The 72089-nt window shown below is 35.6% G+C and overlaps 4 protein-coding genes across 6 annotated transcripts; 3 read left to right on the top strand and 1 right to left on the bottom strand.

Moving 5' to 3' along the window:
• The first annotated feature begins 44307 nt into the window (after positions 1-44307).
• Positions 44308-47206, top strand: LOC131598895 (uncharacterized). Of its 2 annotated transcripts, none has more exons than XR_009282414.1 (8): positions 44308-44828; positions 44923-45060; positions 45178-45303; positions 45431-45498; positions 45683-45752; positions 46099-46164; positions 46249-46321; positions 46407-47206. XR_009282414.1 is itself a non-coding variant. In XM_058871463.1 (8 exons), exons 1-8 carry the CDS (start codon positions 44502-44504, stop codon positions 46446-46448), a joined length of 915 nt encoding a protein of 304 aa, XP_058727446.1. In that variant the 5' UTR covers positions 44309-44501; the 3' UTR covers positions 46449-47194. The 2 variants fall into 2 exon arrangements, 1 of the variants encoding a protein (XP_058727446.1); XM_058871463.1 differs by having other exon boundaries at positions 44309-44828; positions 46244-46321; positions 46407-47194.
• A 4416-nt stretch (positions 47207-51622) lies between these two features.
• LOC131594585 (probable sugar phosphate/phosphate translocator At3g14410) lies at positions 51623-56604 on the top strand. The gene is made up of 8 exons (XM_058866760.1): positions 51623-51876; positions 52736-52843; positions 52924-52958; positions 53798-53910; positions 54630-54891; positions 54986-55254; positions 55429-55577; positions 55665-56604. The coding sequence occupies exons 1-7, from the start codon at positions 51787-51789 to the stop codon at positions 55554-55556; spliced, it is 1005 nt and encodes a 334-aa protein (XP_058722743.1). The 5' UTR covers positions 51623-51786; the 3' UTR covers positions 55557-55577; positions 55665-56604.
• A 1690-nt stretch (positions 56605-58294) lies between these two features.
• Positions 58295-59959, bottom strand: LOC131596819 (zinc finger BED domain-containing protein RICESLEEPER 2-like). Its single transcript, XM_058869557.1, has 3 exons — positions 59692-59959; positions 58988-59607; positions 58295-58837 (listed from the first exon to the last, which is right to left on the bottom strand). The coding sequence occupies exons 1-3, from the start codon at positions 59957-59959 to the stop codon at positions 58295-58297; spliced, it is 1431 nt and encodes a 476-aa protein (XP_058725540.1).
• Positions 59960-63811: 3852 nt separating this feature from the next.
• On the top strand, positions 63812-71428 carry LOC131594584 (ubiquitin carboxyl-terminal hydrolase 25). 2 transcript variants are annotated; one of them, XM_058866759.1, is made up of 9 exons: positions 63812-64185; positions 64266-64716; positions 64808-64883; positions 65276-65368; positions 66356-66442; positions 66533-67317; positions 67985-68110; positions 70663-70793; positions 71066-71428. In XM_058866759.1, the coding sequence occupies exons 1-8, from the start codon at positions 64011-64013 to the stop codon at positions 70781-70783; spliced, it is 1914 nt and encodes a 637-aa protein (XP_058722742.1). In that variant the 5' UTR covers positions 63812-64010; the 3' UTR covers positions 70784-70793; positions 71066-71428. The 2 variants fall into 2 exon arrangements, with proteins under 2 accessions (XP_058722742.1, XP_058722741.1); XM_058866758.1 differs by having other exon boundaries at positions 63814-64185; positions 70919-71428.
• The last annotated feature ends 661 nt before the right edge of the window (positions 71429-72089 follow it).

Genomic DNA, 72089 nt, shown 5'->3' with positions numbered 1-72089 from the left:
AATCAACTTGTTGAACATATCCAACTGCTCAGTCATTACTTTGTCTTCAATCATCTTGAATGAATACAAAGCTTGCTTCAGGTAGAGTCGATTTACCAACGATTTGGTCATATACAAATTTTCAAGTTTCACCCATAACCCTGATGCCGTCGTCTCCTTTGATACCTGCCGGAGAACCTTATCACCAAGGCTCAACAAAATTGCGCTGTGTGCTTTCTCGATCATATTCGTCTTCTCCGCTGCCGTCAATTCTGCATTCATGGCTGCCTCTCCCTTCAACGCTTCCAAACAACCCTGCTGAACCAGTAGAGCTTTCATCTTCAAGCGCCACAGACCGAAATCATTCACTCCGGTGAACTTTTCAATCTCATACTTTGTTGAAGGCATCTTCTCCACGCTCACCGCACCAATTTGTTGTGAAAAACGATACCAATAACAAAGTATAATAGGGAATTAGAGAGGATAAGAAGAACACAAGAATCGGTTATAACTGCTATTCTTTCACTTTTTCTTAGAACAAGATAACAAGTTTACAAGAATAACAAATAACCTCTCTCACCCTAAATTAGGATTTGCAGCTTAGCAATGATGAGAGACTAGTATGCTATTTATAATAAAACCTAACATACTAACTAATGGGCTTTTTCAGCAAGGCCCATTACACAAGCCAACTTAATAAACAAGCTAACTTAACAAATTAGGGTTTAAACACTAAAACCTAATTTAACATGCTAACAACTCTAGCATCTTCGACATCTGCATGCTAGACCCATCTTCGACTACAGCATGCACACTTCGACACCAACATGTGAACAATCCTTCGACTTCATGCTTAACTCTGTCGAACTGTCGAACCAAGAAGCTACCCTTTGACAATACTAGAGTTCGATCCAATATCTCACAGAATGGTTCAAATTCCAAAAGTACACAAAGATCAATCCTTACCAGTTTCCATCAAAGTAGCATGATAACAGTGCTAATCCTATATACAAATTCTATGTCAGAAATTCCACAAGCAAAAGAAGTTCAAGAATGAATCACACCTACGCACTTCTCTACTGAGAGAACAAAAATGGAGGATCCTAACACTCACCAGACAATGACGCAAACATACCGAATTAATTATGAACTCATCTAAGCACAAGACATATAAAAAGTGTATAAGTATGAATCACTAAGGACTTTCGGGTTGTAGCTTGGCTTGGTTAACAAGGAAGTGTCATATCTCACGGCCATTGAATCGAAAGTGTCAAAACCTAAGAGAGCATTCAAATTCAATTATCACAACCTAAACAACCAAGTTCACCACATTATTCATTACTTGCTCAAGGGTCACAAATTTTTTTTCTTTCTTTCTTTTTCTTTTTTTCTACTCTTTTTCTTTTCTTTATTATAAACATAAATATATATACCCCTTGAGCACTATCTTTTGATTTATCCTCACCAATGTACACTTTTATTTCATTCTCCCCAACTTGTATATTACCAAGACATCACTAAGAATGCTCCCTATTCTAAGGCAAAAAAGAATCAATCCTTACCATATCAAATGGCAACAGTTCAAGGTAGAAAGAAAAGAAAGTCATCAAGATTCTATCAAAAATCGGTATAGAGATCTGATAACACGAAAATGTATCACATATTTGGCTTGATTTACATAAATTATTTCCCTATTGTATTCTAATTATGTTGCTTTATCACGGTATTATGCTGGTATTTTCATTGTTTTAGGTTTTATGTTCGTTTTGAGGACTATTTGTGAAAAGGAGAAGAAATGGAGCTAAATCCGCTACTATTTATGCTTAAAAGATGAAAAAGGGTACTGAAGTAAGAAAGGGGTGCAAAGAAGACCCAAATGCTTAAAGAAACAAAGCCCAATCCACGAAAATAGAGGGAGATGCCCATCTCCAAAGTTGGAGACCCCCGTCTCCAAATGGAGACCCCCGTCTCCAAACTGAGACCCCCGTCTCCAAAGTTGAGATGCCCATCTCCAAAGTTGGAGACCCCCGTCTCCAAAGGCCCAAAGCCCACAAATGAACACGTCACAAATGGAGACGCCCGTCTCCACCTCTCCACTATTTTCTCCACTTCTTTCTCACACAAGGCGCACGTCTCCAACTCTTTCCAAGTCAAAACCGTTCCTAAATTCTCGGGGAAGAAAGAGGAACACGTGAAGAAGCAGTTACCACATTTCTCATTATAAATAGAGGCTTCTACGAAGTGAAAAAGGGTTGGACCATGCTTAGTCCCAGCCATAGCTTTCAGTATTATTTTCATCCCAGCATTTTACTCTTCCAGTAATTGTTTTTAATTCTTGTTCATCTTTTCTCACAATAATTTCTACACCGGAAATTATTGTGAACCTTTAACGGATCTAACCTTACGTTAGATTCAGTTTTTATTTCCTTGTTTAATTTACGCCGAATAATTTCTCAAGAACAATCCAACCAACCTGTGGTGGAAGTTCAAGTACTCCAAGATTCAAGTTTTATTTCAGATTTATATTATTCAGGTTTATTATTTATCGCCTTTATTTATATTTATTGCATGATATATTATATGCCAATTAATATGCCTAATATTATGAACCGAATTTATTTATGCATGTTTAACCATATTAATATGTCTGGCTAATTTATTTAGATGTCGGTATGTAAAGTAATTTAACCGTAGGGATCCGAAATAAATTGGCTTAATTATGTTTTATTAAATATCACTTGTTTTTGGTTTGTATGTCTAATTTAATTAGTAAGTCTTAAAACCAATAGAGCGAAAGTTTGAGGTCTTAAGACGGTCAAAGGTTAAAATCAACAGAGCGAAAGTTTGAGATCTTTAACTGGATAGTAGACATAGGACATTAGTTTTAAGGATGGCGAAAGCGTATTAGAACTAATTAGAACTTATTTATTTTCAAAAAGTGTTTTTAAACCCGCGCGGGATGGCGAAAGCGTACGTTAGGGATATTAGCATGTTCCGAGTCAACAGAGCGAGAGTTTGAGATTAGGAGATTTAAATAGATAACGACTTCATAAAACAAGCATTTTATTAACTATATTGTTTTCAAAAAGCGTTTCTAAATCTGGTGGGATGGCGAAAGCGTACATTAAGAGTTAGGATCGTAGTCTGAATCAATAGAGTGAGAGTTTGAGAGGAGGACTTTTAAATAACATAGTTAGTAAAGATCTTTGATTTAATTAGAATTTGGCCAATTGAACTTCGGATTACCAAAGTTAGATGAAATACATACTGATATCTGTTTGTTATTATATTTTACCTAGATTTAAGATTTTAGTTTCCCCATTTATAAAAAACCCAAATATCATTAGCCTTAGCTTTACATAGTAACTTTAGATAACGGTAGGTCGATTTATAGTCCCTGTGGATTCGATATCTTTTAAAACTACACGACACGACTGTGCACTTGCAGTTATCCCGACTAATAGACACGCAAAGTCGCGATCAAGTTTTTGGCGCCGTTGCCGGGGACTATTCAAGTCGATATCGTAACTCTCTGTTACACCGTAGAGACTAAGGCATTTTTTTTCTTCTTTCTTTTCATTTACTACTATGTATCACCCAAACTTTTTCTATAACCCCCACTCCCAGTATTTCGAGGAATCACCTGGATCCTATAAATCTGATCTCGAAATACTATTGGAGAATTTCAATGCTGCGCCACCAATTCATTCTCACCCGAATTACCTCTGCAACTCCCAATCTCAACATTTCGAGGAACCACAAGAAACCTACAATCCAAACCTCGAAACATTAATTGGGGATTACAATTCGACACTAGCTTATCCTAAACCGAATTCACTCTACAATCACCAATCCCAACATTTTGAGGAACAACAAGAATTTTATAATTCCAACCAAACTTATCCTCAACTGAATTTCCTCTACGATCACCACACCCAATATTTCGAGGAACCACAAGAATCCTATAATTCTAACCCCGAAGCATTAATAGAGGATTTCAATGCAACGCAAACTTATCATCAACCAAATTTCCTCTATGATCACCACGCCCAACATTTCGAGGAGTCGCAAGATTATCATAAATCCAACCTCGAAATCTTAATGGAGGAATTCATTGAAGCACAAGCTCTCTCTAGGGTAGAATCTATGATGACGAAGCACCTTGAGGAAACGCAGAATGCAACTCTAGCTCCCTTTGAAGAACCTCAAGAATCCCATAATTTTAACTTCGAAACATCAATGGAGGATTCCGACGAGACGCTAACTCACTCTAGATTAGAAGCCGTGATGGAGCACTTTGTAGAGACACAAATCGTCCAAAACCAAGAGTTTATCAAACAAAGTCTTCAAAACAGTGAAACCCTTAGGCAACTGACCACTATGGTTGAGTCCCTCGCGACTCACAACATGGCATTAGAGACTCAAATCTCCCAACTTGAACAAAACCTTCTAGGACCTTTCCTTGAGGAGAATGTGGATGTTGAAACAACCATTAGTGAAAAACAAATTGAAATTCCTGAGGAGAGTGATAATGAGATTGAGGAGAGTGATTATGAGATTGAGAAGAGTGATAATGTGGTTGAAGAGATTTCTAGTGAGAAAAGAGTGGAGATTGAGAAAAATCCACCAACACCATCTGAAAGGGAGGTTGTAGAAGAGATAGAGAAGGAAGCACCTATTGTTATTCCTCTTCTCTATACCCAACTGATTCCTTTCCCGCAAAGTTTTATGGAAGCTAAGGTAGACTCCAAATCCATAATGTATGTGAAGATATTGGAAAATATCCACACTAATGCACCCTTATTTGAAGTCTTGCATAAAAAGAGAAATTTAGACGACCATGAAACTAAGGATATCATTAGTGATAAGAGGGTAAGGTTAATCTTTGAGGTGGTGGATAATATCACTAAGCCCGAACTTGAAAAGCTGATACTTAGGATCGATCCAGAACCACCACCACGATTTCAAAAGAATGAACCACCCCACAGAAGAAAGAAAAGAAAAGGTGAGGGATATGTGAGATGGCTCGATAAGTGGCCATGGAAAACGACGCTTACTAAAAGTTAAACCGAGGAGTCATTCTCAAGAGAACCACCTTGAGTGCTTGCACTCTTAAGCCGTCGAGCTATTGACGTTAAACAAAGCGCTGCGTGGGAGGCAACCCACGAGCTTTCAATTTAATGTTTTCCTTTTATTGTTTGAACTTGCAGATAATAAAGATATGGATCACCTGTCACGTCTCGATCATATCTAGGTGAAAAACCTATAGATGATCATCTCAAAGATGAGAGGGTCTCCACGCACATTCCTACGAGTGTTGCTGCTGGTGGTGACACAAATTGATGAGTATGATAGGAGAAGGTATTTCCTCCGGACGCGGAGTGGATTTGGTCGTGATAGCCCGCCGGTAGCATCCATACAGGTTCTGTTTTTCCTTTTTCACCTTTTATCAAAACATTGAGGACAATGTTTGGTTTAAGTGTGGGGGAGAAGCTTTACCGCTTTCATTTATTACTTTATTTATTGTCTTCTAGTTGTGTTGTCGAGTCTTTATATGTGATTTTCAGTTTCTATTGAATTTCCCCTGAAATTTAAAAATTTTAACCTCCAACCAAAAATTTGAATTTTGACGCATGGCATACACACTCTGAAAGTATAGAGGTTGTCACACTTTAGGCATTGTTAGAAAGACTTGGAGATGTTTCAACAACATCGATATCGTCCTGACACCCTAAACCCCCTCATTATGTGATATCAATTTGGATGCCCATTATGTCGAGACCTTAGGCTCAAGTTTTCAAAGTAGCTCTTAAAGTAGTTTATATTAGCAGTCGGCACCATCTTAAGCACAAACTACGTAGGGAGTCGAGGAATATAAGTGAATGATCCTATTTTTAATAGATAAATGATTTGATTGAAAAAAAATAACCCTCTAAGTTAGGTGACCCTCACCCGGTCATTTAGCCTAACGGTTGTTACGCATATAAGGATTTAATAATTAGCACCCACTGTTGGTTGGCCTAGAGGTCACTGGTACTGGGCTTGGTAGGATGGACTACGGTCTGATCCCCCGCAACCACAGTAGGGAAATATGGGGCTTCGCCATTTAAAAAACCAGAACCCCGTGCTAAAGAAAAGAAAAGGATCATAGTCGCTAACCGATTTCCCCTACTATGTGAGTGTACGGATAACGGGCTTAATGTGATTGTGCTTGAATGAAAAGAGTGAAAGAAAAAACGAGAGATATAGGTTGAGTTATAATGGCATAATTCGAATTGGTTTGCATAAGGAGGGAGTTTTTGAACATTGTGTCGTCACGGTATCCTTGGTGTTGACATATACTACCTATCGATGTAACATTTGCGTATCACAAATATGATTAGGAGTTGTGTCATGCCCTTGTTTCGAATCTTGCTTAATCATTTTCTTTTACCGTGTGGTTGATTGCTTGAGGACAAGCAATGGTTTAAGTGTGGGGGTATTTGATAACACGAAAATGTATCACATATTTGGCTTGATTTACATAAATTATTTCCCTATTTTATTCTAATTATGTTGCTTTATCACGGTATTATGCTGGTATTTTCATTGTTTTAGGTTTTATGTTCGTTTTGAGGACTATTTGTGAAAAGGAGAAGAAATGGAGCTAAATCCGCTACTATTTATGCTTAAAAGATGAAAAAGGGTACTGAAGTAAGAAAGGGGTGCAAAGAAGACCCAAATGCTTAAAGAAACAAAGCCCAATCCACGAAAATAAAGGGAGATGCCCATCTCCAAAGTTGGAGACCCCCGTCTCCAAATGGAGACCCCCGTCTCCAAACTGAGACCCCCGTCTCCAAAGTTGAGATGCCCATCTCCAAAGTTGGAGACCCCCGTCTCCAAAGGCCCAAAGCCCACAAATGAACACGTCACAAATGGAGACGCCCGTCTCCACCTCTCCACTATTTTCTCCACTTCTTTCTCACACAAGGCGCACGTCTCCAACTCTTTCCAAGTCAAAACCGTTCCTAAATTCTCGGGGAAGAAAGAGGAACACGTGAAGAAGCAGTTACCACATTTCTCATTATAAATAGAGGCTTCTACGAAGTGAAAAAGGGTTGGACCATGCTTAGTCCCAGCCATAGCTTTCAGTATTATTTTCATCCCAGCATTTTACTCTTCCAGTAATTGTTTTTAATTCTTGTTCATCTTTTCTCACAATAATTTCTACACCAGAAATTATTGTGAACCTTTAACGGATCTAACCTTACGTTAGATTCAGTTTTTATTTCCTTGTTTAATTTACGCCGAATAATTTCTCAAGAACAATCCAACCAACCTGTGGTGGAAGTTCAAGTACTCCAAGATTCAAGTTTTATTTCAGATTTATATTATTCAGGTTTATTATTTATCGCCTTTATTTATATTTATTGCATGATATATTATATGCCAATTAATATGCCTAATATTATGAACCGAATTTATTTATGCATGTTTAACCATATTAATATGTCTGGCTAATTTATTTAGATGTCGGTATGTAAAGTAATTTAACCGTAGGGATCCGAAATAAATTGGCTTAATTATGTTTTATTAAATGTCACTTGTTTTTGGTTTGTATGTCTAATTTAATTAGTAAGTCTTAAAACCAATAGAGCGAAAGTTTGAGGGGTTAAGACGGTCAAAGGTTAAAATCAACAGAGCGAAAGTTTGAGATCTTTAACTGGATAGTAGACATAGGACATTAGTTTTAAGGATGGCGAAAGCGTATTAGAACTAATTAGAACTTATTTATTTTCAAAAAGTGTTTTTAAACCCGCGCGGGATGGCGAAAGCGTACGTTAGGGATATTAGCATGTTCCGAGTCAACAGAGCGACAGTTTGAGATTAGGAGATTTAAGTAGATAACGACTTCATAAAACAAGCCTTTTATTAATTACGTTGTTTCCAAAAAGCGTTTCTAAATCTGGTGGGATGGCGAGAGCGTACATTATGAGTTAGGATCGTAGTCTGAATCAATAGAGCGAGAGTTTGAGAGGAGGACTTTTAAATAACATAGTTAGTAAAGATCTTTGATTTAATTAGAATCTGGCCAATGGAACTTCGGATCACCTAAGTTAGACGAAATACATACTGATATCCGTTTATTATTATATTTTACCTAGATTTAAGATTTTAGTTTCCCCATTTATAAAAAACCCAAATATCATTAGCCTTAGCTTTACATAGTAACTTTAGATAACGGTAGGTCGATTTATAGTCCCTGTGGATTCGATATCTTTTAAAACTACACGACACGACTGTGCACTTGTAGTTATCCCGACTAATAGACACGCAAAGTCGCGATCAAGTTTTTCAACAGGCTGCTACAGAGATAGCTGCCGGATAGAATCCTGCAAAAACATAAATGCTCTCTGATGTGCCATATGCATCTGATAGTTCCAGTCACTTGTATCACCATACTGAGAACCAGCAGGCGGTGCAGCAGCAACAGGAACAGCTTGAGCAGCATCGGGAAGGTCAGGTGCATGAGCAGCATGAGCAGCAGCACCAAAAGGACGGCCTCCAGGCAAACAGTACCTGTTAGCAAAAACATCATCGATAACACCATCCATGGGAATCATACCCCCAGATGGAAACCGGACACCAGCCTTCCTGCATAAACCCATTATCAAACCAGGAAAAATTAGTCTACACTTTACCCCATCTCCATGAAGAGTCCTATTCAGGGCGACTCTTTTCAGCTCATTTGCCACAATCCGAGACACATCAATGTTATCACCATTCAAGATACCCTGAGCCAGACCTGCAGTATCAATGGTGATGGAGGAAGTGTGACTTTGTGGCCTTATGTTGTAAAGGACCACCGAGGTCACCAACTGAGCCTCCTCCGTCAACTGACTACGAGTAAAAGTCTTTGGTAGCCCAACCTTAGTCAGAGTATAAGTGAAACCAGCCCTACAAATCTTCTCCCTAATACTCTCCACATCCCAATTTCCTCTATTCAACTTGGGATGGTACTCACATTCTTCCACCAAAGCAAGAGGGTTATCAAGAAAATAAAAAATTGCGTCTTTGCTAAAATCAATGGCCTTACCTCTCACCCATGTTTTAAACGGGTAAGCTTCAGTGCCCACCCAACTGCTCGGAGGCAAGGCGTTCGCATAGGACTCTCTGACAATCTCTACTTGATAGAATTGTCCTGGAGTGAACAACTTGTTCCAACAAGTTTCAGCCAAAGCAGTCCACGCCCTTTGGAAGAGGCCGTGGTCAATAGGAACCACCGTGCGTTCGCTCCACACAACTCGGCTTTCGAGCTCATGGTACCTAGCCTCTTGCTCCGGTCCTTGAAATTTTGTCCGATTAAACCTAGCAGCTTGTGAGGAAGAACCCTCACCAGAACCAGCTTTCTTTCTTTTCAAAAAAGGTGTCATTCCTGCACAATTTAAAATCAAACGAAACACACACAAATTGAAACAAAGTTAGCATATCCTCTCAATTAACATCACATATCACTCCGCAATCATCATCAATCACAAAACAGACCTTATACAACTACTCAGAATGCATAAAAAAAATTCAAAGTTGAACCCAGGGCGCGACGCGCGCTGAACAGGGCGCGGCGCGCGCTCTGCGAAACTCAGAAAAATCCTTCATTTTTCTGCAAAACAGAAGAGGAGAACAAGCTTCTCATCCCTTCTAAGGGTTCCAGCAAGCCATATTTACAGTCAAAACGTGGTTTCTACCCTAATTTTTTAAACTTATTCAAAATATTCCTAAATCTAAAAACCTAACAACTAAAACTAGTTTAATGGAAAGAAAAGAGAAGAAAGACAAACCTTTGATGATTGATGACAGTGGAGTGACGAAAATAATGAGGCAAATGCAAGAATCTAAGAGTTGGAGTGTGTTTGTTTGTTTACTATTCTTGGAAAAAAGAGGAAAAAGGGTGGAATGGAGGCAAAGACCTCCAAAAACCCTAAAACCTAATTCTGAAAACGGAACCGGGTCTGGCCCAGCATGGGTGGGCCCAAAAAAAAATATTTTTTATTCAAAAATACGTACAGCGCGCGACGCGCGCAGAACCGGCGCGACGCGCCCTCGTTTCTGCCTGGAAGGGGTGCTTGAAGTCACCTAGCGCGCGACGCGCGCATATGGGTGCGGCGCGCGCTACACCAGAAACAGCAGAAAAACTGCATAAGCTCAGCACATCCAAAAATACCGGTAGATCGTTTCTGGCTCGACGACAACTCAAAAATCCCACCTGCAAAAATAACACAAATACAAGAGAATATATACAACTTGGGGTGCCTCCCAAGAGCGCTTTGTTTAACGTTGGTCAGCTCGACGGTCAAAGGCAATCAAGGATCACCAAACGATAAAACACTAGTTTCACGATTAAAATCGCTTCCTCGATAAACCTTCAACCTCTGACCGTTAACAACCCACTCTTGCTTAGATTTTTGGTCCTCTATCACAATAGCCCCATGGCTTCTAACCTCTTTGACCAAAAACGGTCCAGACCATTTCGACTTCAACTTTCCTGGAAGAAGTCTTAACCGGGAATTGAAGAGTAACACCAATTGCCCTACCTTAAAGTCTTTCATTCTAATCTTACTATCATGATAGAATTTGGTCTTTTCTTTGTAGATAGAATTAGACTTGTAGGCATGCAATCTCATTTCTTCCAACTCATGAAGTTGGATTTTTCTTTGGTCACCATACAACTTGTGGTCAAAATTCAAAAGTTTCAAGGCCCAATATGCCTTATGTTCTAGTTCTACGGGAAGGTAACAACTTTTACCATACACCATTTGAAATGGCGTAAGACCGATCGGTGCTTTGAAAGCAATCCGATACGCCCACAAGGTTTCATCTAATTTCATCGACCAATCCTTCCTAGAGCTAGACACAGTTTTTCAAGAATTCTCTTTATCTCTCTATTGGTCCTCTCAACTTGCCCATTAGTTTGTGGATGATATGTAGTAGCTACCTTGTGCTTTACTCCATATTGCTCCAACACTTTCTCAAGCGGGGCATTACAGAAATGAGATCCGCCATCACTAATTAACACTCTTGGCGTGCCAAACCGCGAAAATATATTTCTCTTCAAAAATTTGATCACGGTCTTACCATCTGCTTTGGGTGAAGCAATCGCTTCAACCCACTTAGACACGTAATCCACAACCACCAAGATGTATTCATTTGACATTGAGGAAGGGAATGGTCCAACAAAGTCAATGCCCCAACAATCAAATACTTCTACTTCTAAAATACTTTGGAGGGGCATTTCCTCTCTTTTCCCTATTCCACCAGCTCTTTGACAACTGTCGCATGAGGCAACATGGTGGTAAGCATCTTTGAACAAAGTAGGCCACCAAAATCCCGATTGAAGGACTTTCGTGGCTGTACGCAACCCATTAAAATGACCACCATACGGCGAATTGTGGCAATGCCACAAAATGCTTTTTGTTTCCTCATCCGCGACACATCTTCTCAAAAGATTGTCACTACTCAACTTAAACAAGTGAGGCTCATCCCAAACATAAAAATTAGCATAGTTCAAAAACTTTTTTCTTTGATTCCAAGTTAGATCCTCCGGTATCCAGCCGGATGCTTTGTGGTTAGCCATATCCGCGAACCAGGGTCTAACTTCTTGTACCATGTACAGTTTCTCATCTGTGAATTCTTCCCTCACTTCTTTTTCATGTTTAGTAACCTCGGTATTCACTAACCGAGACAAATGATCCGCAATCAAATTTTCAGTACCTTTCTTATCTCTCACTTCAAGATCAAATTCTTGAAGCAAAAGAATCCACCGAATAAGCCTCTGTTTTGAATCAGGCTTGGTGAGAAGATATTTGATTGCGGCATGATCAGTATAACACACCACTTTAGAACCAATAAGGTAAGAACGAAACTTTTTCAATGCAAATACAATTGCAAGCAACTCTTTTTGAGTAGTGGCATAGTTAACCTGTGCCTCATTTAAAACTTTGCTCGCATAATGTATAGCATGGAAATTTTTGTTCTTCCTTTGGCCTAAAACCGCACCAACCGCATAGTCACTAGCATCGCACATGAGTTCAAACTCAAGCGACCAATTAGGAGCGACAATTATGGGTGTGGTGGTCAAATTTTCTTTAAGTTCTAGGAAAGCTTTTAAACACGATTCATCAAAATTAAATTCCATACCTTTGTTGAGCAAATTACTCAAAGGCTTTGCGACCTTGGAGAAATCCTTGATGAATCTTCTATAGAACCCAGCATGTCCTAGAAAGCTTCTTATGCCTTTCACATTCACCGGAGGGGGAAGCTTTTCAACAACTTCGATTTTTGCCGGATCAACCTCAAGCCCTTTTGAAGATACCTTGTGGCCAAGAACTATCCCATCTGTTACCATGAAAGTGCACTTCTCCCAGTTGAGAACCAAATTTGTTTCAATACATCTTTCCATCACCACATCAAGGTTTTTCAAGCACAAGTCAAATGACGACCCGTACACAGAAAAATCATCCATGAATACCTCGATGCTTTTCTCGATCAAATCTGAGAAGATAGCTTGCATGCACCTTTGAAATGTTGCAGGAGCATTACATAGTCCAAATGGCATTCTTCGGTAAGCAAAAACGCCAAAGGGACATGTAAAAGCAGTTTTCTCGTGGTCCGTCGGGTTCACTGATATTTGATTGTATCCTGAATAACCATCCAAGAAACAATAGAAGTTTCTTCTGGCTAACATCTCTAACATTTGATCCATAAAAGGTAATGGAAAGTGGTCTTTTCTTATAGCTTGGTTCAACCTCCGGTAATCAATACACATACGCCAACCGGTCACCGTTCTCGAAGGAATCAACTCGTTCTTCTCATTTCTCACAACCGTCAATCCACCCTTCTTAGGAACTACATGCACCGGACTCACCCATTCGCTATCGGAGATGGGATAAATCATCCCCGCCTCTAATAACTTCACAACCTCTTTTCTAACGACTTCTTTCATGGATGGATTCAATCGCCTTTGAGGTTGTGCCACGGGCCTAAAATCATCTTCTAACATAATCTTATGCATACAATAGGCCGGACTAATACCTTTCAAATCGGATAAAACCCATCCTATTGCTTCTTGATTCTTTGTCAAAATTTCCTTCAATCGATGCTCTTCCTTGCTAGACAAACCACTATTAATGATAACCGGCTTAGTAGAATTGTCACCGAGAAACACGTATTTCAAGTGAGACGGTAACACATTCAACTCCACCTTTTGCTCTTCAACTTTAGGCTCATCTTTCAACTCTTCAATTTGAGTTTCAAATGGATTCATCTCATCACAAGCCTCTAAATTTCTCAAGCAATCTTCAATTTCTTTCTCTTGATATTTGGTGAGAACTTCGAGAGCTTCCATTAAAGTTTTCTCAAGAGGATTCGACAAGTGCATTTGATTCTCCACATTCATAATAGGCCTTTCGGTAGCATCGATTCTAAAACAATCATCTTCATCATTCGGATGCTTGATGGCTTCAAAGAGATCAAGACATAATTCTTCATCTTGGTATCTTAATTTCATTAAGCCATCATCAATATCTATCATCATTCGGGCCGTCTTCATAAAAGGCCTTCCTAAGATCAATGGTATATCAGGATCTTCTTCCATGTCTATGACGACAAAATCAACGGGGAACCAAAATTTGTCAACCTTAACAAGCAAGTCTTCCGCAACTCCATGAGGATGAGCTGTGGATTTATCTGCTAATGATAACGTCATTCTAGTCGGCTTCAAGTCATTAATTCCTAACCTTCTCACCATAGACAATGGGATCAAATTAATGCTAGAACCGGTATCCACCAAACCTTTGCCTATGTGAACATTTCCAATAGACACCGGCAAGGTTACCCGTCCAGGATCATTTGATTTAATAGGTGTGGTGCGTTGAATTAACGCATTGCAACAAGAGCTCACTATTACTACCTCCGGATCTAAGAATCTTCTCTTCTTAGTGATGATGTCTTTGATAAATTTAGAGTACATCAGCATTTGCTCCAATGCTTCGGAAAAAGGAACATTGATTTGCAACTTGCTAAAGATGTCCAAGAACTGAGCATAGTGCTTTGCATCTTCTTTCTTTGACGGACCGGGAGGGTAAGGTAGTTTCTTCACTTGAATTGAGTTTTCTTTCATCTTCCCCTTTTCACTCACACTCAATTTTTTTCTCTCTTTTTCTACTACTTTCTCAAGAGTTTCTTTTTCCACTAATTCTTTTTCTTTCTCATTTTCAACTAAATCACCCTCAACATTTTTTTCTACTTCAATCACCCTATCTTTTTCACTTTCAACAATTTCTTCCTCAACTATCTCCCCTACACCCATATCAATATTTCTACCGCTACGAGTTAGAATTGACTTACAATGCTCACGAGGATTTTCTTGTGTAGTAGCCGGAAAAGGACCTTTGTTTTGATCGGCAAGTTGCTGTGACAATTGCCCGACTTGAGTTTCAAGGTTCTTTATGGCGGCATCCGTACTCTTTTGGCTCGCAATTTGCAATTGCATGAATTGGCTAAGAGTGTCCTCGATTGAAAGCTTTGTTTGTTGAGGTTGTTGATTGTAACCACCTTGATAAGGATTTTGACGATTCGATGGACCCGCATCCGGCCTCCATCCTTGTTGATAACCTTGATTACCTCTTTGTTGGTAACCTTGGTTATTGTTGTAAGGTTGTTGTTGTTGTCTCCCACCATAACCTTGATTAGGATTAGACACATAATTCACCTCTTCACCCGGTGGAGGACAAAAACCAGTTTGATGGTCACCCCTACACAATTCACAACACATCACCTGTTGATTTTTAGAAGGGATCCCATTTATTTCTTTGATTTGTTGAGGGAGTTTTGACATTTGTTGAGTGAGTAATTCTACTTGTTGTGTCAATAACTTGTTTTGAGCAAGTATTGCATCACTAGTATTCAATTCAAGAACTCCCGGCTTTATTTGCAATGCACTACGGTTGTGTTGCCCTTGATGATCATTCAAAGCCATTCTATCAATGATAGCAATCGCTTCTGCAGCAGTTTTTGACATCAACGAACCACCCGCGATAGCATCTAAAAGAGTTTTTGGTTGAGGTTGGAATCCATTTCTAAAGATATGGATTTGAGACAATTCATCAAACCCATGACCTTTGCATTTTCTAACCATGGACTTGAACCTCTCCCATGCTTCATTGAGAGATTCATTCGGAAGTTGAGAGAACACCGCAATAGAAGTTTTCGCTTCCATGAACCTATTGTGAGGAAAGAACCGATCCAGAAATTTCTCTTCTAACTCTTTCCAATTTGTCATGAAATTATTTGGTTGATCAAGGTACCATTCCTTAGCTTTTCCAATTAAGGAATGAGGAAAGAGTCTCCTGAACACCTGGTCTTCTTCGGCTTCCGGAGCACCAATTGTTCCGGCGATCTCATAGAACTTTGTTAGATGAGTAAACGGATCCTCGTGATCTGCCCCTGTGAACGGATTTTGGTATAATAATTGAAGTAACCCCGTTTTCATTTCGGAGTTTCTTCCATTGGCCTGATCACGAGCAAATTGTGCATTGAGATGAGGGCTGTTAGCACAAGGCCCTTGCGCTGGAACATTAGGATCCGCAGCCATTTCTTCCTCAACCAAGTTTTCAACCGGAGTTGAAGAAGAAGATGCTTCTTATTGTTGTCTTCTTTCCCTAGCTAGTAGTCTCCTCCTACGAGTTTTGCTATTCTCTCGACGCGCAGTCCTTTCAATCTCAGGATCAAAAAGGAGTTGATCTGCAGGTACACGTCCTCGCATAAACTGTAATCTGTAAAACTAACCAAGCAAATTAACAAACACAAGGAATATAAATTTAGAAACAAGAGATTAATTATAAGACTCAATACAAAACAAACTATTGCAATGCTTGCAATATCTCAACAACAATCCCCGACAACGGCGCCATTTTGTTGAAAGAGTATTGTGGTGTACTTTTCGTTTATATCGTATCCACAGGGATTATTGCGATATCACCACCGTTCTATAGCCTATTTTGTCTTGAGTTAATGTTACTTTAGTTTTGGATTTGCAAAAGATCATTCAACACTTTAGTAGCAAAGAGTAAATTAATGAAAGTTCTAAGTTAAAGAAAATGTATCAAGATTCGATTTCATCGACCTAAATTTGTATGTCTTCCTATAAATATATGTATATGAACTTGTTAACGATCAATATAATTACGTATCGACGTCTATATCGTCCGTGTCCGCAACGATATAGCTAGATTTACCGTATTGTTTAACCGGCGATTTCTCCACCGTTTAAACAATACAAATAACGTTTTAAAACCGATACTAAGTAAACATCAAACGCTAAATCCATGTCTGCAACTTATAGTTTGATAGATGATAAAGTTAGGTCTAGATACAAACATTGATGTCTCAAACACTTATACCATAGAAAAGCTTTAATAAACAAACTAAACCATCTATATTGATCATCACTTGTTCATACACAATATATTCACAAGAAATACATACAAAAGGCTAGGAAGATTACATCTTATCTTGATACAAAAGAGATTTAGCTATCCATGAAAATGGTAGCTTGCTCAAGAAGGAAAGGATGAAGATCAACAAGCATCTACGGCGATTAATCGACGATCAAAGCTTCGAATCTCCAATTCTCAGTTTGCTACAGTAGTTAGGGTTCCTTGAGCTCTTAAGAATGTCAAGAAGAAGGTAAAATATCACATTTACTCCTTTTATAGTAAAACTGTTTTCTGTCCAGGCCGCGTCGCGCCCTCCAGCGCGCAACGCGCCATTACACTTAAAAATTATAAACCGCCCAGACGCGCGACGCGCTCAACACTCTGCTTTGAAGCTTCAAAATAACTTGTCCAGGGCGTGACGCGCCCATATCTCCGCGCGACGCGCGCTATCTTCTGCCCATCACTCTTCAATCAAGGCCAAAACAAGCTCCAAACTTCCCCAAAATTGGCTAAAACCTACAAAATCATAACTAAAACACATATTAACATAAAATGAAAGCTTAATATTATAAACTATAAATAATTATCTAAAACTTCAAGGAATTGTACGAATATCCGATAAAAACGGTCGAAAGGTGTCATTAATTAAACTAAATATAAGCACAATTTGGCACCTAACAATAAGCTACAAGTTTCATGTTGAAGCCAAGTTCTAGTTTGGAATGCAGTGGGGTAGAATAATTTTATATAGTTACAGACTTTAAAAAAAATAGTTTTAGGCCATTTTTTATGTTTTATGGGTCGATTGCTATTAAGGCTCGATTTCCTTTATTTTGTTAAAACAATTTTCGCAACCTTAGGGCATCTATTCCGAATTTTCATGAAAGAGAATACTTTGTACGAATCCTATGGAAAACTAAACCTCTAGAATACTGATCTACTGTATTCAGGTTCCAACACTTTGAGATTATTATAATTTTGCAATTTAATTTCTATTCCTTTTAATTATGTTATGGGATTATCTTTTGCTTAATTTGATTATCATAGAGTAGTTTTGATTTAATTCGATTGATATATGTTCCCTAATCCTAATCGCACTTAACTTATCTTATTTGTTAATTTGTGTTATCTCTAAATCATATGCTTAATTAAGTAAACAGAAACATAATTCTTATAGTATCCTTCATGCTTGTTGATTGATTTTGTAATCGAAGAGGAATAGAGAATCCGCTTAGGGAATTGAAGATATAATAACCAATGATGAGCAGGAACCGAATCAGTAGACCAGTTTGTTAATCGTAATTGTAATTAATATCGTGTAATCGTTTATAATCTTCCCAATCAAAATCGAGCCCCCAGTTGTTCTAATCTGTTGGTAAAAATCAATACAAGAGTCCTTGCGATTCGACTTGAGTGTCGCTTCCCGAAACCACCGGTTTTTTTAATTACTCGTTTTTGACCTGTGCGCGACAGCAGATCACCCGACAAGTTAGGGCATGACGCGAATTATAAGGCACTCAAGTTTGCGTGTATTCCGAAGGATAAGTCCTGTCACTGATTCCACACTCCTTTCCATCTTGATTTGGATCGTTCAATTATCTATGCCTATAAATAGGGGGAGTTGATCGTTGAGTAACTTTTCACAATCCTTGGTAGGGATGGGAATAGTCCAGGCCGGTCTATAGCCTAACTTATTTAAGATCAGGTCAGACCAGGCCTATTTGATAAAAAGGACACGCTTAGGCTTTTTAAAATCCTGTTTAATTACATAGGTCAGGCTTAGGCTATTAAAAAAGTCTATGAAGCGTTATAGGCCGACCTATATTTTCATATATATTAAAAATAGTCTAAATAGATTGGCCTATATATACATATATATTAGAAAAAAATGCTAAATAGCTTGGTCTATATATGCATATATATTAGAAAAATATTAAATAGACCGGTCTAATTATTCATATATAGGTCGACTTATAAGGCTTCTTAAGTAATACAAATTAATTGAAAATCTTAATGAGAAAGAGGCTTTTAAATAGGCTTTCAGGCCAGACCAGACTTTTAAAAAGGCCAGGCTAGGCTGAAAAAAGAGCTTATTGTAGGTCAAACTCAAGCCTTATAAGTTTATCGTAGGCCAGGCTCAGGTCTTATAAAGCCTAGTCTATTCCCACCCCTAATCTTTGATAATCAAGTTCATTCATAATTGCTCTTATTAGCAAACGTCTTCTCTTCTTCCTTCCAGAAAGTGTTCACCCGTGATTGTGGTTTTTTGATCAAAGTATATGCCTTTCTATATTTACTTTGCTTCATTAATCTCCTATTATCAAGTACCCCTCTTACCTTAAAATTTTACCTTCATCATTTATTAATTTTAGCTAGGATGAGTGATAGTACTGTTAACCTAGTGAGTGACTCTGAGAGCGATACTTCTTCTACTGCAGGAAAAGGGTATCTCCTGGTTCTCATCTCCCTCCTTTTGCTCATGATCGCATGAGCCAAGAAGATATATCCCTATCTAACGACTTTGATTTGGAAATGGTATATGGGAACTCCCTTGATGAATGAGCTTCTTCATTTAACTCTTTTTAAGCCCTTTTATCAAATGACGACAAAGCAGGAAATCGTACTAAGGTCCATATGCCCCCTTCCATTTTGACCGAGGATGAAACATAAGCTATCAAGCGGGTGAAGGAACATAATAACATTTTCATCCAACTTTACCTGAGGACCAATAACTGTGAACTTAGCAATGTTGAAGGGCCCACTTGGAGGTTTAGGATAAGCCCGATATAGTTTCTTGGGTCTTATTCGACAAGCATTCTAAAGTCGACCACCTGGCCCATAGAGGTGTGACGTTGGTGGAGTCGGACGATGCAATTAAGTACGCAAGGGTGGATGCAAAAGTGGTGGGGACCCTGTCCGTTCTGAGTACTGAAGCAACAAAAGATAATGGTGACATCGTTGTCGGTGACCCTCTGATTGGTCGGTTCTTCTTGTGGTTTCAGAGAAAAATATATGCAACTCTTTTGACGGCTGCTCATTCCTACTTTTTGAGTGTATGTTCACAAGGATAGGATTGGGGTTGCCTTTCTTTGACTTTAAAGTGGATGCTCGAAAGCATTTAAAGGTTGCTTTTTCCCAAGTTCATTCGGGCTCCTGGGCTTACATGAAGGTATTCTAGTTGTGTGTCGAGCATAAGTCTTGGAAGCGTTCACTCAGGTTGTTTTTTAACTTATTCTACATGGTTCACCCTTCTCAAGATAACTATTGCAATCAAGGGCACATTAGTTTCCACCCGGGACGACCCTTGGTTCGACCACTTCACCCAAGACTATGGAATTTTTTTGAGGCGCTTCTTTCTAGTGAAACTTATTACGGTGGAGGCCCTGTCGCTTTTTTCTTTTCCCCGAGTGGAATTTTTCATTCCTATAAGGGCATATTTTTGAAGTATTGGTACTTGCCTCACTTCCACCTTGACGTCCACTTCTACCGCACCGTGTTAGGTCCTTTGTCCCCCGATGAGATAGTCATGAAGGAGGATATATGCTCTTCGTTCAAAGGACATATCTACGAAGAATGGTTTGGCTCTAGTGAGGTGCCTTCTTTCGAGGTGAGGAAGAGGCGAGTTGATATGTATGCCATTATGAGTATGGTCAGCTGGGAGGAAAGGAAACAGATTTTTGGTGAGGACATATTCCAATAGTTTTTATATGTGTGATTTTATTTTACAAATATCATGGACAAGTTAAAGTTGTTCTACAACTTTGCTAGTGCTAAAGATATCAATACTGGTCCTACTGACAAGGTTGTGACGTCGCTTCTAAGACCATTGCTCCTACTCTGATCATTACTCTTCTCTCAGTCATCGAGACCACTGCCAATGCTCCTAGGTTCAACCAACTTGTCAGTGTTGAGACCACTTTGACTGTGGAGGATGAGCCATTGTCTCCAATTTCAACAAAGAGGGGTCCGGATGAAGACCAACACTCCCCCTAGAAGAGGGTTCTCCTAAACGGACCCATATATCTGGGGAAGATTCTTTAGGGGTGATTACTACTTTCCTTTAAATGCAAGCCATTTTACCTTCCCGACTTGCTCACACTCCTGAGGAAATTGTTGTCATTGTATCGACGAAAGACTTGTCCTTTGTCCAAAACCTCTCTGATACAGAGAAGATGGAACTCCTCTCTAAGATCACCTATAACATGTACCCAACATCTTCTATATTCTCATTGGCCGCTGCTAGCAAGGGAAATGTCTTGGCTGATGCAAATCCTTCCAAGGAGAGAGACACTTGGAAGGGTAAGTGTGAAGCTATGAAGCAGAAGTGCTTCGCTTTTCAGAAGGAGTTGGCTGAGCTGCAGGAAAAAGGCATGCTTTTTTGAAACTTTATAAGAGGAGGCAAACATCCACGACTCTCATTCTACTCAAGTTGCCCAAATAATTTAGTTGGAGACTAGTTTTAAGGTGAAGAAGCGACATCAAGAGGCCTCTGACGCTGTTACTAAAAAACTTGTCGTGCAGAGGAGGCTCAGAAAACTCTTCAACGAATGGTCGAGGCTCATGTCGAGGCTCTGAAGGCTCTTGAAAGTGAGGTGGTGGGTCTGAGGAGGACGTTCCATGATTCCCTTTAATGGACTATGTAGGCCGTGTGTGGGGTCCATAATTAAGTTGTGGTACAGACGATGGTTTTTTGCCTCACCGCTCTTATTCCCATTGAATAATTGAACCCCTTCAAGGCTTCTCCCAAAGGGACTCTAGGGGGAATCCAAGTAATTCGGCTTTGGGTGTTGTAGCTTGACTACTCTTTCTTTTTTTTCTTTGTATTATTTTCCTTTCTCCTATAATGTGTGACAAGCTATTATGCCTCGGCTGTGACAATTAATATTTATAAAAATATTTTTACCTTAGTGCGTTGTACCCCCGGGGTATGACTCAGATCGAGGTGGACATTTTTAGGCTCCACCACCTAACTTCCTTGGATTGGCTTGATCCAAAGGGGGTGTGCTAGCTATGTTGAGAATAGTGCTTCTTGGACGTGAGTCCTGTCTTAAAAGACTGACTCACACCATCCTACACGAAACACACAATATTCTTTGTGATCACAATTGATATACCCCAAAAGTTGCCCACATCTTTTTCAAAAAGAAGGCAACAGACTTCTGTCTAAAAATTGGGAGTTTCATATAATCTTGGATTTTATTTCATAAATATCCTGATTTCATGAATACTTGGTTTTTAGAATTATTTTTCTTATACGGTATTTTGGTTCGCTGTTGAATTTATTCTTACACAAACGCCAATTACTGTTTATCACTTCACACACGCTATCTATTTGAGATTTATTTACGGATAAATAGTACTGACGCAATTGGTACAAAATTTATTTTGCAGGCGCAGAGTCCGGAGTTTCAAATCCTAACTTTATTCTACACATTTCTCTTTTCAAACCCTACCATGCCCTTTCTTTCAAATTCTACTGCCACTCAAATTTTCCTTTTTTGTACGGAATCACTTCATTCCCCCAACGTCTCTATCCTTCTTTTCATTATATAAATACCTCTCATTTTTTCCATAAAATCTCACATCAAATTTCATTCAATCTCTCAAATTTCTACCTCATATCTATTTTCTCTTCTTCCCCGGCAAAAAATGGCAAAGTGGATGGAGACACTTTTTCTTATAGTCATCACCATTGCTGCGGTGATCATGTCCTTCTTCTGTCTGCATAGTCCTGAAAAATGCGGACCTGCGATGGTTACACTTCCGATTATCTATTTTCTGTTGGTCATAGCATGGATTATTAATCGTCATATGTAAAGTTTGTCGTATCTTCTGTTTTTAGAATGTACCGTTCTTTATATTTACCGTGCTGTTTACTACGTTTTGTTTAGGTAATATTTGTACTGTCAGTATTAAGTATTACACTATCTATTATATCGTCATTTAACTAGTAAGATAATATTATATGTGTTTATTGCTAGTTAAAATATTTATTTTTTTTGTGCATTAAATCCTTTCAGTCTTATTATTGACGGTAATTTTGTTCTCGTACAGTGTACTTTAATTATTTATTATGTTTGTGTTTCTCTAACAAATCATGTAAATAATTTCTCACCATTAACACAACAAAAACAAAAAGAAAAATTAACTTTAACTGTTGAATTTTCACTTTAAATGTTACGTTAATACCCGAACAGCCAGTTAACAGTCAAACCCGGTGACAACACGTTTCTCCGTGTTTTGTACCATCAATCAAATCCATCTTTCACATTTCAAAATTCCAAGATTTTTGTCCTAGAAGTCTTCTGACAATCACAAGATCAGCAAAGACTCAGCACTGCACAAAAATCAGGTACGCTCGACTGTCTCCTACACAAACAGTCCCTAACTAGGGTTTTTGTTTTTTTCAGGAGAACAAGTTTTTTGAGACTTCAAATGGATTTCATGTACCTCCATATGTCTCAAAGTACCACCAGACAAATTTTCAAACTTCGATTCGCTCGGACGCGCAATCGACAGCTCAAACAGTCAACAGACGACTCGTACGATCAAAAAGTCAACAGACAGTCAAAAATGAAATTTTTTGTCAACATCCATATTTTGTCAAAGGATTCATCATTTGACTAGTGGTTGATCAAAATTCACCAAGAAAAGCTCAGAAATCAGCAAAACCCTAAGTTTCAAAATTAGGGTTTTCTCCTAAAAAGTCAACTGAACTTTGACTGGCCATAACTCTCTCATCATTCATCAAAAAAATTCCAACCAAGGCTCATTTTGAAGGAAATTCAATTATATTTCAAATGCAATTGGTCCTATGGTCATTGGATTCACCATTTGGAAAATATGAGCTAAGACATTATAGGTCATTTTCAAAGTCAACAAAAAGTGGTTTTTTGTCAAAGACCATAACATCAAGATAACTTCTCCAAATGCAAAAATGCTTCCAAAGTAGCTTGTAGAGGACATCTTGAGGTTTCTAAAAAGTACAAGAACTCCTTCATATGATAAAAATTGAGGGATTTATGCCTTGTTGAAGTTGGCTAAATTTTGGGAAAATGCATGAAACCAACATTGATCAAAAATGTTTTTTTTCCAAAAGGGGCCAAGTTTTCATAATCCAAACATGATTCTAACAATGTTAAGGGCCTCCCACGACCAACCTAAGGCCCATAACATTTTTATTTCTTTTTTGGTTTAATTTTATTACATTTAAGATTAAATTGAAAAAGAAATGGTAAAGAATAATGATGCAATGCTTGATTCTTAAGCTAAAGCCTCCAAAATTGATCCAATTCTGCAGCAAGAAAGCTACAAGGCAGGCCTAGGGCAAGAGGTGTGGAAAAATCAAGCTATGGTAGCTTGAATTCAAAGCTTAATATATTAAACAAGTCAAAAATTCAACAAAGCTCGTCAATGCTTCTTAGCTTCAATTTTAAGCACATATTTGCCTATAAATGAAGTAGCACACTTCATCAATGAGAGAGACACGGAAAATTAGCAAGAATATAGCAAAGAAGTTCATAAAATCTCAAAATATCACATACTTTGTATGGGTTCATACCATGATTTAGAGATGATCCAACGTATCATATATGAGCCATACACCCTAAAGCATCGTGTGCCATTTTTGAACTCCAAGGATGCAAAGCTTTCGTTTTCATAGATGGAGGGGGTTTTAATCAAAACTAACACCACCAATGAACTCCCAGCATGCTATTTAGTAGACCTGGGTTGTTCTTGGTAATTTATTTCCATGTTTTTGTAGGTTTCAAAAAGCATGAAAAAAAGAAAGAAAAATCCGCAGGTAATTTGGCTGCTAAATCCGCAGCAAAATCCTCAGGAAAAAGGAAGAAGAAGATGAATAGTGGTGTGGAACGTTTGACTGCATGCGTGGCCAATCCTTGCTTCTTCATTGGCCAGTTTTGGCGCGTGTGGACCCCATCAGAAATTTGAATTCTCTTTGAATTCAGTGCAAGCAGTCTCATCATTATATCATGTTCCCTTTAATCTGAGCCACTAGATGCATCTAAAAAATTCATCCTACGCTCACGAATGCATATCCATACCATGGACTCCACTGATTATCACACAGGATCACAAGTTAAATTATTTTCTATTTTATTTAATTTAACTTCTAAAATTATTTAAAAATAGTTTTAAAAATCAGAAAAATGCATAAAAAATATTTTTAGGTTGGTAAAATATTGCTTTAATTTTTGACACAAAAATATTTTATTTTTTTTAATAATTAAAATATTTTGCATAATTAATTAGTATATATTTATATATTTGCTTTTTAATTATTCCAACCAATCAAAAAAAATCAAAAAAAAAAATTGTTCTTTTTTAAATTTAGTTTATATATTATAAACTAATTTTGTACATATTTAGAATATTTTTCTCTTTAAGTTTTAATTATTTGTATAATTATTTGTATAATTATATGTTAATTTAACTTAATAATTTCAAAACAACTTCAAAAAATCAAAAAAAATTAGTTTTACTTTAAAATTAATTAACAAGCAATATGAACATATTTTAGACTTAATTTTTAGGTTTAAATTTTATTTCTACCTTTTTCTCATTTTAATTAAATTAATCATGCATTAATTCTAATTAAAATCAACCATACAAAAAATCCAAAAAATTTTCTTTTATCTTATTGCAATTTAAAATTCCTAGATAAGTGTATAGGTTGTAAAATTCATGTAAATAGCGTAGTTTACATTTCTCGCACAATCGATGTAATAGCGTAGATTTACTTTCCGCATTTTACATTCCCGCACTTTAATTTCTGTACATATAAAACTGCGTGTATGTCAAAGCTAAAAAACTGAAGCGTTAGATCACTAAATTCAAAGACAAAATATCTGAATCAGAACACAATCACACTTGCACCTCTTAGGGTAATCCCTTTGTTACTCTTTTCAAAAAATCAAATTCTACTGTTTCAAATACGAACTCAAACTTTTGTTTACATCTGGTAAAAGGAGAATTTTCTAAAAGAATTAGGAAAAGACCTTATAAATATAGGATAGACCTCCTAATTGCTTGCTCAAATCAAAACAACAAATGTCTCACATATTCACCGTTTTTCAAAACAAAACTTTCAAAAAAGACAATACTTGGTATATATCCAAACAAGGATCATTACGAAGTTAAAGATCTTTTTTTAAAACATCTTTCGAAAAACAAAACACTTTGTATACATCCGCACAAGGATCATTACAAAGTTAATTTGCAAAGGTATTTTAAAACCACATACAAGCATTTAAAGGCAAGACAAACGATTCAAAGAAGTGAGCCAAGCAACTAAGAGCCCATGGATAACCATGGATACAAAGGGTGCTAACACCTTCCCTTTGTATAACCTATCCCCTTACCCAAAATCTCTTAAAGGTCTTTTTCTGTTTCTTTTATAAACCTTTCCTTAATTGGATAAAATAAAAGTCGGTGGCGACTCTCTGATTTTCACAACTCAAAAAGCAAAAGAAGAGTCAGTTTGCGTCTCACAAAACCGAGGGCGACAACAACATTTAACAATTTTGATATCAATTATCAAAATTGTGTAACAACTTTACAGGGTATCTAACTAATAAAAACAAAGCTAAGGATATAATGTCATTTGTTCTATTTTATTTTCTTTAGTTGAATGGGGCGTTGGTGTAGCCAACCTTATCTTTGTTTACCCGACGGGGAGATGGTCAACTTCGGATGCCTCTAGGTCTTCCTAACTGATGGGCAACACAGGACAATCATCTTTTTTGAGGACGTAGCTTGATGATGATCGCAGGTATTTTGAGGCCACAGAGTTGCCTTTTCGAATATTCTAATGCAATACCTTCTAACCAACGGGGCGAAAACACTTTTGCTCCCCTTTTACTTTGGTGAGGATACTTGCCACGATCAACAGAGGTGTGACTAGAGGTATGCTTATTGGAGACGTGGGAGTTTGTCTTCTGGTGCACGGTCGAATTCTACTAGGGCTAGGAGTATGGTCAAAAGAAGGTAATATTCCTTGAGAGGCCCGTCTCCTGACCCTCCTGGGTGGAGTTTGACTCACTTCATTCACTTTATAATCTCCTTATGGATCATCAATGTCGATGTGTCGTTTCCGTGTGTGCGTTCAATAAATTTCTATTACCCTGTAGGCCCGACCATGGAGATCTGGAAGTTTGATCACATCAGACCGATAATTGATGTGTAGAGGATGTTTCCTATGAGTTATCTCGTAAGGATTCCTTCCTCGATGGAAATTTTTGTGATCACCGGGCGGCCCGTAATTGTAGTTTTCTCAACGTTCTTGTTCTTCAAACACATTTGCGCCCAGATATCTTCGTTTCTTGACGATGTGCTCAACAACCTGATGGAAGAGAAATCTTACCAACAGATCATTGTTGAAAGCAACTGTGCTTCGAATGTAAGTGATGAGAAGAAGGTGTATGAGAGTAGAGTCAAAATGTCTAACATTTCACGTCATGGAGGTGCACAACACTATCCATGGTGATCACTGCTTCGACCGTAGATAATATTGTGCTAGAAGTTCACATTATTTTGTCGTGATTAGGTAGCTTTAGTTGCAATATGAGCTTCATCGCGATCTACCAGATATGGCTTGAGGCGGTATCCGTTCATCATTTGGAGATCCTTCGTTACCTAGAAAAGGTGCTCTGGTAACGGATCTATGCCGACAATATCTATGAACTTGTTGTATCTTCAAAGTTGTCACGGTAAGTACCGCATTGGAGATGGATAGTCGAGGCAATGCGAGATCTTAAGGTTGATCAGGAATCTTCGTTATGACCTTGAAGGCAATTACCTTCATTCGTTGGTAATCATAGCGTAGATTTGGATTTGGAACTAAGATCATTCGCTCATCTTACTTCATGGAGTTTTTGTGAGAAACGATGATCAATTGAATCGAACACGGTGAATCTTCACATTCGATTTCAATCGCTCTTGATTTGGTGATTTGCTAAGGTTATGAACTGGTGAATGGAAGAGCGAACATGAAATCGTGGAAAACACAATAATCAAAATTCAATTCTCACATACAGCGCCACTATTTCGTTCTGGAGCCAGAATTGAATGTAATCGGTTGAAAAGGAATCTCGAACAGTTTGGTGTTTATCTCCTGTGCGGCAGCGCGGGTGAACATTTAAAGTTAGCACTGCAACGCCCCAGTCAGTTCAAGATTCAATATGAGTATAGTAAAAACTGGAGATCAGAGAGTGTATCTTAATTTCTGCGTGAAATAACTTTTATACCTTAGATCAAGTAAAATAGATTTGAATTGAAATCGACTTAAGCTAATTTAGGCCTTTGGGCGACCAGAGCAAAGTCTTAAATAAAGTTATTACTATTATAAATCTAAGAATACAATTGGTCATAAATTTAAATTTTAGTGCTGGTGTTAAATTTAACAATATTGATATTAGTTGATTGAATAGGAATTTCGTGACAAGAATTTAATTTTTATATTTTTTGTAAAGGATAAAAAAAGAAAGAAAAATAAGTCAATATATTTGGTACCACTCTTTTAAGATAATGTTTTAATACATATAATTATGTAGTTAGTATATTTTACTGATCACAATTCAACCACATATGTAGAATTTGTTGGATGTTACATCTTCCACTGACTTTCCGATAATCCCATCTTCTTTTATTTTCCATCTTACAAAATTATGGTCAAATTTTATAAATCTAATAACCCAAACTTTTAGGGTAATTTATCTTAAAATTAATTTATATGAAATGAAACTGTATAGAAATTTTTATATGGTCAAATTCAGTTCATTGTATTTCATTCCATCCTAAAACATAATATTTAACATTATTAATACCAAACTACCATTATTGTATTTTTACCAAACATGGAAACTTATTATTATCCTTTTGGTTCATCCCATCATGTTTCCTCTTTTATGTTTTCCATTAATAAAGTCCCAACGAATCTGACTGCAATGAATTTCGAAATTTCCAACGTGTGGCTACTGGGCTTTGATACGAAAATGTTCTGCATTCTTATAATTTGATATTGAATGATGCATTTCAATGTATAAATAACTAGTAGAAGACCCGTGCGTCCGCACGGGTAATTCAAATCTTAAAATGAATAATGTATTACAAACGCAAAAACAGAAGTTTAAAAATTCGAATGAGAAATATTAATTTAAGATTAACAAAACATAATATAGATGAAATGAATCTATATATAGTAGCTATGTAAAAAAGAACATGGAAATGCAATAGTTATTCATATTTTAGGTAATTCGATATGGCTAGGTTGTTGATGATAAACCATTGTTATTATAAAATCACTAATGACTTGAAATATTTACAAAAAAATATTTAATAAATCACCAACATGATAAATTTAATATGTCTAATAGATATAAATATTTACAAATATGACTAATACCTATAAATATTTACAAATATTATTGATGATTATAAATATTTGCAATTATATAACTTAATAATAAATATCACGAATAACTATAAAATTTTACAAATATTTAGTTGGTTAAAATAAATAAAAAATGTATTGTGGTGATAGTGACCCGTAAAAATAGCTGATGATATAAGACGGATGAATGAAATAAAATAGATATTATGGTGATAGTGACCCGTGAAATAAATAAATTTTTAATTAATTAAAATAAAAATATAATTTATAATATAAAATTAAAATATAAAATTAAAATATAAAATTAAAATAAAAAAGTCATAGGTGAAATATGATATGCGTAAAATAATTTAAAATCTTCCAAGTTTAGTTCATATTCAAAATAAGGTTAGGATTGATTGATGCAAAATGAGAATGACACGACAGTTTAAATTTTGTTGGGACTGAGTAAAAAACTTACTTTTGAACAGGCAGCATTATGTAGGGCCTTTATGCTATCTCTTTACATGTTCATTTTAGTGAGAAAAAAACTTGCTTTTTGAAGTGTTGTGTGTGTCATAGTAATACAAATATTTATTTAAAAACTTGCTTTTTGAAGTGTTGTGTGTGTCATAGTAATACAAATATTTATTTTCATTTCATTCATTGATAGGTTTATTGAGTTATAGAGTTTAGAAGTGCATATAATATCAGCCAAATTACAAAAAGAGTTAGTAGATATTGGCCAAAGTACTTTATAATTTTTCACCTAAAAATTATTGTACATAATTTTTATTTATTCATAGATAAAAGAGTAAAAAACTTAGTAAATAAAAACTAATCTATATGGCACATGCACGTAAGAATGAGGTGAATAACTACGTTTGCATTCTTTTGCCCATTGATAGCTGGGAATAGCATAAGATTCATTAACGTGATTATTTTATTTAACTTGCTGAGTTAACAACTTAATGTCCTATTTTCAAAATATGATTTAGGATATAAATACATAAGTACAACAGGGGTTTATTCAAAGCATGAATTCATTGCCAGATTTGTAGTGTAACTCTAGAGATATTATAGATATCGCTCCTTGTGCACATTTATCTTATATAGTCAATTTAAAAGAGCAATAGTCAATTTATCTTAATACAATATTCATAACAGATGGAAAAGTGCATCATTATCATAAGATTCATATCAAAGAACTTGAAAGATATATGTGATGAAAAATTATGTTAATATCTCTTTTGCATTTGAAGTATTCTTGAATCATTAGCAGTATACATCTTGTCTTCGACATTTTCTTTTGAAGTATTCCTGGATTTCACTATATTTTGCAATGTCCTCTCCCTGTCACGTTTTTCCTAACAAAAGGATATCACCCTCCTATCATTATAATCATCATCCATCTATTAAGAAAAATCACTTTCAAACTATAAAACCATCAAACATGAACCGCCAAAATAAAACAACTTCACACCATGGTTTCATCTTCTACCATCTTTAACAACAATATCACCTCATTTCAATATTCAGAATAACAGTAAAAAATATGTCATAGATTTCTTTTATTTATTCTAACAATATGCAGGTACGAATTTGGTTCAATTGGAAAAATGAAAAGGAGGAGAAAATGAATCAGAGGAACCCTCAATGTGAAACTCAAAATAGTAAGGGATTCCAAATGATTTAAACATGATAGCAATAGAGAAGTAGGCTACTTATAGAAAACCGATTTAATGTAAAAGGGAAATTGACAACATGTATATGACTTAGCAACATTGGCAGCAAGTATGTAAAGGAATTGATAAGAGCTCCATTACCTTATTACCGGAACAAAATGCAACACTAGTGTATAGACGAAGCACCGAAAATTCAAATTTCAAAGCTTCCAAAGAATATTACAAACACCCACCACTGCAGCAAGAATAGATTGCACTAAAAATGAGTAAAACAATACATTCTCATCACCTTTTTCTTCTGCAGAACGTAGCCTTTTATCAACTTTGATTGATATACTTATGTAAAATGCGTCAAGAGCGAGCAAACATGGACCGATAAACTCGAGTGACAGCTACGTGGATCAATCAACCTAATGAAATCATATCATGCACATATCCAAAACATAAGTCATTTATTTCTAAATCACTCATCAAAGAAGATAATCACTCTTATGAATGGATTGGTTTTAAGCCTATAATACACATATAGGCATTATAGTATGAAACAACTACAACAAAAGCTAGGCTTCACTGTGCCAGCTAGTAAGTGAGACATCTAAACTTTATGGTCATCATGATGCAATCCATGAAATATTCATGATGACATTATATATACAAAGGTGAAATAATAATATGTAAGTTAGCAAAAAGATGACATGTCTTCAGTTCATACTTCATAACCTTTTTCAAATCTTTAAATATCATTTCAATAGTTAGGAATCTATTTACAACCATTATAATGTGATCATAAAAATAAAAGAAGTTTCATTTTCATGATTACCAACCAATATACTGTTACAACATTTTGAATATCATAAAGTGGAGATTTGTTAGGATAAATTTTATACTTTGGTATCTTGTATAACCAACTAAACATGTTATTGGCCACTTTGCTCCCTCACAATTCACATGTCTACAACTGTGATCAACATCTTCCAAAGTTTGTTCCCTTTCTACAAATCTTGATTGAAAACAGGAGGTCTAAACATATAATAATTGACAATCATTGTTATGAAGAGTTTGAGATATCAATGTCAAAACCATATTCACTTTCCAAGCAAACCTAAAACATAATGATTCAACTAAAAGTTGGTATAAAAATAAAATTAAAGTAGAATGTTGACCATCATAAGAAGTGAATTGCTCAACTGGGCCGCAAGGATTAACATCAACCCTCTATGCAGAAGGATGCTAGAACCTGCAAACATAAAATCAGACCAACACATAACAGTAGCATAATATACTCATACAAATGTGAGTTGTCCATCATGCAAAACATAATTGATCAAATTGAGTCAAGTAGCATGTTAGGCACACAACTACGCTCCACACAAAGACACACATTCCACTTGATCAGATCGAAACCGTGTTCTAGTTCACACAATGTATGAGATTAGTCACAATCTTCAAATATATCACCCTGAATGTCTTGGGAATTATCCACCATTATGTTAGAACCTACACACACAGAGAGATGTTTGAACATGTGCACAGAAAATCAACTCAACACAGAACAACAACATAATAAACTCAAAGAGAAAATAGTAGCATTTTAAACAGAAAAAAATATCTTCCACAAACAAACAACATCATCCCTTTATATCACTATTTATACTGGGCTTATTTATAAAACCATATATATTGGAAGATGTTGAGAAATTTCAACAGTGAGATTTGAGCAATGTTCTTACCTCTAACCAAATCTCCAGATCTGTAAAAACTAACCCAACAATGACCCATCAAAAATGGTAAACGAAAATGGTTTTGAGATGAGGATAAGAAAATGGGGCGGCAGAATGGGGCGGCAGCGATTTAGGGTTTGAGGTGAAAACAAAGAGGAAAAGAGGTAAACGGGAGAGAGGGAAAGGAAAAGTTTCATAAAGTAAAATCATAAAGTAATGCTCAGTAATGCTCTCGTTTTCTCAGAGCATGCCAGTGAAGAAACGACGAACAGGGCAAGGATACGCCGGTGAACAAAGATGAGTAGTGTTTGTAGGGAGGTAGTGTTTGCTCTGTTGTGTGGTTCCCAACAATGAAAAGAAGTTCTGCAGAGGAGTGAGTATAATATTGATTGGAGGGAAACGAAAAATGCTAAAAAGTTGAATGGAAGTACAAAACTATTTGAGTTTGTCCAATGAGAATCACACAAATGGCAAAGACCAATTTTTAATTTGTTAATTACTTAGATAGCCTTTTGTTAGTGTAAAAATTTTATGATGGAAGGGTATATTAGTCAGTTTGGACAACATTATAGTATTGGGTAGATAGTTGATTGTTGACATGAAATTATACTTTAACAAATAAGTATGATGATCACTTTAGAACTAAGTTAGATTTTTTTTTTTTTAAATTCTTAATTGATAGATTTATCAGTTTAAGATACGACTTCTTTTCAAACAATTTATAATTGTTAGTGCACTAGTTATTTCTTTGCAAGCAATAAAAAACAGAAGAAATACAGAAGGTATATCAAACCAATTAAATTGGTAATAAATATCAGAATTTTTTGGGTAATAAATTAATATGCTAGAATCATTATTTAATTAGTCAAATTAAAATGATTTATTTAATGTAAGATTTATGGCTAAGGATATAATTGCTATGAAAAATATTGTGTAGATATCAAAAGTCTTATTTCTATTTTTGTGATGAGTAAAATTGATATAAGAAACTTTGAATACTCATGACCCTTCATGGAAGGGCATGGGATTCTAAACTTGAATAAACATGACTTTAATGAAAGGGCATATGTGATATGCAGCCCAATAGGCCCAAGAGTATTAAGAAAATTCCTGTTGCTTTAAAGGATTATTATTATTAATTTTGTTTATAATTTTCGTTTGAGTATGGCCCATGGCCCATTAGTGGGGTTCCAACCTTTCAACCCTAGTTATTTAAGTGTATCTCCTCTTTAATGAGAGGCTAGGAAGAAAGTATGAAGTTTGTTTAATGTCAATTTCTTTTAATGCCTTTTAGATCTGAATTTAGTCTAGCTTAAATTTATCATTGGTGCTTTCACCTTCCCTTCTCTATCCTCCCATGGCTCCTCCAAACCCTTCTTCTAAAGAAATTATAGAAGAAGCTATTCAAATCTCTTCCCTACATATAAACAATGATATGCAAGAGACTCAAGAACAAATTGATGAGCGGTTTGCACAAATTTCTGCAGATCTGGCCCATCAAATGAGACAGGTTCCGACTCAACTTGACAATAATAAATCGGTGGAGGACTCACAGTATGATGTTCTAATGGCTGCACTTGGTAAAATCTCTCTACAACAAGAGAAACAGCCATCGCCTGCTGCTGTTGCGGTTATTTCAGGAGCAAGCTCCTCAGGTATGACCCCACAACCCTCTTCCATTTCCTTTGGATCACCCCCTTTCACCCACATACTAACCCCAACAACTTCCCCTTTTAGATAATCCATAAACATGACTCACTCAATACCTCCACCCACAGTTTCTGTCCCACATCAATACACTCCTGCCCCACCACCACCACCATCGCCTTTTCCCATATACCCATAATTTATTCAACCAATCCTACCATTTATACCTACCCAGAATTTTCAAACCCAATTTTCACCCCAAAACCCTTACCAACAACCCCCCACATCCCACCCTTACCCCCTCTAAGAACCCCCAAACTTGAACTCCCTCCTTTTGATGAATCAAACCCATTAGAATGGATATTCCAAGCTGAACAGTTTTTCAGTTTTTATAATTACCCAGAAGAAAATTGTTTGTCTCTTATTTCTTTCTATATGAAAGGTGATGCTTTAGGTTGGTTTAAGTGGATACATCATAGTCATTTATTAACAGATTGGGTCTCTTTCACAAGGGCTTTAGAACTGCGTTTTGGCCTATCAACTTATGACAACCACTAGGCTGAGTTATTTAAGTTGAGACAAGATGGGACGGTTGTGGATTACCAAACCAAGTTTGAGCGGCTAGGCAATCAGGTAGTTGGATTGCCACAAGAGGCCATATTGAATTGTTTTATTTCTGGACTTAATGTGGAAATTCGAAATGAAATGGCAATTCATAAACCAACAAACATATCACAAGCAATTGGGTTAGCAAAACTGATTGAAGCCAAACATAAAGACTTTAAGCCCAAATATTCAAAACCCTACATTAGTCCATACATCAAGCCAAACTCCAACACCCTTACTGTCCAACCCCAAAAATCCAATTCCATCACTTCAACCCAACCAAATATTTTTCCTAAACCCACCTCCACTAGCCAACCCCCACGCCTACCCATTCGAAAATTATCCCAAGCCCAAATTCAAGAAAGACGGGCCCAAGGACTGTGCTTTAATTGTGACGAAAAATCTATTACCTGTCATAAATGTGCAGCAGGAAGGTTTCTCATACTTTTGTGTGACAATGAATTTATGGACCAAGAAGCCTTGCTCGAGACCAATCAGGATCAAGAAACACAGCCAGAACCAGAAGACACTTACTTTCAATTATCCACTCAAGCCCTAACGGGCCAGTTTTCGCCACAAACACTTAAATTCAAAGGACCGATTGGTGGACTACAAGTTATGGTACTAGTGGATACAACAAGCACTCACAACATCCTTCAGCCTCGCACAGTCCAACATCTTAATCTTGCTACAACTCCAACTCCACAATTCTCCGTTATGGTTGGTAATGGCTCACACCTTCAATGTGAATGAATTTGTAACAATGTCAAACTCATTCTCCAAGAAAAACAACTCAAACTTCCTTTTTATCTTCTTCCCATAGAAGGGGCTGATGTAGTTCTAGGTATGGCTTGGCTAAGAACAATTGGCACCATCCAGGCAGAATTTTCTATTCCCTCAATTACCTTCAACCATAACAACTCTCCGATGACCCTACAAAGGGATTCTGCATCATTACCCCAGCACACAATCTTTCACCAATTCAAGCAACTTATCCACCAAAATTCCATCTCTTCTTTGCATCTCATGATCCTCCAACCCACTTCCTCATCTATTCCTTCATCAGACCCACACCCTTTAGCCAATTTACCCAATGATACCAATCCTCAACTTTCCAAACTACTCCATAAATATCCCTTAATTTTTCAGCCCCATGCCGACCTTCCTCCCCCTAGACCACACGACCATCACATTAACCTTTTCCCAAACACTGCCCCTATCAATGTGAAACCATACAAATACCCTCATTCCCAAAAGACTTCTATGACAACAATTATTGATGAAATGTTAAAAGAAGGACTAATCATACCTAGTCACAACCCTTTTTCATCACCGGTTTTATTAGTCAAAAAGAAAGATGGGACGTGACATTTTTGTGTTGACTACCGCGCACTTAATGCAGTCACAGTTAAAGATTGTTTTCCCATACCCACAATCGATGAATTATTATATGAACTTGGCTCAGCCAAAGTTTTTACCAAGCTAGATCTACGCTCAGGCTATCACCAGATTCGAATGGCATCAGAGGATACATATAAAACAACTTTTCGTACTTTCGATGGACACTATGAATTCCTTGTCATGCCTTTCGGCTTGACAAACGCACACTCAACGTTTCAATTTTCTATGAATGATCTTTTGCGACCATACTTGCGAAAATTTGTTTTAGTGTTTTTTAATGACATACTCATTTATATTTCCAATTTTAGTGAACATCTAGATCCTTTGCAGGTGATTTTTGATTTACTGATGGCTAATTTTTATGTGGTGAAGCTGTCTAAATGTGTGTTTGCAGTTCCTAAGGTCCACTACCTTGGACATGTTATTTTGGAGGGCACAGTAGCACCAGATGCAGAAAAGATTAAGGCCATTTTGTACTGGCCTCAACCACGATCACTCACGACACTCAGAGGGTTTTTGGGCCTTACCAGATTTTATCATCGTTTTGTGAAACAATACGCCTCTCTCGCTGCTCCCCTCACCGATCTTTTGTGTTCCACTAGATTTGTTTGGAGTACAGAGGCGGCCAAGGCCTTTACAGATTTACAGCAACGAATGACCGACATGCCGGTCTTAACTCTACCTAATTTTACAAAAAAATTCATTGTTGAAACAGACGCTTCAGGAGTTGCCATCGGTGCCGTTTTGTCCCAGGAAGGCCACCCCATTGCCTTCTTCAGCAAAAAGATGTGTCCGCGAATGCAGGCGTCTTTTGTCTATGTCCGAGAAATGTTCGCTGTAACAGAAGCAATAAAAAGTGGCGTCAATACTTGATTGGATAAGAATTTCATATATATACAGACTAGAAGAGCTTACGAAATTTGTTACTTCAAAAAATACAGACCCCAAAACAACAGAAATGGGCAGCAAAATTACAGGGTTTTAATTTCGAAATTTTTTACAAACCTGGGAAGTCCAATATGGTCACTGATGCTCTTAGTAGGAAATATCCCGCAGAGGAACCATTGTTGTTTGCCCTTTCTTCAGCCATTCCAGATCTCTTGTCCAGGTTGCGAGTGTTCTACACTAAAGATACAACAGGTCAACAGCTGATGACAAAGATACTCACAAAGGGAACAGAAAGAAAATATTTCAAAGCATTAAATGGATTGTTACTCTATAAGGATATATTATTCATACCAGACATTGAGCAGTTGAGACAAAATGTGCTACGAGAATTCCATGCCACCCCAACAGCTGGACATTCAGGAGTGAAAGTGACCCTTGCACGCGTATCTGCCTCTTTCTCTTGGCCAGGTATATACAAAGAAGTAAAAAAAAGGTCAAATATTGTGATATCATTCAGCATAACAAATATTTAACACATACGAAGAAAGGTTTACTTCAGCCTTTACCTATTCCAGACTAGGTTTGGGACGACATCTCGATGGACTTCATCACACATCTGCCAAACACTTTTGGTCATACATGTATATGGGTCATATGCGATCGTCTTTGAAAATCGGCACATTTCATCGCTCTACCATCGAAGTTCATAGCAAAAGATATTTCAGACTGTTTCACAGTAGACATTGCTCGTCTTCTTGGATCCCCAAGATCTATTGTGTCTGACATAGACCCATTGTTCCTTAGCAACTTCTGGAAAGAATTTCATAAAACACAAGGCACAACATTAAAGTACAACACTGCATATCACTCAGAAACGGATGGCCAAACAGAAGTTTTGAACAGATTTGTAGAAACATACCTCAGGTGTTTTGCGAGCACACATCCTCGTCAATGGTATAAGTATCTTCATCTTGCAGAGTACTGGTATAACACGTCGTTTCATTCGGCCATCAAGACAACACCTTTCCACGCTCTACACGGCCGTGACCCCCCCATCAATCTCTGCTTACTTGGCTGGATCTGTTTAGGAACCATCTTTGGAAGCCATTTTGCAACAACATCAAGAGATTTTAAGTACATTAAAATCAAACCTTTAGAAAAGCCGTATTCAAATGGAGAAGCAAGCCAACTTAAAAAGGGTGGATTTTACCTTTAAACCTCAAGATCTTGTGCTTCTCAAACTCCAACCGTATCGTCAACACACAGTCCATAAGCGTACATCTCAGAAGCTGGCCCAACAGTTCTTCGGTCCTTTCACCATAATCAAAAGAATCGAAAATGTTGCCTACATGTTGAATTTTCCCTCCTCTTCGTGAATCCACCTAGTGGTGCATGTATCCCTCTTGAGACCTTACTTCGGCAACACCCCAGAGTAGGATTTTCGGCCCATTCCGCCTCAAACACGTATTCCTTTATACTCCGAAGCTACAGCCAAATCGGGAACCTGTGAAACAAAAAAACATTCAACTATATCAGAAGAAGAAATCAGAGTTGAAGAGTTGAATGGTGAAGGGTTGCAAGATTTATTACCTTCTCTGTTGAGTCGCAACCCAGATACAAGAGTGGCACAGGAAGAAATGATTAGGGATCAGGAAGTTTCAAAGGAAAATAGAAGAGAAATTGTGGAAGTTAAAAGAACGAGAGGAAGTTTGGTTTCTGAAGAAAATGAGAAAAATGAAATGAATGACTCTGGGAAACAAATCTTAGACTTAAGTGTTTCCAACCCTAATGTCCCAACTCCCAAGTATAACTCTGAACACCCAGTTAAACACACTAACCCACGTGACCAGCTGTACCCCTCTATTCTCAACGGATCTTTCCCTAAGCCTCCAGCATCGTTGGATTTAGATCCCAGGGCCCAAACAATTCCCCAAAACCAGTTGTCCTCAACTCATAAACACTTCCCCAACACTCCACCGTCCCATATCCCTCGGTTACCCAACCCCACACATGATTACACGTTTCCCAACAAAACCTTTTCAGATTTTTCCCTCCCACCAGATTCCCTCTTATCTCCAAACCCTATCCATGCAATTCCTTATCCGAATGGGCCTTCTAACTATTTTCAAAGCCCAAAACCATCTTATTCCATGAACCTTGAGGACAAGGTTCCTCAAGAGGATATGAGTATTAATATGCAGCCTAATAGGCCCAAGAGAATTAAGAAAGTTCATGTCGCTTTAAAGGATTATTATTATTAATTTTGTTTGTAATTTTCGTTTGAGTATGGCCCATGGCCTATTAGTGGGGTTCCAACCTTCCAACCCTAGCTATTTAAGTGTATCTCATCTTTAATGAGAGGCCAGGAAAAAAGTATGAAGTTTGTTTAATGTCAATTTCTTTTAATGCCTTTTAAATCTGAATTTAGTCTAGCTTAAATCTATCAATATGATTCTTATAAATAAGGGGTTATGGTCCACAATCGTAGACACTAAAAAAAATCATAGAATATTTATTCTCTTTATCTCATTGAAAGAGAAACTAAGAAATTAAGAAATCTACAATTGGAAGGTCATTATCCTATCAAGATCATCATTTTCTCATTAAAATTACATGGATCCTAAAGCTACGCTTCCGCTTTCTATTTAATTTGAGTATAAATTAATAAAGTTTTGATTTATTAAAAATCCCAACAAGTGATAGAGCCACTCATATTTATTCATTCATGTTTGAATTTTGAGAAATCTTTAAAAATGAAAATTTTACGATTGAAGTTTTTTCTTTTGTCCTTCCAATTTTTTGTTAAAGAGTAAATAAAAGAATTAAATTTTTATGCATGATTCTACAAAGAATTTTATTGGCTTATATAATTTACTGCTAGTGCAAACAGAATGTTTCTTTCACTATAAATGTAATGCGTCGAGAATTTGCTATTATCGAAAAGCTATATAAAATTAACAATAGAGTTGTGTCACGTAATAACTTTGGGCTTTGTATTTTTTCTTCAATAATTATGAAGAAATCATGAGCAGTAAAATAGAGTCTGCAACTTTTTCAAAATTAAAACTTGCATCACTATTGTTATAATTGCAATTTTGAGTTTCTTTTTAAGATATTTAGGCTCATATACAAAAAAATAATAATCATGTACTTGAATTTGGATGAATGAGATCTTGGGATAAATATTAGCAATACAATCTCTCTCATATTATTAATGAAATTGTATATGGAGTATAAATATATCTTAGAAATTAATTTAATTCAATTTGTCATAATTTTAAATTAAAGTTATTTGACATTTTAAATGATTCTATTAAGACTAGAAATCACCAAAGTGACCCTTCTTTTATGGAATTGATCATGAGAAATGTTGAATGTTAGTGTGCATATGTTTCTAAGTGAGTATAGTTGGCCCAAAGGAAAATTGATATTTGACATGATTATATACATTGACACACACTTGTAATGATAAATATGTGATAATTTTAAGGCTTCACATGTGAATGATAAATCAATCCAAAGAGAGGTTTATTATTTGACATATTTTATTATCAATGTTGGATCGTTATAAGAAGAATATCACTAACAATTAATATTATTGTCCAAAGACTTGATATTGATGATGCACTAGATATCTTGAGATGGGTTATGACATTATTTGAACTATATTATTTGAGTTTATTTATGATTGATTTCAAATCATCAGTTTCAGTTTTTAATGGTACCAATTTTAAGGACTGGAAGAAGAACATTTTTATTGTTCTTGGCTGCACGGATCTTGACGTTGCATTAAGGATAAAGCATCCCCTTCTCCTACAGACTCCAGTACCTCTAATGAAAGGAAAATTATGAGAAGTGGGATCGCTCCAATTGCATGAGTCATATGATCATAAAGTGTGGCATTCTAGAGGCATTTAAGGGTACTATATCTAAAGAAATAACAAGTGCTAAAGACTTCCTTGCTGAAATTAAAAAGCGTTTTACTAAAGGAGATAAAGTGGAAACAAGCACACTTCTTCAAAGTTTGATATCTAAAAAGTATAAAGGCAAATAAAACCTAAGAAAGTATATTATAAAAATGTCTAATATTGCTTCCAACAAACTTAAGACACAAAAGCTTGAGTTGTCGGATGACTTACTAATGCATTTGGTGTTAATATCTCTTCCTGCATAATTTGGTTAATTTAAGATAAACTATAATTGACAAAAGGAGATAGTACAAAGTGGACAAATTTTTATAGAACATTTAAGGACAAACTCCATGATAGCGAACCCTATGACAAAGGGGCTTCCATCCAAGGCCTTTCATGAGCACGCTGCTCACATGGGTGTTATACAATTAAATGATTTTTTGGTTTAATGGGAGTTAGTAATTGTTGTTATTTTTGTTCTATGTTTTGATAGTATATATACATACTCATATATTTTATTACGTTCTGATCAGAAATAAAGTTTGGTTATTAAGTTCATTGCACTTTGTATGATAATATTAAATTCATTAAAGTAAGGAAGATTAGTTGAAAATTGACATGTATTGATCACCTTCATGTGATTTTCATGCTACATATTTCATGATTAATCTATGTCATTTAGTTGTGTTTATATTTGTGATTATTGATGGGTTTAATTATGACTGATATAATGAAAACCGCTTTGGTCTTATATATTGATATAATTAATGGACGAGATAAGGATATGTCCAAAGTTTATAATGGAAATTGTTGAGCTCATAAAGTCTAACACATTTATAAGGATACATATATGACCAGTAGGAGATTGTTAGAATTTTTTTGATCATATATGTAATAAATTAATGTGCTAGAGTCATTATTTAATTATCCAAATTAAAATGATCTATTTAATGTAAGGTTTATGGCTAAGGATATAATTGTTATGAAAAATATTGTGTAGATACCAAAAGTCTTATTTCTATTTTTTGTGATGGGTACAATTGAAATAAGAAACCTTGAATAATCATGACCCTTCATGAAAGGGCATGAGATTCTAAACTTGAATAAACACGACTCTTCATGAAAGGGCATGTGATTCTTATAAATAAAGGGTTATGACAAGGAATATAATATTTTCTAGTGTCTTATTTCTATTTATAGTAGATGCCAAATCTGCTATGCATAAGTATCTTAATGATCCCATGATATGTTTGTATATTGTTGCATCCACTTTGTCTTCCTTCTTGCATTCATCTAGATTTATATTGGTTTCTGATGGATTTGTGATTATGTGGAAGTCAATCATCTCAAAACTATTATGCAGCTTGATAAGTGGCCAAATTACTTGTTTCACATATGTTTGGGCAATAATGTTTTGTGTCGACCAAAGATCAAACTAAGATTTCAACACATATTTTATATTTTATTTTATTCTTGTATTTACTCATTCATTAACTTCAGCATTAGAGTCCTAGTCTTATAGGTCCACCTCGGTGTTCCACCACATCGAATACTTGCAACACTACATTAAAAGTTCAACATTGTAATTCATGAAGAATTCTAGTTCCGATCTAGAACAGTGGCGTCATTTCTAAAAATCTACTTTCGATTCTCGTAAATTTTTACGATTAAATCTTGTTTGATACGAAAGCCAGTTCGCCATAACAGAATACTGAAATAGAAGAGGATAACCTCAGTTGAAAATTCCTCTTAATCTTCTAACAAAACATCATATTGCTTATCTGACGATATCTTAGCCAGTTAATCAATACGATAACATTTAATTTTGACATTATATGTGAATGTTAAAACCTAAATTTGTCTCCACAGTTTAATGTTTAATAGATGGAACATCTCTGATCTGGTTATCAAAAGTATTTCTCAATATTAATTCAAAATCATATAACAATTCACAATTAGCTAGGTTATGACAAGCATTAAGAACGAAGAGAATCAACAATATTAATGAATAATTATAACATATATAACGTCATGATCAAGATGAATACATGAGTATTTGGATAATTACATCTAACCACAACAAAAGAGAATTTAGCTAATCTTACTTTTTTTTTTTACAGTAAACAAGCTCTTGCATTAGATGAAAATAGATGAGTACAAACAGACATAAATAAATTGTGTTTGGGCATTTCCCTTCCACAAATTAACAAGATCACTACTAAAATAATCCCTAAGAACATCAACATTCTTTGAGAAATTAGAATCCAAAAGAGTGTTACCAATCCACTTCTCCAATCCAAGCAACCAAACAGAAATCATCCACATGAGACAAGTGAGATTTGGAACCAAAATCTTTAGATCTATCCAGTTACTGGTCATTTATTTGACTATCTCACGCACCGTTCGATTATAGAGGTTCTCAAGAAAGATTAGACTCACAAGTTGTGAGGAAATCATTTGTTGACTGGAAAGAGTATATAGATTTGCAGCAGCCCTTGTTAGATTCTTGCTCAAGAACACATCTCCCTCATTCAAACTTCTTAGAGGCATTTTATCAAACACCTTAAACACAAAATGATAACAACCTAAATCTAAGAACAACACACACCACAAATAAACACAAACAAGAAACACCAGAAACTTAAGCAACACAAACACAGAAAAGAAAGACATAACAGAAAACCTAACACATAACATCAGAGATTTGATGTCTTCCGATGGTGGAGGCTTCGGTGGGGGTCGAATCTCATGTCCAAACCACTTTGAAGTTACAGTCTTCTGGTGGTTGTTGGCGGCGTGGACGAATTTCTTGATGGGGGTTGAGAAAAAAATGGATGAGCGGTTCATCGTCGAAGCAAGCATGGAAAGGGGGAGACTTACGGTGAGGGATGAACCTCTATTGGAGAGGGGAAGACCACCATATTGGCGGTAGAGAGCTCCGCAGCCGGAGGAAAACCCCCTATTAGAGGGGAGGCGATAATAGCTAATCTTACTCATATTAGCTTTACATTGATGATTAAGGAAGAGATGGAAAAACATCAACATCGATATCTCTGACCGGACAGAGCCTTCACCTTCTCTTGGGATTTCTACCTTTCAATCCGCTATGTTCTCTTTTTGAAATCAGCTATCTATTATGAAATAATGGAATTGTGGAATGTATCTATTGTGGGCAGGTTGTGGCCTTTATTTATAGGGGTCCGATAAGAATTTTCGGCCAACGAGGGTATTAGCTCGCTCAACACGCCTTTCTTCACCACAAAGGTATGTCCATCTAGTCCAAGTGGGCTCTGACCGCCTTATTTCTTCCAACGAGCCTATCCTGTAGGGGGTCAGTTCTGGCATCAAGTGGTTCTAGTACACTCTCGGTCGTAGTTGCGAGGATCAAACCGTGGTCCTCTCTATCAAGTTCAGCGTCAATCCCCACTGAACCAACTAATGATTGATACACATATTTTATTTTTAAAACCACAAACTCATAAGCACTCAATTTCAAATTTATTATCAATCAAATTCAAATTTATATTTAAAAAATTTAATCACCATCTAAAATTACATTATTCTACAAAATGCATATGGTATAGACAAAGAATGTAAACATTGCATAGCTTTGTAAAAATTGCTATGCCAAACTCCAAACACATTCTTAGGTAAGGTGTGTAAAAACAAAACATTCTCAAAAATTCAGTTCCACCTTACACACTCTCCCTCCTAGGACACTCTTTGATTTCAACTCTCCAAAATCCGAATAGCGGTTACTCACCCACCTCATCCTATACAATATCGAGTTCAATCTCACCATGGTTATAGCAAATAGTACCATCAATTTGGTGTTTCATCACAGCTCAATCTTCCATCACGAATCTACAACTTCTTTATACAAACCCATGACACTATCCACACCCTCTCATTCACTTTCTCCAACCCAACCTGTCAAAACTACCCGTAAACCCCTCAGTCTCAGTCGTCTCTCTCCAGGAAGCTGCAAACTGAAACCGCTTGTTGTAAGGCGTTGTTCCATCACTGAGTTTGTTATTTCCAGTGATGAAAAATATGGCAATAAACAGGTTATCAGTCTCACGCCTCGTCTCTATGATTATTTGCTCAAAAATGTTCGAGAACCAGAGGTGAGGATTCAAGAAAACACCCTTTTGTTGACCATAATCAAAAGTTTTATTTTCTATTAACGGTGTTGCTTATTGTGAAGTTGTTGTGTTTCAGATTCTAAGGCAACTGCGAGTGGAGACCGCGGCTATGCGTGGAAGTCAGATGCAGGTGTCTCCTGATCAGGCACAGCTACTTGCAATGCTGGTGCAGATTCTTGGAGCAGAAAGGTGTATTGAAATCGGTGTTTATACGGTATGTTCTTTAGTTTTTTTAACGCTATAATTTCGTCGTGTTACATTGTAAATGACAGGTTTTGAGAAATTTTGAGATGGAAAGAATCAAATGACAGAATTTATCCAATTTGATCAGGGATACTCGTCACTAGCGATAGCGTTAGTCCTGCCAGAGTCAGGTCGTTTAGTTGCGTGTGAAAGAGATGCTAAATCTCTTGATGTTGCTAAGAAGTATTATGAACTTGCTGGTGTTTCGCATAAGGTAAACTTATGCTTTTGATCTGAAAAGTGGCTAAATATCTGTTGTTTTCGCTTGGAAATATGGGGATTCTTTTTATATTGGATTTTTGTTGCCTGAGTTCTCGGATGTTTTAATGTAATGACACTAGGTTGATGTAAAACTTGGACTTGCAGCGGATTCCCTTGAATCTCTAATTATGAACGGTGAAGCGGGAAGGTATGTAAGTGGATTCTAAACATCATGACTACATAATATGATGTCTGTATGGATTGGACTATTGGTTTATGTGAACATATATGTTTCTGAGGGATATTGTTTTGCTAAAAGCCCAATCTATCTGATGTGAATCGTTAGAGAAAGAACAGGTATAATAGAATTTAAACATTTCCTTTTTATGCAGCTATGACTTTGCATTTATTGATGCTGAGAAAAGGATGACTGAGAAATATTTTGAGCTACTACTACAATTGGTAAGAGCGTTATACAATAACCAGCATTGTTCAATGCATTTTAGAGCCGTCTCAAACTTTTGAGAGACCATGTGTAAAAAGCTGAAGTTAGCATCAATTGAGTCGTGAATTTTTTTAAAGGGACCCTATTTAACCGAAACTAACTGTGGAATATGTGAACAGAGAGACCCTTCTTGCCATAGGTTAATCATGAAAAAGTGTGAGGCCCTATCTTGTAGGCCTCCTTGCACACCCTCTTAGAAAGCCCTGCATCTTATGCCATTTAATTATAATACTTTTCTTAAACCGTCTAATTCTGTTTTGTAGAATTTATTATAATGGTGCACTGAATAAATTTCTGCGGCAGGTGAGAGTTGGAGGTCTTATTGTTATTGATAATGTCCTCTGGCATGGAAAAGTTGCTGATCCATTGGTAAAGAGATTATTTCATGTTTTCCTTTACTTCCTGTTATTCTGTTAAATTACCTTGACTTCTAATGTACTATCTTCAGGATAGTGACTCTAAAACTACGGGCATTAGAAATTTTAATCAACGATTAATGGAAGACACGCGCGTAAGCATTAGTATGGTATGTTTATACTGATTTTCCTGATTACTACTACACTTCCAGAGATTCTTTCGGATTGATATATATCGTTTCTTTGGTATCGTAGGTGCCTATTGGAGATGGGATGACAATCTGTCGGAAAAGATGACACATTTTTAAAGAGTTCTTTAGATCTATGTGATTGCGATTTAACCCTTCATGGTAATTATACTTCTGTGTGGTCGAAGAAAGCTAGGTTATTTAAGTCAGTACATGTTCTTCGAACTTGAGTTTTAGTAGTCCGAACTCTTTGGCTCATCTTGGGAAGGACCTAACCTGTGGAATGTAGAACATTAGATTTTTGTGATCCTCTCTGCTGCGGCTTTTCTGCTAATTAAAGATGAAAGCTCTATTAAACAATATAGTAGTGACCTACAGGATACGGCTCTTGGAAGCAGATATATTGTACCTACCAGTGTAGTCAAAACCGAGTGTTGGATTGTAAGATTGTAAGAGCTTACGTGTCAAAGGTTCCTGAGAGTGCTACGATTAGAGAAAGATCGTTTTCGTCGCCGTCTTTGTATCGTCGTCATCTCATTCTGTTTCACTTCGTCGTTGCGCGGTTGCGCCTCCCCACTCCATCTCGCCTGTGTCAAAAATATGTCATTATTTCAATTTCATTATTAAATTAGCTTCTCAAATGCAAGTGCATCTTCCTCTTTTCAGTTTTTAGTTGTAATTGTTTAAGCTTTTGCATTTTTTATGCAGAAAAAAAATATTTTCACCAATGTAGTTCTTTTCATGGTCTAATATATTTCAGTCAAATTGGTAATATGTTTACATCTTAAATACTCTTTCTGCGTAATTGACAAATTCCTCATGCTGCAAACCTGTCATACATAAAAAAACTATGTCAAAAATTGATAAATCTAATTAGAAGTTATCAAATTCCTCATGCTACATATGATTCTTACTACTATATAGCTTTTTTGAGAGACATTTACTAGTATATATCTTTTTTTCTTAAAAAAAAAAAATAGTACAACTCTCTTTCGGCCGCATTTGTGGGGATTGGACCACGTTAATCACTATTGGATCAATTAACAATTAGTTTACTACTCCCTCCGTTCCTTTTTAATTGTCATTCTAGCAAAAAGCTCTTCAACCAAGATAGTGGATTATTAGAGTTACTTTTCTTATCATACCCTTATTTATTTTTCTCTTTCCAAATAAATTCATTCATAAACTCTCTTTTTCCAATAACTAATTGAAAAATTTGAGGAAGATTTATTGAGAAAATAAGGGTATAATTGACAAATTATAACATTAAATTATAAAACGACATTTAAATAGGAACAAAAAAATTCTTCTAAAACGACACTTAAAAAGAAACGGAAGGAGTATATCGAATACAGCATACAATAGTATTTACATGGTCTTATTTTAGTGAAGTAGCATTTATAAGCTATTGAATGAAGTATTATTTTTTGGGGGTCTAAATAAAGAGGCATAATGTCCTATCTGAGCCATTAATAATTAAAGAAGTTAAACTCTAGTACGTGAAATTGGAAGATCTAACTTCAAAAAAAAGTTACTATAAACGGCCAAAGCCTAAAAGCCATATTTAAGTGGTGAGGTAGACAAAAGCATCACAATCAGTCCATTAGGAAAAACTTAAGGGTTAATAGTAATTCATCCCCCCTCTAATGTTAGCGAATTTTGTTTTTGCCCCCTCCCTACCCTTTGGCAACAGTTTTTTCAAAAAAAACCGTTGCCAAAACCTGTCTTTGGCAACGGTAGGGGGTAAACCAAAACACGCTCATATTACAGGGGGGCAAACTACTATTAACCCAAAACTTAAAGAGGAATGTGATGTTGAGCTAACAGCGTTAAACAAAATTTATTGGGAAACGGCCTAATTTTCCATCACTAGTTTTTCTTTATGGATAGTTATGTTTTGTTGATTTTTTAATAGAGTACATAACATGTTTTTGAGTTATGCACAAGTTTTGTTGAGCGAGTTATTTTGCTAGCTAAGTGTTAAGAGTCCCACATCGGATAATATATGGTTTGAACATGTTCTTATAAGTGGGAGCAATCCTCACCCTACAAGTCGGTTTTGTAGGGTTGAGTTAGGTCCAACCATATTTCTTAACATGGTATCAAGAGTCTCGTTTAAGATCCGGTGGGTCACCCACCATTTATTTCCATGCTCCAGTTGTCTAGTTCTGGATGTGGATAGGGATGATCAAAACCAAACTAACCCAATAGAAAACCGAAACCGCAAAAAACCGCATTTGGTTCGGATTAGTTTGGGTCATCTTTTAACAAAACCGCACGGTTCGGTTTGGTTTGCGGTTTGTATTTTGTAAACCGAACAAAACCGAATCAAACCGCATTATGTTACAACCTAACTTTTACTTAACTCACATCCAACCCAAACTTAAATTTATAATACCTTAACCTTATGATTACGAACAATTTTCTCATCCTTACACACATGATTTTAGTCCGGATCTTCTCAAATCTCTAATAGCATTATCGCGCCTTCTTTGCCACATTCATCTTCTCTCTTTTTCTATAATCTCTACTCTCTTATATTCTTTCTTTTTCACTTTCTCATTTCTATGCAAATGTTCTTTATTTCAGTTTCGTTTTTATTGCACATCTTCTCCTCTAATCATTCAACTCTTTTGTTTTTTCTTTTTCACCTTTACTAATCTCTCGTCTCTTCTATTTTTTTGTTTCATTCTAATAATTTTTATATTGTTTTATACTATTATTTTATGTTTATTATTTCACTTTTGTCTAATTTAATTTTTACAAATTAAATAGAAATTTATTGTCAAAATATGACGAGTTTTGTTGTTATTTGATAGTGTATGAATGTCTAAATACAAATTTATGTTGTCATCTATATGTATATGTATGGTTCAATAAAATATTTATAAAAAACTGAACCAACCGAACCGAACCAAACCGCATTAGTTTGGTTTGGTTTGGTTCGGATTTTTTTTAAAAGCCAACCGAACCAAACTAAACCGCACGATTTTTTCTATTGCGATTCGGATGATTTTTTTCGTCAAAACCGCCCAAATCGCACCGCGAACACCCCTACATGTGGACGTCACAATTGCAAAACCTGATAACACCTAAGTAACATGTTCTAAGACTAATACATGAATTTTGGACAAAAGTCGAAAATTTTGTATGAATCTTTTTTAAATTGTTTGTTTGTTTTAGTTTAAAATGCATATACTTCAACAGATAAAATAGAGAATTGCAAAGCGTTCATGATGCAGACATCCCCATTAAGCGAGCTTCTGTTCTAGCTAGGAGAGACATGTGCAAAGATCCTAAAGTACACTATTACATAACCCTTTTAACGGGACAATGAAACAAATAGTACAAAGTAAAGGCCTTAGGATTTCAACTTAAAAGTGTCGCCTGCTGGACTCAACTTGAATCTCTTACTTGAGGGACTTAGCTCTAAAGTCTCGGTCCAAAAAAGGTCGCTTTAGATGATGGAATTAAGGCAACTCTTATCGCGAACACTTGAAATCTCATAGCATTCAAACTAAATCACTTTGCCCTTTACAAGACCTTGCACTTGGTGGACTGTGTATTAGGATAATTTTATTGGGCCTCGAAGAAAATGGTCCATGAGTTCGCTCTTTGGGTGAACATCTCAATAGCGACGTAGATCGCCCAAATTAGACTTGGCCCACTTGAAGTGACTTCCTAATCTACATGCTTAGTGAACGTGCATAGTGACATGTCCCTACGGTAATGGGTTGAAGAAATCAGTCAAGGGGGAAAACCATATTCCTCAAGATTATAGGAGAAAACATGTCCCATCTACTCCACGTTTCAGAGAAAAGAATTGGGATAACCACTCATTGGTTCTCAAAGCTCTGACCAAAGGGAGTTCTATATAGGTGATTTCTTTTCCCACCCTGATGATGTGGCTCTCATCTCTGAAAATTCGAAATTGTCCTCAAATTTTTTTAGAGATGCATCTCTGGACGCACCTTAGATCACCTCATCCTTCGTAAATCAAGCAGCCGCCTAATTTTCACCAGAAATTAATTTTGAAATGTATCTCCGAAAACATTCTTGAGTGTATTTTTAGCTATTTAAAAGTCTGTATTTCGTATATTATGGAGTTTTTTCGGAGATGCATCTCCGAATATACTCCTTAAAATTTCCGCCTATCTATTTGTGCTTATTTTGTGTGAAAATGGTACGTCCGAAAATGCATCTTCGAAAATTGGTGACGTTTTTTCCTTTTCGCCAAAGGTTTTAAAGAACCTGTAATGGTTAAAAAACAAATTACCTCTATATATGCTCTTTTCTTTTCTTTGAAGGGAGAAACTCTCCAATCTTGCCCACGAAAAGTTATATACATAGTCTCGCATAGTTCTATATAAATCAACAGAAATTATATGACTACACCAAAAAGTGACACTAACATCGTATTTTGATACGATTTTGTTTTTTTTTTAATATATTTAATAATTATTTTTACTTTTTTTAAGAACAAGAAAACAACCACATGCCTGTATTTCAAAAGGTGTAGCATACGGTGTAGAGTTAGCATTATACTAGCATGGTAAGAATAACAACCCTCATGAATCAATCTTAAAGAGAGTAAAATACCCTACACATCACAACAATCCTACACAATAAGGAGTTGTTTCATTATAGTTTTTAGTGAGTACATGTACCTTGAATCCTTTTTATATGAAACAATATATTTTTTTAATATATATATATATATATATATATATATATATATATATATATATATATATATATATTCTAAAATTAAACATATTAATTATATAAGAAATTTAAAAAATAAATTATCTTTCAAAAAAGATTATTATTATAAATAAATGATATTAAAACAAGTACATTAACTAAAATTAAAAAAATACATATAATTAATAAAAATATATCCTAATATAACATGTTCTTTTTAAGGACAAAACTTATGTACAATTCTTTAGGTATGGTTCTTACTATTTTCTAGTGAAAATATGACAAATATATTTAAATATCATTTAGTGGGTGTAAATAGGAGAAATTTGTATAGGTATAAGAGAAAATTATACATTTATCATATTTTTATTAGAAAATAGTAAAAACCACGGCTAAAGAATTGTACTAAGTTTTGTTTTGTTTTTTTTTTTTTTTTAAATAATACAAATAAACTACTATTTTTCTTGTTCATCTTTCTTGACCAAAAACAAAAATAATATTATTCTTATTAAAATATTCAGGAAAAAAAAACACATTTTTTGAACTTCAATCACATGGTGCAATTAAATAATGAAATAATTAATTAGACTAAGATGTAATTAATCAATTGAAACCAAAATTCAGGATCTGTGTACTTTGCTTCCTTCTTCATCTTCATCTTCATCTTCCTCAGCATTGAATTCATGATGCAGATTTGAATAAAGTCACTGAAAAACGAAGCAGAAACAACTGCGTTCGCAACAATGGCGGATCCGAAGAATGAAGGTTTCCTCACCTACGCTTATCTTCTTCTCTACATTGCTCTCTCCAGCGGTCAAATCTTCTTCAACAAAGTTAGTTATCGTTCTTGTTGATTTTGTATGCTATGCTTGTTTTCCGTTAATTAGCGCGAAATTGGAATGCTAGAAAGTGTATTAACGTGTTTTGAAAGAGGTTTTGTGTTGATTTGTAAGATAGGATTTGATTTTGTTTTTGTGAATTTTTGTTGAACGAATTGGAATCCGATATGATGTTGAACGAATTGAGGATTTGTAAGTTGTTAGGAGTAGTTGACCGTTTTTTTTGATTGAGATGTAAATGTTTTCTGAAATTGGATTGAGTCTAAGAGAATTGAAGTGATTAAGCAGTTTTTTGATATGATTTTATCGGTTTTTTCGTGTGCGTGTGTAATGGAGTAACCTATAAAGCACGGACAACAGAAACACGGCACCGACACTGATACGTCAACACTGATAATAGTTTGAAAAGATGAATAAATGTCGGTGTCGGTTTCAGACTCCGACGCTTACATAGACACACATGTTTTCAGAGATGTCGGTGCTACAGAGCTGGTAATAGTTGAGTACCTTAAGTTAGTGCTTGTTGTTTAGATTTTTATTTTGGATTTGTATGCTTTGCCTGTTTTTTAGGTGATCTTTGGAAGTATTTTGATGTGGTCTATTTTGCTTAAGAATTATGCTTGATTTGAGAAATGAATGACAAGGGCAATGTGAACATGTGTTGTTATTTATGTGATGCGTTTTTTTAATTGTTTGGTTGTCTTTTGAGTGATTCTTGGAAGGATTATTGTGTCTTGTTTGGTTTTAGATGTATGCTTGATTTGAGAAATGAGGAGAAAATATGCACAGTCGCACGCGTGTTGTTATGTATCTGATGGACTTTGTTTTTTGTTTTCAATGTTGTTGCCTGCAGTGGGTTTTGTCGTCTAAGGAAATTAACTTTCCTTATCCTTTGGCGTTGACTCTACTTCACATGGTCTTCTCATCTGTTGTGTGTTTTGTATTAACCAAAGTTCTAAAGGTATATTTTGATGTTTGGTGTAGTGTGTTACTTGATCAGTTGCTATTAAGCAATGGTGGTTGATTTTCTATTTCTTGTAGGTTTTGAAGGTTGAAGAGGGAATGACTCCTGAAATGTGAGTAAATATAGACCATTTCTATAGATTATAGCTGATATATTTATAGGTTTTCATGTATAGATATTTTGGTTGTTTTATTTTCTCTAGCTGTTGGTCTTTGAAATGTTAAAAGTGGGATCATAAGATAATACATTTGCCAATTAAGAAAGGTCATTAACTAATAGTATGAGCTGCAAATTTCCGTGTATGGTTGTATGCCTTCATCTTTCACCCATTATCCTCTTATGAAATGGAATTGAAGAAGAAAATAAAAGTCAACGAAGATATACCCTCTTACGAGGTATAATCTGATGATCTGCAGAAAATAAATGATGATGATGATATATCCTTGCAATCTCATTTCTCAAGATTTCTTAATGAAAGCCCAAAATCTGTACCCGGTGTGAGGTGTCACATATGTCTTATAAGGTACTTGAGATATAACAATGCTAATTTTGGATTTCCATCAAGAATATTATTTTTCCAGGGGTGATACCGTGACAGATTAGCTTGAGTTTAATTTCCTGTGTACTAATTCAAAATGGATAGCTACACCTTTAGTATTTGTGTTGGCAGTTTTCAGACAAGGATTCCCGCCTTTTGTTTGATTGTTACTCTACAAGTGAATTTCTATGTTTTAGGTTCAGCTGTCACGGTATATTTTGAAAACTAACACTAGTGTTAATCAAGTATGCACATACATTGTGTGCACGAGTGTCTTTATGTATTAATGCTTTGCTACTTCTGATGTTAACTTACATTTATTTACATCAAGACTATGTACCTTAGTAGTTGATTTCGTTAAGTACTTGTGATGTCTCCAAATTCAACTTGTAATAATATCTTACTTATTACAGATATGCTAGTTCAGTTGTGCCGATTGGGGCCATGTTTGCAATGACTCTTTGGCTTGGAAATACTGCCTACCTGTATATTTCCGTTGCATTTGCACAAATGCTGAAGGCAATTAGTAAGTTATTGTATTTGTGGTCCAGTATATTACTAATATGCTAAATTGCATGCTTGGTCCCTTACGTTTATTTTAGATTTCAAGCCCGTCCCCTATGTTTAAAAAGTTTCAAGTTTGTTCCTTACGCTACTGATGTCAGAGTAAGATTGTCGTTTTCGTCAAATGTGAAATTAACTCGGTTTAAAAATTCCACGTGGCTATCAGGGACACATGTACGTACATAATTAAATGGGGAAAAATCATAAATCAGTTAGTCATAATTTAAATAGTAGAAAATAAGATTGAGGATTATTTTATTAGAGTTATCCACGTATGCATTCCTGCTAGCCACATGGATTTTAAACAGCGTTAACTTAACATTTGACGGAAATGACAAACTTATTCTGACATCAATAACATAAGGGACCAACTTAAAACTTTTTAAATGTAGGGAACCAACTTGAAACCTAAAAATAAATGTAAGGGACCAAACATGCAATTTAGCCTGATCACTAATAGTTAGGCATCTTTAGCATTTTTTTTTTTGTATCTAGTTATCTACCAATGGTAAACTTAATGGTTAAATGTGTATTGCGACATTTAAAAGAATCAGATTTGTTGGTTTATCAACTTGCCCTAGCTGAGTACAGTTTATGATGATTGTATTTGTATGCCGTGTTTTTCCTCCAATACTGCAACTAACTGCACATTCTCTCTCGTTCTTTAAATGCAAATCACAGTGCCTGTGGCTGTTTTTGTGCTTGGAGTAGCTGTAGGACTCGAGGTGATGAGCTGCAAAATGCTTTTGATCATGTCATTGATTAGTTTTGGTGTTCTAGTAGCTTCATATGGTGAGATAAATATAAACTGGGTCGGAGTAGTTTACCAAATGGGAGGTGTTGTTGGTGAAGCGCTAAGACTTATCTTCATGGAAATTTTTGTTAAGAGGAAAGGTCTTAAGTTGAATCCTATATCTGTGATGTACTATGTTAGTCCCTGCAGGCAAGTGTTCTTTTTATAATTTTACTTAATGCTTAAGTTTTAAATGATTTGTGTGTAAACTGATGACTTGAAAATAATTTGAATTTTCCTACAGTGCACTCTGCTTATTCCTTCCGTGGATATTTTTAGAGAGATCAAAGATGGACGACCATGGAACATGGAACTTCCCACCTGTTTTGCTTATCCTCAATTGCCTTTGTACATTTGCTTTAAACTTGTCGGTTTTCCTTGTGATTACACATACAAGTGCTTTAACCATTCGTGTTGCTGGAGTTGTTAAGGATTGGGTGGTTGTTTTACTGTCTGCTGCTCTGTTTGCTGACACAAAGTTAACAACCATCAATTTGTTTGGCTATGGAATTGGTAAGTATCTCATAATGCTTGACTTTTTTTACTTTTCCTTTCTCATTTGATAATCCCTTGAGGATTTTTCATAACATTTCCCTCAAGGTATTCCACAATTCAGGAAAATTGAGCAGTCCAGTATTAGGTGTTTCCTGTGAGTGCGACTAATCGTTGTTGTAAATATGCATTCAGCCATTGCAGGTGTAGCAGCATATAATAATTTCAAGTTGAAAAAGGAAGCTTCTCGAGACCCGTTAGATGCTCCCGCGGCTGCTGAACCTACCCAAAGGCAGGAGTCTCGGCCTTTAATAAGTAGATAGTAGCAGTCTGAATTACTCAATGTATGTATATATAACATATTTGAATTCATCTATTTCTTCCCACATTCTTGCATCTTTATATAGTGCAATTCTTTTTATCTCTTCCAGTTGTTCATGTCCTATGGGAATATACAGTAGATAGCAACACGGTTCTCAGATAGTGTAACAAGAAGGCATCAAATGTAGTGGATACATATATAAACAACCGTTATCGAGTTTCTACATTCTTATAAACCATTTCAGTCGAGGAAAGTAATGTGCTGAATCAAGTGTAATATGTGTAGATGTAATACACAGACTTTATCCTTCAAATACAGGTGTGAGCCATACATTTGAATTTTGAGGACTCCAAAGTTATCCACATTGATATTTTTTTGAAGCTTTTGCTACCAGTTTCAATCTTAGTGATTCATTATTTCAATTCGATGATCAAGATTATGAGTCCGGCCGGGCATGTATACCATTTATTATGATTGGACCTTGGGCTAGTAGCCAGGGGTATATACTGCATTCAGGCACAGATGAAATCTTTGTAAGATTATTTTGTTCTTTTTAATGTATTTTGATAGTGTTTGGTTCAGTGTTGGGAATCTTTGCTCCTGTCAAAAAAAGTTAGAACCGAATGTTTCATCCTATTCCTATTCTACATGTAGTAAGATCTTTGGTTACTTGTTTTTGGATCAAGAATGTGGTCTTCAGAATGTATTTTAAGGCATTTTTTGTTGATTACATTATGAACAACAAACAATTTGGCTAACTGATCCAACTAGCATGGGGTATAGTTAGGGCTGTTATCGGTCCGGTTCGGTCCGGATAAATGATATCCCGCTTCATGGACCGAAAACTTATCCGGGTAAACCGGGACCGGTCCAGCACAGTGATGGTTAAATTTTTGGACCGAAACCGATCCAACAATTTCGGGTAACCGAAGACCGAACCGAATTAGATCTTTTTTAATAAAATAACCGAAACCGGACCGTTGTTGTTGATCGGGTAACCGGACCACCCGATACACAAAAAAAAATTAATGAAATTTCATGTTTATTTATGGGTTTCCAAACTGTACATGAAATGAAACTAATAATTTTACATGTGAAATTAACAAGCAGCAGCATTTCATAATCACTCATATAATATTCCAACTTATATAATATACCAAGACAAATATTGATGTTTTGGTAACAGGCTACCAAAGATAATTGTATCAAAAATACATGAGGTTTCAAAATGACAACCAGCAGCAGCATTTCAAAATGATAAGTCAAAAGAAACTCAAAAGATCATTACATTTCATAATGCCTCAGAACAATCTCATCATTGGCATTGTATTCAACTTCAAGTTGCAGCAGCAGTAAATGAAACACCCAAATCTTCACCAAAATGATATGTCAAAGGTTCATCTTGTGGCTCCTCAAGCTACAACACAAATTTGAAAAGTATTAGTTAAGATAGAATAATAATAAACATCTATTAGTTAGAATTGAAAGAAGACATGAAAAATAAACTTACAATAGAAGCAGTGCACCCCTTCTTTATTCCATATTTCTCCTTCACCCAATCACCTCCACAAACCACCATTTCAACTGTCTTAGTTTTCATAGAAGATCTTTTCGGATCAATAATCCTTTTCCCAGCACTAAAAGTTGCTTCTGAAGCAACAGTAGTAACTGGAACAGTTATGATATCCTTTGCCAATTTACTAAGAACAGGATATTTGGCCTCATTTCCCATCCACCAAGTTAAAACACCAAATTTAGCATTAGGGGGAACTTTCAAAGGAGGCTCCTCAAAATATAATCCAAGGTCAGATTTGGAATTATTACCCACAACAGTTTCTAAAAACATTTCAAAGTTCCTCCTTCCCAATCCAGAAGTAGATCCTACTTCTGGAGATTCAGATGCAGCAGTAGGGGTAGTTGCATCATTGGTTCCATAGGAATCTTGATACAATTGGAAGAGGGTACTTAAATTTTCAGACAACTGTTGTTGATATGTATCTGATTGAGTGGGATTTGGATACAAAAAGGGGTATACCCATTTGATGAAGATCATCTTATACCTATTGCATAAAATAAAGTATAAGGTAACAACAATGGCCTCAGAATAATTCATTAGGAAAGGCAACATTAACAATTAATGACCTCAGAATTATTGTTCATCATTGGCAACATTAACAACTAATGAGGTAACAGAATAGGCCACAAACCCAACTAAAGTCACCAAGAGGTAACAGAATAGGCCTCAGAATCTTGAATTCTAATAATACAGATCAAGAAAACATGTCATCATAGGCACTATTAAACCACAACTAGCAAGGCAACTTAAATGAGAAAATAGGCACTATTAAGTCACAACTCATAATATGCATATCAACAAAACAATCCATCATAGGCCTCAGGTAATCATAATTCATAATTCATACAATTCAAGAAAAGATTTCATCATAGGCACTATTAAACCACAAGTCCACAACCAGCAAGGCAACTTAAATGAGCCTATCAAGAACAGGATTACAGGATCCATCATATGCCTCAGCTAATCATAAATAATTCATACAATTCCAAAAAAGATTACATCATAGACAGGCAGTAGGCACTATTAAACCACAACCAGCAGCAAGGCAACTTAATAAGACACAATTAAGTCACAACTCACTACTATACATATCAATAACAGGATACCAATCATTCATATCAAGATCAGAGAATTTTAATCATGCCTCAGATAATAATCATACATCATATGCTAAGATGTTCATACCTTGGATCAAGAACTGCACCAATAGAAATCAATGTATTGGACTCTGACCAATACTTGTCATATTTCAACTTCATTTCACTAGCAAGGGCCTGCAACTGAGGATTATGTGAGATTCTTGAAGGATTATCAAGTAAAACCTTCACTCTGTAAAGCTCAGACAAAAACAGATTAGCAGTAGGGTAAGATGTGCCACTAATAATTGATGTCACATCAGCAAAAACCTCCAAAAACTTGCAAATATCATGAACATCTTCCCAATCATTTGCATCAGGCAAAAAACTGAGAAATGCACCATTTTCCTCAGCATATCTAGGCCACACTTCTCTGTAATGGTATGCAGTAGACAACATCAACCAAGTTGAGTTCCACCTAGTCTTTGTATCCAACACTTGCATTCTGCCTTCAAGTTGCAACTCATCAACAATCTTTTTGAATGATTTGCATCTTGTTTCAGAATTGAGCAAGTATTTGACACCATTTCTTATCTTATCAACAGACACCTTAATCATATCAAGCCCATCCTACACCAACAGATTTAAGATGTGTGCACAACACCTTACATGAAATAACTTACCACATAAGGGTAAATTTCTCCTACCAGAATAATCCCTCTTCAACCTAGCAATGCAATTATCATTGGCACTGGCATTATCAACAGAAATAGATGCTACCTTATCCCTTATTCCCCAATCATCCATTACCTTTATCAATTCCCTGCACAAAACCTCTCCAGAATGTGGTGGTGGCACATTCTTAAAAGATAAAACTCTTTTATGAAGCTGCCATTTTGAATCAATGAAATGACCAGTCACAGTCATATAGCCTATCCTCTGTTCACCAGACCACCACAAGTCAGTGGTGAGACTAACCCTATTAATCAAAGCCATAGACCTTTTCATTTTAATTCTCTCAGCCTCATAAAATGTCTCACAATCAAACTTAACCTGTTGCCTAGTAATCTTTTTGTACCATGGATAAATCTCTTTTAGAAACTCGTTAAAAATAACACCTTCCATAACAGAAAAAGGAAATTCATGACCTAGAATCATGTGTGCTGCAATTTCTCTAACCCTAGCATGATTATATGTCCAAGTAGCTAAACTAGGAGTATTATCACCTATGTTTAATCTAGACTGAGCAAACTCTTTCTCATTATTTCCTTTCAACCTTAACCTTCTCTGAATACAAGCATCTAAATGTTTCTTACCATTAGAGGTACTCTTCCACTTTGAATCATATGTGTAAAGCTTTCCACACCATCTGCACTTCCACTTCTTAATGCCATCTGGACCTACAATCAGCACCATTTCAGAATGAACAACAGATTTTTTGGGACGAGGAGCTCTACCATCAGCATTTCTCTGACTCTAGGAACTCTGAGCTTGGGCAACTTGAGGGGTTAAAGCATCAGTGTTTGTGTTTGTAGTATTTTGAGTAGGGGTCTGAGTAGTAGTATTATCAGTGGGGTTGGTTTGAGTAGTTGTATCACTCGGAACTGGAACCTCCATATCCATCAACTCACCAATCTCTAAATTACCTCCATCCGTTGTCTCCTCTTCCCCGATGTCACCAAGCAACAACTCAATATCAATAAGATCATCCACCATTGTTGGAGGAGTCAATGATGAATCTTGAAACGACATGGAAGAAAATACAAAGAATTAAACAATAATATAATAGTAAACTGTAACAAAACCCAACAACAGAAGCCCAACTTTATTTAGAACAGTATAAGAAAACCTAATCGAGCTTTATTATCATTTACAAATCAAAAAAACTCAGTATAAGAAAACCCTAACGATTTATTAATCTTAATCAAACTTGAAAATCGAAATAGGCAAAACTTAGGTCAAAATTGTAACATGCATTTCATTTATAAAAAATTTAGGTCAAAACAAATTAGGGCAAAACAAAATAGGGCAAAACACCAACATACTATGGAACGAAGCATCAAACCTAACATGCAAACATGGTAAATAGCATGAAATTTATGTGAAATATAACAATACAAAAAGATTGAATACATTACAGTTATACGAAGAAGATACTCCAAGATATCTCTCTGAAACAGATACACGAAATCACGATTCAAGAAGAAGTAAAAACAATAACTAGTGTGTGGGGATGGGGAGTTATCATCGGAGACAAGGTGGCTGAGGTAGAGACATGGGAGGAGGAGAGGAAGAGAGACACGTGAGTGAGAGAGGGAGGAGAGGACCAGAGGAGTCTGAGAGTGAATGAGAGAGAGGGAGTGGGAAAAAGTGAGGAAATGATGTACCAAAGATATTTATATTTTTACTTTCGGTTACTCATTGGATATTTGGTCCGGTTCTTCATTTTGGATTCGGATATTTTTTTTATCCATTACTGTCCCGTTCACTGTTTCGGTCGGTCCATTGGACCAGTTCCAGCGGTTCGGATCCCGGTCCGGTTCTCGGATCCGCATTCCCAAATACAACCCTAGGTATAGTTATATTGACTTATGCTAGCTTTCATCACATGGTTGTTATTGAAAGCATTATATTTGCGTTGAGCTAGTCTTTTCACTCTTTGATTAGAGTGCGACTAGGGTCCCTATGGACAGGTTCATGTGATTCTTTGTATGATTTTCCTAGACTTCTGCTGTGTTCATCACCGTGTCCTTTGATTCCATATTGGAATAAGAACAAATGATAATTCTCATAGCGAAAGTCAATTAAGTTGACCCAATTATTCGAGTTCTCTATGTATATCACTGGTTTGGTAGGTTTTAGAACACCAAATTCAACTTTGGCCTTAATAAGGATTACCTTACTAAGGAGCTCAATGATGTTTGCTTCAATAATCTCACATATTTTACAACTTAATTTGAAACCCATTTGAGAAAACTTCTAATGAAAGGGCGATCGGCGTAATTGCACCCATGTTAGGATTTGTTGGAAGTCCAAATCTTTTAATAAGACATTTCCCATTTATTTCTTGCCAAACAAACGAAGAGTTCATAAAGATTTAAGGGCCACTCTCAATGTTAGGTCAGAAATCTTTCATATTGTGCATATAAATTTAAAAAAAATAGTACTTTCTATCTTTGAGACTTATAAATACACCAAATATTGAAAATCGTCACTTCAGTGGATTTAGAATGCATATGTTTCTGAGTTATTAACTTGCAAATTAAACCAAATTTTGTGTCTTTATTATAGTGTTGAGCCTCACCTTCAACATGTCAACATGTAATAGAAAGTCATTGTTTTGTTCTTCTTCTAACTACATTACATTCTTGTGCATGTTCATAAGTTGTAATTGCCCTCAAGATTGGCGTTGGTTCTAACATTGGTACCCTCCTGCATGTCATAAAGTAAAGAAAACTAGTTAACCTTAAAAGGAGTTTGCATATTATTGTTATTCAGGATTCATGATGCAGGAAAGACAAGGATAACCAAATATTAAAAAAAAATGTAAAACGAAATATGGACCATGTCAAACTTTAAATAATAAAAAGAAAACACAAAATAGAAGAAAATAAAAGGACTCATATAGCATAATTTTTTTCTATAACTACTCTATTTTAAAAATATTAATCCTACACTATTTTGAGTTTAATATTAAATAAAAATAGAGAATAAAAGATATACACCGTCAATGTAAAATTATTTTATACCGAAAATCAATCAATGGTGTGTATCCAATCAAATACTGCTGAAATTTTAATTTTTTTTTAATAATTTGATAATTTATTATGTTTTTATTTGACGTGTAAATCTATTTTCCACTGTCAATTCATATCCATTTCAATCATAAAAATAATGATACATTTCAAAATCGATATATATATATATATATATATATATATATATATATATATATATATATATATATATATATATATATATATATATATGGGGACGACTGAATTGAGAAAACTTGGTTATTATGAGAAATGAGAACAATGAATCACGGCCATTAAATTTTGATTTTGTTGATTTTAATGGACTTGATTGGTTTCTCTTTCTATGATCCTTAATATTTATTTTAAATCAACATAGAAAGATAAATCAATCCAGTCCATTAAAATCAACAAAATCAAAATTTAATGGTCGTGATTCATTGTTCTCATTTCTTATAATAACCAAGTGTTCTCACTTGAGTCGTCATATATATATATATATATATATATATATATATATATATATATATATATATATATATATATATGAGGAGGGTTATATTTACTCCACGAGTAAGTTATTATAACTTACTCCAAATCTAGACCATTGATTATTCTCAATCTAATGGTTAAAAATAATAAGTAATAGTTTTCACTCTCCACATTTAATTACTTATTATTTTTAACCACTAGATTGAAAATAATCAATGGTATAGATTTGGAGTAAGTTATAATAACTTACTCGTGGAGTAAATATAACCCTCCTATATATATATATATATATATATATATATATATATATATATATATATATATATATATATATATATATATATATATATATATATATATATATATATATATATATATATATATATATATATATATATATATATATATATATATATATATAGAGGAGAGATCAAATTACACCCGAAGAGTTACACCACGAGTTACACTCGTTCAATAACTACATCTCGAATTAATATTTTTTAAATTCAACCGTTGGATTGAAACATAATATCATATAGATCATACCTATAAAATTTGAGCTTAATCTATAATGATTTACTATGTCATTGAATCACATCAAAATTAACGTTATATGAAAGCTCATTTTAACGTTAATCTTTGGATATCTTGATGATATAGTAAATCATTATAGATTAAGCTCAAACTTTATAGGTATGATCTATATGATATTATGTTTCAATCCAACGGTTGAATTTAAAAAATATTAATTCGAGATGTAGTTTTTGAACGAGTGTAACTCGTGGTGTAACTCTTCGGGTGTAATTTGATCCCACCTCATATATATATATATATATATATATATATATATATATATATATATATATATATATATATATATATATATATATAGGAGGGTTATATTTACTCCAAGAGTAAGTTATCAACACTTACTCCCCATCTTGACCATTAATTATTTTCAATCTAATGGTTAAAATTAATGAGTAATTAAATATGGAGAGAGAAAATCAATACTCATTAATTTTAACCATTAGATTGAGAAGAATTAATGGTCAAGATGGGGAGTAAGTGTTGATAACTTACTCTTGGAATAAATATAACCCTCCTCATATATATATATATATATATATATATATATATAATATTTGATATTTGAAGATGATATATTTTTATAACAAATATAATTAATTGTCCATTAAAAGAAAATCAAATTTTCTTTTATATTCTAATTCCTTATCTTCCTCTTTCTTACTACGTATTACTATATATTTATTTTCCTTTTAATACTATACTGTTGTAAGAATTCTGTACCAAAAAACAAAATTATGGTAAGAAAGAACTAAGAAGGTCCTAGAAGAAAAAAATAAAAATAAAAATAAAAAATAACAGAATCAGAGAGGGAAAGAAAGAACTGAAAAGAACCTCTATAGCTATCGAATTCGCGCGATGCGATTGCGGTGGCGTTGGCGGCGTTCAGTCTTGTTGAGGTCCCCATCGACGACGGCAACGCCGTCCAATGCTGTGGTGGCTTCACCGTGTTGTCGCCGTCGGCGCTGATGGCTCTGCAGATGTCCTGGCAACCTAATCTCCTCTCTCACAAACGCAAAACCGCTCCTCCCATAGGTCTTCGCAACCTCGGCAACTCCTGCTACCTCAATAGCGTTCTTCAGTGCCTCACTTTCACTCCTCCTCTCGCCAATTTCTCTCTCCGTTCTCAACATTCCCTTCCCTGTAACAATTCTCTTTCTCTCTCTCTTCAATTTCAATTTTCTGTGATTTCTGTAACCTAACCTAATTTTGAACTTTTTCAGGTGATTCTCCTGGTTCTTCGTGTCCGTTCTGCATACTCGAGAAACAAATTGCTCGCTTACTCCGTGCGGATCTCACATCCGACGCTCCTTCAAAGATCCTAAGCTGTCTACGTCTCTTCGCCGAGCACTTCCGCTGCGGTCGACAAGAGGATGCGCACGAGTTTCTTCGGTATGTTATTGATGCTTGTCATAACTCGTGTCTTCGTTTGAAGAAGCTTAGGAAGAAAGGAGGCGGCGGAGGTGAAGGTGGTGCTTCAGTTGTGAAGGAGATTTTTGGTGGTGCTTTGCAGAGTCAGGTTAAGTGTTTATGTTGCGGATACGAATCGAATAAGGTTGATGAGATGATGGATATTAGTTTAGATGTTTTTCATAGTAATTCGCTTAGGGATTCTATGCAGAAGTTTTTTCAGCCCGAGGTTTTAGATGGAAACAATAAGTACAAATGTGATGGGTGAGTGAGTGCTTGTTGTTTTCTTTTTCGTTTTTCGATTTTGTTTTCTTAGGCTTAGGGTTTTATTGATTGATTTGTGGATGATGTTTAGTTGTAAGAAGTTGGTGACGGCTAAGAAGCAGATGTCTATACTTCAAGCACCTAATGTACTTGTGATACAGCTCAAGGTTGGTTGGTTGGTTGGTTATATTCAGATTTCTTAGAAAATAGTTGTTTGTTTGTTCATATTCCGCTATGTTATAGTGCTATACCGCTGCTATAGTGTTTATTTGACTATACTTTGTACTTAATAGCGAATTGTGGGACAATATCAATCTGTTCGAATTTTGCTTAAGCTATAGTGCCTATGGCACCGCAATAGCCACTATTTGAAACATGGTTTATTATAATAGCGTATTGCAAAACTATAGTGTTTTTTTTCAAATTTTGCTACACTGTAGTGCTATATCACCTCCATTTTATAACATTGGTTTTATTGTTGTTCTTTGTTTTAGGTTTGTTTGTATTTGTTGTTCTTTATTTTTTGTAATGATGGTGTGTTGATGAATTTGGATTGTAGAGATTTGAGGGCATATTGGGTGGCAAGATTGATAAGACTGTTGGATTTGAAGAGGTTTTGGTGCTTTCTAGCTTCATGTGCAAAGCAAGCCAGGTATGTTTAGTGTTTGTTTTGAGCTAGTTACTGTGATAGTGTGTCAGTTTTTGCACATTGAGGCACACTTGACATAATAATAGGTTCTTAAGGCATGCTTGCTAGATATCTGTGTCTGGTTCTTTCTTTAAGCTTGTCACTCTGTAGTCTCCAAATTTTGATATTCCACTTATCCAAATTATTCTCCAAAATCACGGGGGGCGAATGTCTCTTCTGAAGCTTTCCAATAATTTGCTATGTTTATTTTAGCTAAATTTGTTTGGTTAATCATACATGATTAGTTTTACCGTTTCTTGTATCTCCTTTTTGCTGTAGTTGTTTTTGTAACTGTAGTTATTGTTATAATAACTGTACCCCTTAAATAACAACTAGTAGATACTTTGTGGTGGTATTTAATTGAAAAAGTGGGACTTGCGTGAGACTTAAAACTAATAGGTGGGATGTGAAAGGTGCTACAATACCATACATTTATGAATCACTCTGTTGGAGAATGAAAAAGGAAAAGTATGATAAATACTGTATTTTCACCAAATAGGTTAAATACTAAAGTCCCCCTCTGATATCTAAAGCATAGTTCTTTCAAAGGTTGCAAGCACCTCATCCCACCTTACACCCAGAAGGAAAATAGAATAGCAGAATGCCAAATTAATTCCTCCCTGACACACTCTCTCTATGTTTCCCTTTTCGAGTGATAGGTCCTCTTACGTGGTAACCAACCATGGACACTCAACCTTACCTCGTTAACACATTGCATAATTCCCTTTCTTCCCTTCTAGCGTTTACTTGCCAAATCTTAACCCACAGTTGGACTGCAACTCTCCATCAATTGGACCCTTAGCCTCCTCGGTTCTAACGTTTAAAAACATAAATTACTTGGTGAAGACTAACAATGATTCTGTGTATGTTTTTGTTAGCTTGTAGTCTGCCTTTTTTCCCTTATTCGAATATTATGTTTCACTTTCTTTCTAACAATCTTTTTTTGTGTAGGATCCACAACCAGAATATAAGCTCTTCGGTACTATTGTGCATTCAGGATACTCACAGGAATCTGGTCACTATTACGCTTATGTAAAGGTTTGTGGATTTCTAGTCTATATAAATGCAAGTTATGTAGTCAATATGTTAATTTATGGTTAAGGTTGTACTTTTCTACTCTGTTCACAGGATGCAATGGGTAGGTGGTATTGCTGTGATGATTCTTGTGTAACACTTGCAACCCTGCAGGAAGTTTTGTCTGAAAAGGTTTATATCCTTTTTTTCTCTCGAACTAACCAAAGGCCAGCATCAGTTAGTAGTTCTATTGCATCTAATGGTGTAAAGCCCCATCATTCCAACGGGAGTCAGACATCCGAATCTTCTAAGGTTGATGTACAACTCAAAACAGCCAAAGCAAAATCAAATTCTGATCAATCTTCTTGGAAAGATATGCCGAGTGTATCTAAGATTGGTAAAGTTCCTTCTGGCTTACGAGTGAAGTTTGACATTAATGGTAGTTCCACTTCCAAAAAAAGTCCTGCCCATGTAAGTGTCAATGGGAAAGTTGACATGACTAGTAGTCAGCCATTATTAACAAATGGGCATGCAAAAGAATTAGTTTCTTTGGAAAATGGTAGGAAGGATCCTTCTTCATCATTACCCACCATGAATGGCTTTGCCAAAAATAAGGTTGATGTTGCTAACAACTCGATAAGAAAGGAGTCGACAGTAACAAATGGATACACTGGTATTCAGACGGTTGATACCGATTATGTAAAACCAGATCCTCCGGAAGATATCGATAGAAGCCAAGTAATATCAGGTACAGGGCCTGGCAACATTAAGCGAGAAAGTAACGGTGTCATCAACAAATCTAAAATGTTAGGGAATAAGAGAAAAGTACAGGAGGCTCCATGCAATTTGCTTGCACATGATGATCAGTCTCGTGCTAGAGTTGAAGAACTGAAAGACAAGTATGATCATATATACCTTAACTCAAATTTTTATTGATTTTTTCCATTCTAATTTTATTTTATTATGGGTTTAAATGAAAACTTGAATCTTCAATTAATGCCTAACTATATTTTATGTTTTCTGATATATATTGAAAATTGAAATGCACCCTCTTATACTTTTGACAGTGTTTCATACACACGTTTAGAATTTGGTGGTTCAGTTCAGACTGTTTAAGTTAGCTAGTGTTTGACATTTTTTTTCTTTGAATCTAAATTTCATTAAGGCTTTGGTATTAGTTATTGTCTGGATAGCCTTATTGCCGGGTAAGGAATGCCATCTGGTAATTGGTATACAGTCCACCTAGCCCTTCAAATTCAAGGAAATATTTTGGATCAGTAATAATTAGTGGGTGCTCTGAAGACTGAATAACCTATTTTTTCATGATTTATCTCTTCATTTCCTTGTCTCTCTATTCAGTATTTCACATGCTAAAATATGCTAAAGTTATATTTTTCTCTGGATATCTCTTGTTAAATCATTCCGTACTTAACTCCTCTTGCTAGTTGCTGTCTTTTTCATGCCTTTATACACTTGCTCGCCTATTTCTTTTGACACTCTGTTCAATACCTTCACACTAATAAAGCCATTATATGCCTGATACTGATACTTTATTTTCAAAACCAGTCTTGGGAAAGAAGCAAAGTCAGTTTTGAGGTCAAGTGGCTGGGCAGATAAGGTTGATGAGTATATGAGTATGAGAAAAAGGTTGCATGAAAAAGAAGCAGAGAATTTAAAGAGTGATGTTAAAAGGTAAGTTTGATCATATTCCATTTTGCTTTATGCATTGGACTGTTGAATATTGATATTTCACATTAACATGGCTGTAGCACAAATCCGTGAAATTAAAAAAAAAACCATTTTCACTATTACTTTTAAAGTTTGCACGAGAATGAATTTAATCTAGAGTTTAATCATTATGCAACAGCAGTGTAATATTTCACCGTCTTGCCATAGTGTAAATAAGTGTTGAGATAATATTAGTATGATGTAGTAGGACGGTGAAATGTGATTAGACGTTTGTGGAAAAAGTTGTAATATTTTGTTGCTTTTCCATCTTTTTCCACTTCCAGTAGCTGTCACCGCAAACTTTTTTGGGACGCGTTTTCTGTCACAACCACCTCTATCGTGTTCGAATCTCCCAATTTACACAATCTCAATTTTCTACTCCAAAAACAGATCCACACGCTCAAGCACGGCACTACCGTTTATCGCGTCTGTCGGCTTCTCCGGTGCTTGACTTGGAATTTAGTCCTAGTTCTCGCTGTCTTAGTCCTGTTCAATTTGTTTGCCCATTCAGTTTTGTTAAGGGACATCCAGCTCTGGGTCCCACTTTTAAGATGTGTTTGGGACCTTGTCATTGTTAAACTTGTTTGCCTCAAGTATTTACTGCTTTTGATAAAAAAACTGGCATATTTTGGGTTGTGCCGCCATATCCGTTTATTATTCTATGTAGTATGCACTGAGTCACTATTCTATTCTTCTGTTTCTAAGCCTCTATTAATTACTCTGTTTTGAGTCCCACCTCTATTAATTACTCTGTTCCGAGTCCCTGTTTTGTCCTCTCTGTACAATGGTTCTTGCTCTACTGTTTGTTCTCAGTATGAGCTTATGAAGTTTAGGATATTATCCCTTAGTTTTTTTGATACTTGTGAATCTCTTCTCCTATCCTAGGTTCTATTTATTGTTTGTGTTATATGTTATTGCTTCCTAAACATGTTTCTATGATAGTAGCAACCGGTTCCCAAGTGGCATCAATGTCTGAAATTTTCAATTTCCTACACCTTTCGCTACGTTTCTGAAATGAAATTGACGCCCAATATTGTTATGCCCTTTGTGATACACTTCCTCTACAGTTTAGATTTATGCATACAAATTCTATGCACTATGTTTTGTATATGTAACTGTCCTCACGTTTCCAAGTGCTCCGTGTGCTCTTTTTCCACATTTAAAATTCCACTTACTGTTTCAGCCAAGGCTTGTAACTATCATTGTGTTTCCAAGCACTTAATGTGTTCTTGCATATTCTGTTCCAGAGTTTGCTGCTCAACAAGCAACCCTTCAAATCCACATTCTAAAGCCTCACTGCGTTATTCCAATATTCTTGTTAAAACAGTCAATTTCCCGGGGGATTGTAGTGCTCTGTTACCAGTTGATAGAATTGGTATTTATATGGATATAGATTTAGGAAAAAACAACAACAATGACTATTATTGAATTCAGGAATTCTGCATTAAAACAGAGGACCAGTGTAATTACAGCGTATATCACACCAAAAACTGACATTGAGACACGAAGAACAGATTGGTCTCTGGTTACCATATAATTTTCTTCCAAGAATTAGAGAGCATGGTCTCTCCTTTCCATTATCATTCAATAGCTATCCAATAACCACTTCCCTGTCTCTATTTATTCCTAAAAAAAATTACATTATTGACAAATTATAAAAATGTAACTGCCACAATTTTGAATGTATGCTAGTTAGTTGGAACCATCAAGACTGATAACTGTCAGCTTGAATAAATCTTACCTGCTATAGTAGGTCAACTGTTTGCTCTATAAATGAAAACAGTTGCCATCTTTGCAACTAACTTTTTAACTGAATCAAATCCAGTTACAACTGAAGGGAAAACCCAATTTTACCTTCTAATACTCAAACAGTCTAACTCTATTTTATTAGGATTTATGTTTAGTTTGCAATAGCGGGTATCCTCCTACCACTTTAGCATTTTTCGGGTCCGACGCTATCTGCTGCTATCTGAGATTTACGACATAAATCATTGTATTGTTGATCAATGTCGCGGTGATTCGATTGAGTTTATGTTGATTGTTGAATTTTCAAAATAATCCTGTTATTTTTTCTTGTCTCGAGACCAACTATGTTCCTCTGCACCGGCAGAGTTGCATTAGTTTAAGGACTCGTGGAGGTATATTGTACAACTGAGGAATTTTAGGCTGTTTGCTATTGCCTTGAAATATTTTTTTTGTTAGAGCTTCTTTTTTCTTCCAGAAGTTAATACCTTTAGCTTGTAAGAGTGGTGGTTGTTATATTCTATGTTCAAAATGAATGACGAAACCAAGGGTTGCTGAAATCCCAGTTTAAATATAATGAGTGTTTCTTAAAGTGTTCTTTTTTGGGGTACAATCTTAAAGTGTTCTTATTTGGGTGCTTTGGTACTTTAAATTTTTTTAAATATGCACTGAAAATTTCCTTTCCCATTTCTTAGTATTTGAACTATGTTAAATGAGATTTCACTGTCTTTTGTGATAATTCTTGACTTGGATATGCTCTACATGCCTTGCAGGAAGTTAATACAAGATGCCCGGAGTGTTTTCACATCACAGATTCCTGAGTCACTTAGAAAGGAGCTAATTGCACGTCTCCAATCATTTAGCCAAGAAAAAGTACATGTTGAAGGACCTTGATCATAACACGGTATGTGGTGATCTATAATTTTATTCTACTGATTTTACCATTTTTGAAGCCTTTAGAGTTCCGACAGTGATAAATGCAAATTAAAAGTCATTGATAGTTTGTGTTTTCCCCCCAAAATGTTGCAGCATGTTGATCTGTGTTGCTAGTGAGACCTGGTGTGGTGTGTATACTGTATTACTAATTATCATGGGAATGATGTTAACCATATTGGGATGCTCAGTTTGGGTTTGTCACATACTGACTCTTTAAGATACTGATGGCGATTGTGGCAGATGTGGAGACAATCATTCAAGTTTTCCTCACAGTGGCTTTGTAAAGAATTTCTTAGGTGATCCATGCATATTTAATGTAGAAGTTCAGATATCATGTCTTGCCATATGTTCTCTTTCTCCCTGGAGGCTACGAAGTTTTATTGAATTTTTGAGGAGAGTATGCGGAATTCTATTCATTTTGTACAATCTGTTTTAGTCTTGTATTGGAGCAAAATCATATTTTTCTATAATGTTGCTCAACAAATTTTGCATCTTAGATGAGGCTGTATATGGCTTGTGGATATATTCTGCCAATTTTATGATTGTACTTGTTATAAATTGAAAAAATCATTAGCCCCATGACAGTGGGACGTTATGATGATATTTGAAGGATTTATCACTCAATTCGGAAATAAAACACAACCTGTTCTTACTAAGCATGAAAACGAGCATGGCTAGGGGAAAATCTCAACCGTTCATTATTAATCTACCTCATGATTCAGCGAAAAGGAGATTAAATTTGAAGTCCTGCATGTCACAGCTGTTTATTCTTGCATTTTGTTTACAAATGATTTTAATACTAAATAAATAGTATTTAGACTTCACGCCTTTTGAAAAAGATCAGTTAGTCTTGCTCAATTATTTTTAAGTAAGAAAGAAGTTGTATGGTTTAAATTATTTTTCACAATGGTTTCATTGAAATAATTTGATCCATGTTGAAAAATAACTGAAACAACATTCTAAAAGATTAGTATCTTGTTAACCAATAAAATTAACACAATTAAAAAGATATAACTACAAAATGTTTTTGTAAAGTAAACTAAAGTCTAATAATTTTCACATCTTTCTCCATTTTTTTTCTCTTTCTCTCCCTTCTAACTTTCTTCTCTATATCAAACATAGCCCTTGACGCAAAAAATATAGAATGGACGAAGAATTAATTCTACAATTGATAAACTTGCTCTACATAAAGTTTTAATGTTTTAGGTTACTTTGTTTTCTTTATTTCTTATTTTGCCCTTGACGCAAAAAATATAGAATGGAC

Source organism: Vicia villosa, linkage group LG4 (genome assembly GCF_029867415.1).
Source record: "Vicia villosa cultivar HV-30 ecotype Madison, WI linkage group LG4, Vvil1.0, whole genome shotgun sequence".
Classification (NCBI taxonomy): domain Eukaryota; kingdom Viridiplantae; phylum Streptophyta; class Magnoliopsida; order Fabales; family Fabaceae; genus Vicia; species Vicia villosa.
Note: the sequence above shows the minus strand (reverse complement) of the source record. Positions and strands in the feature narration are given on the sequence as shown.

Bases quoted from the DNA above. Each gene is read 5' to 3' on its own strand.
- LOC131596819 (XM_058869557.1), bottom strand. From the start codon at position 59,959: ATGTCGTTTCAAGATTCATCATTGACTCCTCCAACAATGGTGGATGAT. The intron at 59,608-59,691 runs GTTCCTAGAGTC...TGCTGATTGTAG, and splicing joins TCAAGTTGCCCAAGCTCAGA to GTCCAGATGGCATTAAGAAG. The intron at 58,838-58,987 runs GTAGCATCTATT...CTGTTGGTGTAG, and splicing joins ATTGGGGAATAAGGGATAAG to GATGGGCTTGATATGATTAA.
- LOC131598895 (XM_058871463.1), top strand. From the start codon at position 44,502: ATGGTTATAGCAAATAGTACCATCAATTTGGTGTTTCATCACAGCTCA. The intron at 44,829-44,922 runs GTGAGGATTCAA...GTTGTGTTTCAG, and splicing joins AAAATGTTCGAGAACCAGAG to ATTCTAAGGCAACTGCGAGT. The intron at 45,304-45,430 runs GTAAACTTATGC...TAATGACACTAG, and splicing joins TTGCTGGTGTTTCGCATAAG to GTTGATGTAAAACTTGGACT.
- LOC131594585 (XM_058866760.1), top strand. From the start codon at position 51,787: ATGGCGGATCCGAAGAATGAAGGTTTCCTCACCTACGCTTATCTTCTT. The intron at 52,959-53,797 runs GTGAGTAAATAT...TACTTATTACAG, and splicing joins GAGGGAATGACTCCTGAAAT to ATATGCTAGTTCAGTTGTGC. The intron at 55,255-55,428 runs GTAAGTATCTCA...ATATGCATTCAG, and splicing joins TTTGTTTGGCTATGGAATTG to CCATTGCAGGTGTAGCAGCA.
- LOC131594584 (XM_058866759.1), top strand. From the start codon at position 64,011: ATGGCTCTGCAGATGTCCTGGCAACCTAATCTCCTCTCTCACAAACGC. The intron at 65,369-66,355 runs GTATGTTTAGTG...TTTTTTGTGTAG, and splicing joins TCATGTGCAAAGCAAGCCAG to GATCCACAACCAGAATATAA. The intron at 67,318-67,984 runs GTATGATCATAT...TTTCAAAACCAG, and splicing joins GTTGAAGAACTGAAAGACAA to TCTTGGGAAAGAAGCAAAGT.